General features: G+C 35.5%; 1 protein-coding gene and 2 pseudogenes across 1 annotated transcript; 2 read left to right on the forward strand and 1 right to left on the reverse strand.

Annotated features, from left to right (window-relative positions):
- Positions 1-20,813: 20,813 nt before the first annotated feature.
- Positions 20,814-20,911, forward strand: LOC145573427 (small nucleolar RNA R71; annotated as a pseudogene).
- Positions 20,912-30,245: 9,334 nt separating this feature from the next.
- On the forward strand, positions 30,246-51,082 carry LOC145570471 (mediator of RNA polymerase II transcription subunit 33A-like). The gene is made up of 12 exons (XM_081629567.1): positions 30,246-30,839; positions 32,268-32,378; positions 32,760-33,107; positions 34,927-35,246; positions 35,326-35,417; positions 36,874-37,213; positions 40,130-40,337; positions 41,382-41,496; positions 41,592-41,753; positions 44,529-45,174; positions 47,990-48,196; positions 49,634-51,082. Exons 1-12 carry the CDS (start codon positions 30,556-30,558, stop codon positions 50,746-50,748), a joined length of 3,948 nt encoding a protein of 1,315 aa, XP_081485693.1. The 5' UTR covers positions 30,246-30,555; the 3' UTR covers positions 50,749-51,082.
- Positions 51,083-51,462: 380 nt separating this feature from the next.
- On the reverse strand, positions 51,463-58,369 carry LOC145571093 (receptor-like protein kinase ANXUR1 pseudogene; annotated as a pseudogene).
- Between the last annotated feature and the right edge of the window lie 13,720 nt (positions 58,370-72,089).

Below are 72,089 nucleotides of genomic sequence, written 5' to 3' on the forward strand. Positions count from 1 at the left end.
AAATATTTATTAATTAACAAATTACGTAAAACTTAATGAGTACATTATTATTAAAATGCATAAATTTTTGAAAATAAAATTAATTAAAATATATAAGATATAAAATGTAAATAAATGAATTATATAAAATATTTATTAATCAACAAATTACTTAAAACTATATGTATATTATATTGCACATATTATATAACTAATCTATAAAGCTAAACTTTAAGTCAGACCATGAAGCAATGACAGTGGCATTTTAATTTTTCACCAAGTGTCGCGTCACATGAGCAACAATTAATTATTTGTAAGACACGTAGGATTAAATTGTTTAAATCATTTAGATTGATTTTTTAGGATAACAAAATTATTTTAGAGTTTTATTTTCATTAAAATTTGCATAGATTATTAGGATAAAATTGATGGTTTAGAGCTTTGACGGGAGGAAAACCTAGTTCGTTGCACTAATAGAAAAATAGAAATGCCCAACCCTCAATGGCCACCGGTTCAGTCTAAACCGGTGGCAAAAAACGACTTAAAAATGGGCGGGATTGTATACCATGGACAATGACACCGGTTCAGTCCAAAATGGTGGCAAAAACATTTATCCCACCAGTTTGAACCGGTGCGAAATTTAAAAAAAAAAAAAAAAAAACCCCGCCTTACCTTTTCTACTTCGTTCTTCTTTCGTTCTCACTATTCATCAGTTCAAACCCTTCACTCCAATTCGCGCTCTCTCCTCTATGAACCCCTCCACCACTGACGCCACCTGCCTCATAACCCCCTCCACCATGTTGGGGTTTGGTGAGTCCGACTCACCGCGGAAACAAACCCAAAACCAAGACCGCACTCGCAATAAATAAAACCATAAACATAATTAAATTAATCACAAGATTAAGATAAGCTAATTACCTTTGACGCGTGCTTCGCTCCAAATGAGCTCTTACTTGAAAGCTTCAAGTCCCGCTCGCACGGAGACCTCCAACGAAGTCCACCCGCACCAACAAAACCGACTTGGTCCAATGTCTTGGGGTTAGCAAGACCCGACCAACAAAACCCGAGTAATTATATTGAGTTCAAAGGTTTTCACTAATTGTGATGCCTTTTCCAACTCTTACTCAAGCATCTTTCCCAATGCCCATACTTGGGTATTTATAGGAAATGATGGGAGTATCATTTACTCTCCCATCAATGTGGGATAGTATGATTTTTCCATTTTATTTTAAAGCTAAAATAAAATCAATAATCAAGCTAGTAATAAATCAACAAGTGGCAAGCTCATGTGAGTGGTTAGGTGAGGACCACTTGGAGTAGGGGGGGACCAAACTTGCTCCCCACTCCCTCTCCCACAACCGGCCACCTCACTCCCCACACACTCAAGGACCACAAGCCACATGGCACCCACCCTTGGGCACCAAGGCAGCCAAGGTGGGCTGCCATGTGCTGCTGTCCGTGGCAGCCACGCCCAGCAAGCCCAGCACTCGCATGCGGGCTGCTGCTGCTGCTGGCCTTGTGCCTTGGCCAGCGCTGCTAGGCAGCAAGCAATGGCCTAGCCATGCTGCTGCTAGCTGTGGCGAGCTGGCGCGCCTAGCGTGCTAGCTCCAGCAGCTTGTTGCGGCATGGCTTGCTAGCCATTGCGCGCACAAGGCTGCGCCTAGCATGCTAGCACGCACTAGGCAGCGCCTAGCCTTGCGATGCTAGCATGAGTGCGCTAGCACGCACCAGCCAGCCTAGGCTCGGCTTGGTGCGCATGCTAGCCACCATGCTAGGCTATACGCCCTTAGCACTCGGTTTGCTTGGGCATTCCGATGCTAGGGGTATTTTGGTCTTTTGTTGATTTATTACTATTTCTCGTCTCGTCTTTCACTATTTTTCGACTCGACTTCCAACGCTCGGTTTCGACGCCCTAAGCTCGAATTTCCGACGTCTAAATAAATATTACTCGGCCGACTCATTAATTCCTTCCGAATTAATTCGTCGTTTCGGTTTGTTGAATGCTTGGGTGTGACCCGAAGGGTTCAGTCAAGATTAAGCTGTAACATTAATTATCCATTAATATTACTGATCGGAAGCGGCCTCCACCCAGGCATTCCGATCACTTGACCTTACTGAATATATTAACTTTCTAATAATTCTGAACCCGCTAACGGAATAGTACACTTGTTCGAAGGACACCATTCCTTTCACACCACTGCGCGACGTTCCTCAGAACCCCCTCCACCCCTCTTCCTTTCCCTCTTCATTCGAGGTTCTCCACCATAGCAAGTTGAGGTTCTACCTCCACCATAGCTTTGCCGCCGCACCACAACCGTCGAGGTTCTCCACAGCCACCGCCCTATGGTTCGTCGCGCCACAACCATCTAGGTTCCTCCAAGCCCTGAGGTTCTCAAAACCTTCAATCCGTGCCCTGAGGTTCTCCACAGCTTCAAGCCGCCGCGCCACCGCCCCTGGTTCCTCCACCACCAAGGGCCGTCCTCTACCCTTCATCTCTCCTCCCTTCCAGCTCTTCAACCTAGGGTTTGTAATAATTTTTTTGGCATTTTTCACAATTATTTTCCAATTATCTACTTATATTATTTTATTTTGCATTTTGAACAATTGTTAGGCAAATTAAAGTTTAGGTTTGAATATAATTTTACTCTAATTTTTCTGAATTTTAGGTTGTTTTATTGGGAAATTGTGAATGTATTAGAGATTAGTAACCTTGTTACTTAATTAGTTGGATTTTGGTATGTTTTAATGGTTAATTTTAAGTTTTTTTGATGGGTAATTTTGAATAAATTAGAGATTAGTAACCTTGTTACTAAATTATTTGAATTTTGGAATGTTTTAATGGTTAATTTTAAGTTGTTTTGATGGATAATTTTGAATAAATTAGAGATTAGTAACCTTGTTAGTTTAGCAATTTTGAATAAATTAGATTAATTTTGAACAAATTAGTGAATAAATAGTTTAGCCATTGTTAGTTTGATGAATGATGTGTTTTAGCTTAGAAATAAATCATTTGATAACAAATGTAGGAAATTGGCAAAGTAAGTCATATTGGGCATATTTGGGTCATTTTGGATAAAATGCGTCTTAAAACTTAGTAAAATGCTCTTTTGATGTGATTTCAAGACTTAGACACCTAAGACTAGTTAATATTGACATGTTATGGGAAAAAATAGTTCATTTGATAAGAAATGTAGGAAATGGGAAAACTAGATGTCATATAGGCCATATTTGGGTCATTTTGGATGAAATATACTCCGAACTTAATAAAATGCTCTTTTGATGTGATTTCAAGCCTTATACACCGAACACTAGGTAATATTGACATGTTATGAGAAAGAAATAGGTCATTTGATAAAAAAAATGTATGAAATGGGCAAAGTAGAAGTCATATTTTGGTCATTTTGAGTAAAATGCGTCTTAAAACTTAATAAAATGTTCTTTTGATGTGATTTCAAGCCTTAGACATCTAAAATTAGGTAACATTGACATGTTATGAGAAAGAAATAGGTCATTTGATAAGAAATGTATGAAATGGGCAAAGTAGAAGTCATATAGGCCATATTTGGGCCATTTTGAGTAAAATGCGTCTTAAAACTTAATAAAATGCTCTTTTGATGTGATTTTAAGCCTTAGACATCTAAAATTAGGTAACATTGACATGTTATAAGAAAGAAATCTTTCATTTGATAAGAAATGTAGGAAATGGGCTAAATAGAAGTCATATAGGCCATATTTGGGCCATTTTAGATAAAGTGCATCCTAAAACTTAGTAAAATGCTCTTTTGATGTGATTTCAAGCCTTAGACACCTAAGAATAGGTAATATTGACATGTTATGAGCAAAAAAATAGTTCATACATAATGTTTAACCTAATTTTGTTTTTTTTATAGATTCATATGTGAAGCACGAGTTTAGCTTGAAGACTACACATTTAGCTCAAGTGGGAAGTCTAAAAGTGTACATCCAATGTACTTGCTATATTGGTATGAACTATAAACTTTACCAAGTTATATTTCTTTCTATTTATCCATTTAATAAAAGTTTTTTTCATGATATTACAACTTGTGTATTATTGGTTAATTACAAATAAATACAACAATATATAGAATGTTTGCATCATCATATGCCTAGATACCCGTTCAAGGCTTTCTCATTAGGAGAAAGTCTTAAATAGTCCCCGATTGGGACTGTTCTTGAATATTTTCTCTCACTTAGGTGGTGAATGTATGTCTTCTTTTTTATTTTAAGGAACATCTTGGCTTACCATTTCCTCACCATGTTCTCTGGGTACATATGTGGGTAAGTAATTATCTACATCGTGTACTTGGAGAACTAGGGGGAAATGCTGCCGGATTTTCCTTAAAATTAGAAAGTTGACATACATTCACTAGTGAGAGTAGACATTCAAGGATGGGTTAGGTTGGAGTGATAAGGACACTTTGGAAACATGCATTTTTTCACTATATGAATGGTAAATTCACGGTGTGTACTTGAAATTGATTTACATAAAATATGTAGCAATTACACATTATTCATAATATGTTGCTATATATGTTTAGAAACAATTTACTAAATGGAGAAGGATCGTGGTTGGATTTTTGGTAGACGTGATACATTGGAATTTTGGAATGGGGTTCAAGAGTTTTGCGAGAGGGCTTTATCTTATCAGCACAAAATGGGTGACGAAGGCCTTTATTGTCCTTGTGTTGATTGTAATAATGTGAAGGTGGTCAACAGTGTTGCAATCATTAGAGATCGTGTATTTTGTCGTGGGTTTAGGCTTAAATACCATGTATGGATTTGGCACGGTGAAGATGGAGAGTACAGTGGGGATCTTGATGGGAATGATGTGCATGATAGAAGCAACGAGATTCATGTGAACGAGGAATACAAGAATGATGAATATATTATTGATAATGGTGAGGATGGAGCTGAGGATGATCAGGTGGATGAGGTCGAGGATGAAGACGTGGATGAGATGTTGCATAGTGTTGTAGGTGGCGTGTTTGAGTTATTATCGGAGGCTTCCAAAAAGCATTTGTATCCTGGGTGCAAGAAATACTCCAAACTATCAGCCTTGCTAACACTATTTAACATTAAGTTGAAGCATGGGTGGACAAACATTAGTTTTACTTCTTTGTTGACCGCATTAAGTGAGATCTTGCCTGATGGGAATGAAATTCCTAAGTCTTACTATTATGCTAAGAAGCTCATGTGTCCATTTGGTTTGGAGTATAAGAAGATACATGCATGTCCTAATGATTGTATTCTTTACCGAAATGAGTATGAAGAATTAAAGGAGTGTCCACGATGCAAGTGGTCGCGCTATAAGCGCATGAGTTGCAATTCTGGTACGGAGGGACCTCCTGCTAAGGTGTTGTGGTATCTTCCTATTATTCAGAGGTTTAAACGTCTATTCTCAACACCAAAAGACGCTAAATACTTGAGGTGGCATGCAGAGAGAAGAAAGAAAAACATAATACTGAAGCATCCAGCTGACTCCCTGCAGTGGAAGAACATTGATTTGAAGTTTGGGAAATTTGGTGACGAAGTCAAAAATTTAAGGCTTGGGTTGTGCACAGAAGGGATGAATCCATTTGGCACTCTTAGTACCCAACACAGCACATGGCCGGTACTTTTAGTGATCTACAATTTGCCTCCTTGGCTGTGCATGAAACGTAAGTATGTAATGCTTTCACTGCTAATAACGGGACCTAGGCAACCTGGAAACAACATATATGTTTACCTTGCGCCACTTATTGACGATTTGAGAAACGTGTGAGACGAAGGGGTTTCCGTTTTTTATGCTCATAAAAACGAGATGTTCACATTGCGTGCAGCCCTTATGTGGACCATGAATGACTTCCCTACATATGACAACTTATGTGGGTACAAGGTCAAAGGGAAAAAAGCATGCCCCATATGTATTGATGACACATCAAACATATATCTTAAGAATTCTCGCAAAGATGTCTACGTGCGGACTCGAAGGTTCCTTAAGCGTGATCGCTCGTACTGTAGGCAGAAAAAGGCTTTCGATGGGATAGTGAAAGAGGAGGTATAAGCAAAGGGAATGAGGTATAAGCAAAGGTCTCTAGTTAAGATATTCCGAAATCTTAAGAAATTGGTTGGGTGTAAACAATCAAATCAACACAATCAAAGCTAACAATAGAAATCAATATCAAAGTACTAGGGATTTAGGATCCACATGCATTCGCGATAAACTTGCTAATTTGTCGGGAAGTTGATCAATCAAACAATGCGAGGGAAAATGGTATTTGCAATCAAAATCACTTGAAGAACTATTTCCTAGGGTCAAGCTAGTGGTCTCTACGAATGACATTCAAAGGATAATCGCAAAACAAGATCAAACGACGATAATAGCTTTCGAATCAATGTGTCGTGTCATTGAAATCTACTTTGCAATCTAGCTTGAGAATCAAGGTTAGCTACTCCTCACCAAATCAAACACATGCACAAATTCCATCAACCAATTTAATCACATTATCCAATCAATCAAAACCCCCAAATTAGTAATAGCTTATCATTCATACATACTTCACCACATCTCTAGCAAAGGAACTACTCACTACACATTGTAAAATTGAAAAGCATAACTAAACTAATCATCAATTTCATCATCAACATTGCAATCCAAATATCAACAATAAATCAAACAATCTATAGAAATTCAACAATATATCAAAGATCAAACACTAAAATTGCATTAAAGAGAAAGGAATTCTTACAAAACTTTGATTAATATCAAAAGGAATGAAGATCAAAATGTAGCAATCATTAATTACCAAGTTTCTCTCTCTAAAATCTAAGAACAAAGTTTCCAGAAATCTTGAGCTTCTTTCTCTAAAAATCCAATCTAAACAAATTCTAGTCTTATTCTCTCTCTAAAAAGGAAGAAATTCTATATATAGTAAAACTAACAAAGGAGGAGTTCGTTAAACGTCCAAAAAGAACCTCAATAGGCGCGCCCTCTCCTCATCATGCGCGGCCGGGAAGAAATAGGTACGGAACGGGGAAAGCTGAGATGCGCGGCCGCACCATTCACATGCGCGGTCGCGCCACTACTCTGCGCGCCCGGACCTGAGAGCAAGGGAGCTCCTCTCGTGCGTCCATTGATGCTTCCGTGCACTCCACTTGATGAATGTTGGGGGTGGCAGTTTCTAAAGGCCTCCACAGTGGGTTCAACACCATTTTTAATGCCCACACAGCTTGAAAGTGCAGCCTAGAAGACTTGGATTTTGCACTCCTTAACATTTGAGCTTCAAAGGGAGAATCTTGAGCCTTACAAATCCCGAGAAAAAGCCATTGAGCTCCTAAAAGAGAAAAAGGGAAAACAACTAAGGAAAACACAAACTAGTGAAATAACAAGTAAAACTAAAGAAAAAGAGATAAAAGAGATATAAAAGCGATTAATATTGATATGTCTATTTTATATAGTATTTTACCCCCGTCCCTTGGTCATAATTAGTAGTGTTTTTGGCTCTTTAGAGCCACTTTTATTACTAATATGTGTTTTCTAGTGTTTTCGTAGTTTTGGTTGAGTTTTGTAGGGAATTGCACCTTTGGAGCATTTTCCCGAGATTTTATGGAGCAACTACGAGCATTGGAGGAGCACGACCATCTTTCATAGCCCAAGATCGGTTAGAGTAATCAAGCCGGTGAATAAGGGCTCGACTTGTGTGAAGACGAGGCATTTGGACCGAATGATTTAAGCCCCAAAGAGGATATTTGGTTTGGGCCAAGTTACGAGCCCAAACGAGGAGTCCAAGCGGCCCAAAGGTGTCCGCCCGATGGTCCGCCAGATGGTCCGCCCGATGATCCGCCCGATAGCGCGCCCGATCGGGCAAAGAAGACTTATATCGCAGCAGCCCTTCGTCCGATCAAAAAGGCGCGCCCGATCGGGCGGTGCCTCGCCCGATCGGGCGCGTGTTTCTGGAGGACGTTTTAAGCGTCGTTTAATTTGTTTTAACTTAGGATTTTCTAGCTTAGTATAAATACGCTTTTGTTAAGCGAATTAAGGGGGGAATTCTTTTCTCCCTTCCCTTACTCTCTCTTTTCTCTCTCTAACTTTTCTCTTTCTCTCTTCTCTTAAACTCTTAGTATTATTTTCTCTCTCTACAACTCTTGTTCCTTTTAACTTTGGTAACGATTTCTTCTCTTTTAATCTCAGTTATTTATTTTATTTCTTTACTCTATCATGACTACTTTTATTGCTTCGTTCAGTTTAGATTTAATTATGTCTGAGTAGTTTAATTCTAGGGTTTACGGGGATCCATAATTAATATGAAGGGATAATTTGTTATTATTGATATTTGATATTGCATAATAATTTCGTGTTGAATTGTTTTAATTCTTTGCAATTAGATTATGAATCGAGCAGATGTGATTTGATTGTAAAAGTATAGCAATATTGAATTGATGAATCGAGCAGATGTTAATTTGATATTAAAGGCTATTTTCAATAGGAACTTAGATCTAGTAAATTGCGAGAGCCTGTTAGATCTATGTTGATTAATAAATTGCGAGAGCCTGTTAATCATGTTATTTGTGCAATGTTGATTATTGATTGTCATGTTTTATCCCAGAATATTAATTATTGGTGAACCTGTGACCCTAGGCCTTCTTATTATTGTTTTTCTCCTTGAACTTGATCTCCGTAGTTTAATTCCTTTTTACAATAACAATATTGGTTACCTTGATAATTTAGATTATAATAATTAGTTAGGAATAGAAAGACTTGTTTCCCTGTGGATTCGACCCTACTTCCCTATCTATATTTAGTTAGTGGTTTTAGGAATTACTTTTGATTAGGGGATACGACTTTACCCTGTCAAATATCCATCCTAAAAGAGGCTAAATGAGTGTCATAAATAACACTCATCAAATTCCCCCAAGCAAGACTTTTGCTCGTTCTCAAGCAAAACAAAAGCAAGTAGAAATAGGATGAAAAACTTATTCAAACAAGAAAATGGAAAGAAAAAGATAAGAATGTACACTAAAACTCACTTTTGTAGGGATCACGATTGTTTTTAGCTACAACAAGCCCTTTAAACCCCAAAGTCACCAATGAGGACGAGTGAGGTCTCGTAAGGGTATCCAAAGAGTTTGACCCATAACTCTTGAAGGTAAAAATGAGGCAAATCAATAAAAAGAAAGTAAAATAAAAAATTCAAACAAATAGCCTTTGAAATGGACTTTTACAAATGATCAAATGCAAGTGAATAAACAACTTTCTATACAATAAGGGTATGCACGTTCCAAGATATCCAAGGTTGATTGAAACATAAAATATGTTAAGCATAGAGAACTAATGAAAACAATTCACCTTCATCTCAAACAATCTTACCACGTTCTCCTAACTAGTTTCAAATCCACCTCTAGTGAGCATATCAATGATTCCTTGAAGGAACCGGAAAAGAAGAGATTTAAGGGCTACTCGACATCTTGACTATGTACACCGCTCCATAAGCTTGACTCACATCTCCCTCCACCGACTTGTGACTCAACCAAAAAGGTCAAATGGTCTTGAAAAGGGTTGTAATGTAAGGGCGAAAAGGGTGAAGGGAAGGTAGACTAAAATTTGAAATTTGGTGATATACCTAAATTGTGAAGCAAAGGGTGATCAATCCTCAACACCATAATCAAGCAATCACCAAACTAAAACACCAACACTCCCAAGCTTATTCAAAGCCAAAATCACAAACATATATACAAAAAGCATAAGAACGCTTCCCCCAAGCTAAAATGAAGCATTGTCCCCAATGCTTAAAATAGGGAAAAATATACTTACAACAAAATATGTTTGAACATTTTCATTTTTTGCCAAAGCATTTTGAATGTGCTTTGCTTTTTTTTTCTCATTTTTTCTAATTTTTTCACTTTATTGCAATTTCCTCACCTCTTTTAACTATGGATGGCTTTTTCAACTTGGCATTTGCCTTTATTCAAAAAATATACACAAAACAAACTTGCTTACATTATAAGAACCAATATTCAAACTAATCACCACAATCTGCAACAATAATGATCAATTGCTTCACAAAAACCAAGAATGGAAAAAAGAATGAAACAAAAGGCTCAAAATCTAAAGATATGGCTTGAAAAGAAGGTTTATGGCTCAAATGGTTAGCAAGTAGGCAAATGTAAACCCAAAATAAGGAAATAGAAACTATCTTAGAAAAGTAAGAATCACCACCCCGAAGAGATGCCTTTGTCCTTCCTAAATGGCTCGGTTGCGATCTCGAGAGACAAGAGTCGAGTTCTAGATAAAGCATACAATAGTCAAGGATCCATGTGCCGCTCATGCAAAATATGTAGAAGGCTAGAAAAGAATAAGACCTCACATGGTTGTAGCAATAACTCACTATTAGTTTTAAATTCATCAAAGGGAGCAACTCCTACTTACCACAAACAATTAGAATCCGGCTTCAAAGTCCCAAAAGTTCTAAAGACACTACCTTAGCATACTCTATCCTAGAATCAACCAAACATACTCTCAAACCGTGCACACCGATACCACGTAGGAAATTATTCATTCAAAAGCAAAAGGTTGGATAGTATTATGTCCAAATCATAGGCAAAACATGAAAATAAAACGAAAAGAAAGCCTCAAAATCATATTTTTGTATTTTTGCATTTTCGAAAAGAATGAAAAGAAAAAGGAAAATAGAGAAGAAAAGAAAAGGAAAAGATAAAGAAAGGTGCAAAGATGCATGCATGTCATATAAATCCCAATCGTCATACAAGCGGTCATTCAACAATATCGCCAATGACCCCAAACACCTATGGTATTACAAAGCAAACATCCTCGAACCATTCAACTCTTCCTAAACTAATCCTAATCTATGTAAACAATGAAAGAAAAGAAAGAAAAGAGAGAAATAAGAAAGATCTCACCGAGTTATCCAAGCTAAGCTAATAAAAGCGGGGTAAAAGAAAATACCACCTCCGCGAAGCTCCAATCAAGCATTAGCATGAATCGTTAAAACCAAGTGAGAATAAAAAAAAGAAAATGGAACTATATACAAAGAAAAAGGTTAGTAACTTCAAAAAAAAATAATAAGAAAGCAAAATCAAAATAAAAAGAAGATTGGCAAAATCAAACTAATCTACAAAATAGCAAAATCAACTATACACTAAACTACGAGCATTTGGATTCAAGGGTTTTGGATTTAGGGATTAGATTTTTTGACAATTACCACCTACTATTGTCGTCGTTTTAGTAATTACCACCTACAATTGTAGGCGTCGTTTGAAGTGCGCCTACGTTAAGCATGTGTGAATATGCTTGGCACTCATAGGAAGTGGGAATTGACGTATACGATTAGGGACAAATAAAGTAGGGAGCCGCCAACAAGTTTTTAAGGAACTTGTAAACCGTTCACGGATCAGAAAAGGCAACCACGATTAAGGGACAACGATAGGCAACAACGATTGACCCATGAAGGTTACACCCCATTCATAATCCATGAGATTACTAACTCCATATGGTTCGGAACCACGAAAGGAGGATCGAGGATTATGGTACAAAGTGAGTCATGGAGTCACATTCGCCCGTATTGGTCTATACTCGATTCTTATAGTGAAAAGTATTCCCTGCAATCTCAAAGGCATACAAACAAAGATTCAATTTGCTCCAAACTATTATTAAGCTAAATTGGTTGAATATTAATGCAACATATAATTCAAAATATCGTGATCACTTAATTAAACCACAAGAATAAAAAGGAACCTAAGCCGGTCGTCCAAATTATCTTATTAGGCGTGATTTTCAATTACATATTCCCTTTAAACATGCAATATGGTGATCAATAATAATAATAACAGAATAAACATTAATATTGGAAGCAATTTAACAATAAATTGTTAGTCAAATAAAATATAAATTAACCTAATCATGATACTAGCAATATAAAAATAAGTAATTAAAATAATTAATTACTCACATTACACTCGTTTCTTAAAATTGCTACATCAAGAATAAATTGTTAGTAACTTCAATAAAAATATAAATCAAATTGAAATTAAATTAAATTAAATTAAAAGTAGAGTTGATTTTATCCAAACCCTCAGTTAATTATACCTTTCACGCCTCGATTTAAGAACGGAACCTCGGGTTAAGTATAGACTCCTTGGAGTGCTTAAGGAAGGAATGATGTAGATAGGAATTAAGTTTAAGGCTTAGAGTATGAGAGAAAGAGAAGAGAATGATTTTTTTGGTGTAGAAGAGAGGAAGAGAGAATGATTTGGTGCCCCGAACTATAGAAAGGAGGGGGGTATTTATAGAGAAAATGAATAGAGGGAACACACGGAACCCTAAAAAGATAAAACCCTAGTTTTGGGGCGCCGTGACACGGCAGAGGTTGCCGCGACACGGCATGAATGCCGTGTCGCGGTGCAATAGCTACCCTAAAATGATAAAACGCGTGCAGGTTTTACGCAGAGAAAACACGGGAAAATTCCGTGACACGGCACATGTACCGTGACACGGTAGAAAATGTTGTGACGCGAAAGAGTCCACCGTGGCGCGGCACGTGGCGCCGTGTCACGGTGTACTTTTTTTTTCCAAATGCGTGAGGAAATGCAGAAAATACACAAAAAAGGCCCCGTGACATGGTGTAGAGTACCGTGTCACGGCAATGTGCACCATGCCACGTCAGTTCTTGCCGCGTCGCGGCATTTTACCTGCTGCGCGGTAATTCCAGTTTTTTACGCGTTTTTAAAACTACGATAACTTTTGATCCGTAACTCGGAATAATGCATATGATATATCATTGGAAAGATTATTAATTCTACTTTTCAACCCAATTAGAATCAGGTCAAAATATTTTTTATATTTTAAGATATGATCATTTTAGTGAAAGGGTGTCGGTTTTAGGCCGAGTTTAGTATTTTACTCATATCTTCTTCGTTTTAAGTCGGAATTGGGCTTATGATATATTGTTGGAAAGCTTATTGAAAGGTCTATCCAACCAAATAATAATTAGATCAAAATTATTGGGACACAAAATCAGTTTCTCTCGATTTTGTGATGTGGACACGAAAAGTGGAAAGTAAGTTATGGTTTAGAGAAATGAGCTAGGAATTGGATTGGTTTATAAAATGTAATGGGAATGAACAAGGATTTAAGCACTCCAAATATTAAATACTCAACCCGACCAATAATGGCGGTGAAAGGTTGTTCATCATCGGGTTTGGTTTTGGGGAGGCATTTTTAGGTGTCTACAACAATTCTCTTTTTTGTATTTTACCACCTACTATTTTAAAAACATGAAAATTTTCCATCTGATTGCCTACATGACGTCATTGTGGGCCCCACCGACGGATTTTTTCAATTTCATTCCTTTTTCTAACCTTATTCTTCGATTTTTTGAATTGCAAATCTAAAATATGCAAAGAAACCACTAAATTAGGTATCTAATTTACAAAATTGTAGCTAACTAAAGATGGTATTCATCATTTAGGGTTTTGAAATAAAATTAGGAGTTTGTTATTTAGTGATTAAATTATAAAACTGGGACTATTTTACATTGATTTAGCGTATTATGTCTTCAATTAGTACCGAAAGTGATATTATTGTTAAGAAATTATTACTTATTATTGATATAAAAAATTAGGGTTCATATGTATTTTAGGGATATTTTAAAATAAATTGTTTTTCTAAATTAAGATTTACAATCCTAAATTGAGCATATATATTAGTTCTATATAGAGTTAATCAGTGTAAATAGTGTTTAATTTCAAAAATTATCTCAGTTTGAAAAATTTCCCAAATTTGGGATAAACCCTAAATGAAGAACACCAAATTAAAAATGACACATATTAGTGACTTAATTATGTTTGTGTTAGCTTGAATTATGTTAAATCGACTACTAAATGCTTTCCCCTAATCTAATTTTAATTTGTATTGAAAAAAAATCATTGAACATGAGAATCGAGGAAGAAGAAGATGTAGGACTTTAGATACTCTAAGCGGAATTTCATGAATCATATTCATAAGAATCTAATAACGAAGATCATTGCATAACACATAAAGAACAAGTAATTATACCTTTGAAGCGTGATTCCACGTGCGATCGAGCAAGAACAATGGGAGATAAAGAACCTCAAGCGTGATTCCTCTACTTGGTCCACAGGCACAGATTAAACCTCCACTAATGCTAGTTAGTCGTGATTGAACCTTTCAATCAACCTTCTACGGAGAGGAGAGGAATGAACCAACCAAGAACCATCACCACGAACACCACGCGCCACCTACGGTGGCCGGCCGTACGAAGGGGTGGGAGGGGAGGGCGTGCATGAGAGTGAGAGAGAGAGCTTAGGGTTTTGGGATTGGTTGCCCTATTTCACAATTTACTGTAAGTTAATTGTAACTTAATGCAACCCTAGGCATGGATCTTATTTATAGATCATATCTCTAAATAAGAGTCCATGTCAAACCCAAATACCTAACTCTAATCTAATTACTCTAGCCCAACTCTATTCATGGTATGTCATATCCTCATGAGGCCCAATAATGGGCCCCTAACTTGTTTAACCCAATACCCTTATTGTGTGACCTCATAGGATCCATTCTAGTGGGCTTTGGACTATTTGACTAGCCTAAAGATCATTTATCATAATCTAGCAATAGACAATGACGACCCAAAAGAACGAACTTATTATCTCCATAATAGTGATCCTTGATATATCTAGTAATTGCACTTATCGAAGACATAATTCCTTCAGAAGGCATGATGACGTCATGTATGAGGGCTTGGGAAATCTGGTGGGAAATTTTCATGTTTTTAAAAATTGTAGGTGGTAAAATACAGAAAAAAAAAAAAAGAATTGTAGGTGGTAATTACTAAAACGACAACAATAGTAGGTGGTTATTTCCAAAAAATCCTTAGGGATTTGGAATAAAGAAGAAAAATCATCATCAACTCATCATCATAGAGCAATCAACTCAACATCATCATCAAAAGATACTCAACAAGAAAACCATTAGACACTCATGGAAAATAACAACACCCAACAACATCAATCATTAATCAAGACAAGCAATCACAAAGCATCAAGGCACTAAAGATCAAGGACATTCAACAACAACAAAATTGGCCACCGAGTTCCTTCCATAAGAATAATGTTCCCCCAAGCTAAACAAAATACATCTCAACATCCCATCAATACAAAACAAAAGATCACATAATAAAAGGGATGGAGGAAAAAGCACAACTAGGGGGGACTAGTTACCATTAGGCCCGACATTATCATCGTTGTTCTCAATATCATAGGAGAACCCGAATGGGGGACCATAAGGATCCCATCCCCCGGTGTAGCCGGGTGGCCAACCATAGTGGCCCCTAAAATTATCTTGTTGCCAAGGGAGTGAATTACTCTGGCAACTCTAGTGGTAAAGGATGGGTAGGATCGATATAGGGGTAGTTAGGATCACCCCTATAGTCGCTCCCACCAGGCACACGGTAATCAAAGTTACCATGTTCATCCGAGAAGGTGCGAATCTCGATGTTGGACCCTTAAGATCCTTGCCAATATGGGTAGGTAGGCCTCCCATTACCCCCTCTAGACGGCACGGGACCAAGTTGAGGAGGGAATTAAGGGTAGTTAACCGCGGGGGTAATCTCCCCACGGTTAACACTAGCATCATAAAGTTGTTGTTGAATGAACATACCTTGTTGCATTTTGGAGATGACTCTCATTTGGTTGTAGATTGCCTCGAAGTCTTGATCATACATCCCCTCCATTTGAACTTGCAAGCCTCTCATTTGGGCACTCAAAGCTTCCATGTCGGGGTTAGAGAATTGATGTTGTTGTTGATGAGGTTAAGGTTAAGGTTGTTGTTGTTGTTGTTATTGTTGTTGATGATGATGATGTTGTTGGTATTGATACTCTTCATTGAGGACATCTTCCATATCTTCATCATCACCGGGGAAGTGATTGCTTTGGGGCACAAACCATACATTTGGAACATGCCGGTAAAGGAAGGTCAAAGAGGGGTTAGGGGGGTAGCAATGATGCGCACTCCTCTTCAATCAATCAAATACCTTGTCATCATTGTTCTTTGCTAAGAATTGAACTTGCTTGAGCTGAGCGATGTCAAGGTAGAGAGATTTAGCTCCTCCACCGAAGTACAAGAAGCAAGGTACCAACCAAAACCAAGCTTCGTAGCTAATCTAGTTACCATGCTACCACATTGAATATCCCCCGACTTCTTTCCATGCTTGTCTATGCAATTCTTCAAGAAAATGTGCCCAAAGTTAACCCTTCCTCGCAACTCCTCTCTAGTAGCCACCCAAAGAACCACTAACTCGACCTTCGACATTTTACCCAAGTCTTGCTTTGGGAAGACCGAATATCCCAAGAGCCGATGAAGAACACGAAGGCACGGTTGGAATATATCACTTGCTAGAGTGTAGCGAGCGGTGAACTCATTCAATCCCGAGATATCATGCCACCATGCATTTTGGGCAAACCCATCAAAGAACTCATGCTCGGGAAAATGTGAAAAAGCAACCTCCAAGTTCAGGATTAGAAAAGAAATACGTATTTCTTCTATTTCTTTTTTTATTAATTCTTTTCTGATCGAGATGTATGGATCCATGGATCTAGGTATCTATATAGATATTGTTCTGTTCATGGATTAACAAAAATGTGCAAAAGCTCTATTTGCCTCTGCCATTCTATGAGTCTCTTCCTTTTTGCGTATGGCATCGCCACTCCCTTTGGCAGCATCCACTAATTCGGAGCTTAATTTGAAAGCCATATTTCGACCCAGACGTTTTCGGGCTGGCCCCAATAACCAACGAATGGCAAGCGCTTTTCCTTGTGTGGATCCTATTTCAATGGGAACTCCGCTCCTAGATTGAAGTCAAGAGCCACATTGAATTCGGCCAAAGAAATAGTCTTCACCACATTGAAAAGTTGAAAAGAAATTTGGAAATCCTTTTCACCAACCGGAGTGTCAGATAATGAAGCAAGAAACTCCCTCTTAGGCTCAAGGTAGGTTTGGTAACATGTGTTAACAAGCTACCTAACCGGAGGTTATCAAACAAAACCCATAAGTCCTCATCGATCCCTAATTTGATCGTTTTTTTAAGTCTGCAAAAAGTGGTTTATGGTTTGGATTAACAAATCGTGTTTTTGGTAATGGTAAAGGATCATTGTTCGTTTATGTTTGTGATGAAGGTGAATTTGTGGGTGAGGGTTCCTTAATTGTTACTTGTGTATTTACAAACTTCAACCAAAATTCAATTACAAACTCCTCTATCTACCACAATCACAAAATCAACCACAATACTACCGCACCACTTTCAAGCAAACCACCACACAATCACCAAGCTAACTACCAAAAATTTCAAATTTCAATCGTCTTCAAAGAGCCACCAAATTTAACAATCATGCTATACAATCAATAACAACACAATGTGAGGCAATTTTAATCAACAAACAACAAATATGAGCATCCAAATTATCCAAACAATCATCATATTCAACAAAATCAATACTACTACTAATCACAGTATGAATAATCAAATTCTCACTACAAATTGATGTAATAATGCAAAATAAAGGTAGAGAACATGATTATACCATATAAGAAGCAAATTTGACCAACTTTCGAGCTCCAAAATCCACCAAAATGAAAAACCCCAATTTGCTCTTCAATGGAGGAAAGAGAATGGACAAGATGAAATGGAGGAAAGTAGTATGTATTTTGGTGAAATTGATGAAATTTGAGTAGGAATTTGGTGATTTTGTGAGGAAATATGAGGATTTGAGTGAAGAATTTGAAGTAGTGAGGTTAGGGTTTCGTGGGTAGAGAGAATAGGGGTGCGAACAATGGTGAGGTTATGAGGGAAAGAAAGGAGAAATAAGAAGAAATAGCTCGGCGCTAGGCACCTACACGGCCGCCAGCAGGGGTGCGCACCCGCGCTGCTCGACTGTGCACCCGTACCCCTGCTGCTTCTCTTCTTGCCTGGCTTCTTCTCTTGGTGCGTTCGACTATGGGCTCTATGTATCTTTATCATCCCGGGATTATTGAATCCACTAAACATATCAGTTTCAAAACGCCTTGACAGTGGGTTCACCATCCCAAATTAATGAGAGCACTATAATGAACCCACCAAGCATAAATTTCCTTCTCATTCAAGCACAATTTTTCCCAATCTTACCTCCTTGATTACCTTACCCTTATAACTCGAATTTCAAGAAAATCGAGCATACTCTCATCATTAATCATGAAACTCCTTCCCATTATGCTCATGCTCGGTCGAGGGATCCGATTCCCATGAAAACAACCTATAAATCCAAACACAAAACAAGTGAAAGAAAGAAAAGCAATTAAAAGAAAAATAAGAAAGGTAAAATCAAAAGAAATGATTAGAAAACCGGGTTGCCTCCCAGAAAGCGCTTACTTAAGGTCCTAAGCTCGACCCTTCCTCCAAATCACGGAGGGTCAAATAAAACCACTTTGTCCAAAGCGGTAGAGGGATCAAACTTCATGCCATTCTTTGGCAACTCAACTTCCTTGTTGGATGCATTCTCTTGTTTTGAAAATTTTGACTCAAGCTTGCTTTGTTTCAATTTCATTTTCTTCTTCATGAAAGCTCTCTTTTTCTTCTTTGTCTTCTTAATCCTTATAGTGGACGGTTTCGCACCATCAACACATTTGGAGTCATCTTCAATCTCTCTCGGATAGAGCTCAAACCATGATGGTATATCAATCACATCCTCATCCATAAGCTTTGAGGGCTCTATGTTATCTTCACTAACCGTCTTACATTCAACACTTAAAGGAACATCATCACAAGTTTCAAGAACATCGTTAGTAGAAGACACAAACATGCATACATTATCATTGGAACGAGGTGAATTGATACGCATAATTCCTTTCACAAAAGACAAAGACTCATGCATTGAATTTAGCTCAAAACTTGTCTTATTGTTACCAACACACAATGTAATAAGGCCACCTTTCACATCAAACAAAACACCCAAAGAAGCTCAGAATGGTCTCCCTAAGATAATTGGTATATTGTCATCTTCCGCAATTTCAAGCATAATGAAGTTAACGGGAATTGTAAACTCGCCAATCTTGAGGGGGACATCCTCACCTCTTCCCTTAGGAAACTTAATAGAACGATTGGCCAATTGTAAGGTCATGTTGGTTGGGAGAAGCTTACCTAGCTTAAGCTTCTTAAAAACGGAATAAGGCATTATGCTAACACTAGCACCAAGATCACAAAGAGCATTTTGATACATTTTTCCATTAATCTTGCAAGGGATTGAAAAATTACCCAAATATTTCCTCTTTTCGGGTAAGTCATTATGAATAAAAGCACTACAACACTCCCCAACTTTTACCGAGTCAACTTCATTACACTCTCTCTTGCCTTTCAAAATTTCCTTAAGGAACTTAGAATATCTTGGCATTTGTGTCATAGCTCCGGTAAAAGGGAAAGAAAGATGAACTTCCTTAAGCATATCAAGAAATCTCCCAAATTGCTCATCAATCTTGTTTCTCAAAAACTTTTGGGGATATGAAAGTTTGGGTTTGATCAAATCCTCATGCAATTTTTCATCAATTTTCTCTTCCTCTTTGGCATCTTGACTCACCTTCCTTGACACTTCAAGCTCTTTCTTATCACATAAATCACTCACCTTCTCACACTCCTTACTCTTCCTAGAAACACTCTCTTCAAGAACTTTACCACTCCTAGTGGTGATAGAATACACCGGTTTCTTAGGATCAACTCCTTGAGAGGGTAAAGAAGTAGGGCTAGCACTCTCCTTCAAGGTGTTTGATAATTTGGTGATTTGTGTTTCAAGCCTTTTGTTGTGTGTCATCGTCTCATTAAACTTCTTGTCACTCATCGACATGTAAGTGTTCAAAATCTTGGTTTGGTTCTCAATGATTTCTTCCAAAGTAGTCCTAGAAGATAAAGGTTGAGCATAGGAATTGTCACCATTACCTTGAGTTCTTGGAGCAAATCCGAGTAGGGGACCCCTTTGATTGTTGTTTTGAAAATTACCTCGATTTTGGTTGCTCCAACTACCCTGATTTTGATTTTGGCCATTGTTTTGGTGATGATTACCATAGCCTTGGTTTTGGCTTTGATTTCCATACCCTTGACCTTGACTTTGACTATTATAGCCTTGATGTTATAATTTCCTCGGAAATTTTGATTTCCTTGGTTTCTATAACCACCATTTTGGTTATAATTATTAAAGTACCCTTGTTGGTGAGAATTTCTATTCCCAAAATTCCTTTGTCCATCAAATCTTTGCCCATTGTTATTGTTTGAAACAAAGTTCACTTGTTCACATTCATTGTTATCAACATCATCACAATTATCAAAAGCATGTGGAAAATTAGAAGCATCATGGTTATATGATCCACATACATCAAAAACAAACATCCATTTGGCATATTGTTTGAAGTAGAAGGAGGAGTTGAGTTAGAAGATGTACCTCTCCCCTTATTGTAGGAGGGAAGAACTGGTGCTTGTGATGAAGCACTCTCAAGCTTTGCTTTGATCGAGGTCATCTCCTTTCCCAAGTTTGAAATTTGTGAGGACAAATTGTTGATGACATTGAGATGATCGATTGAATACACTGTGGAACCACTCTTGCTTGTCGACTCTCTCTCACCTTCTTGCCAATCCATGTGATACCTTACCACATCTTTAATTAATTCCACCGCCTCATCCTCCGTTTTGTTCATGATAGGGCCTCTGGCACCGGCATCTAAGCAAGATTTTCCTTGAGGGCTTAAACCTCCATAGAAAATTTGGATGATTTGATAAGTGGGAATCCCATGATGTGGGCACTCTCTTTGGTATTCCTTGTACCTCTCCCATGCCTCATAAAGACTTTCATTGGGTTTTTGCTTGAAGCTTTGAATGAGAGCTCTTGCTTCGGCCGTCTTCTTTTGTGGATAGAATCGAGATAGAAACTCCTTAGTCACTTCATCCCATGTTCTCAAAGAGTTTGGCTTCACCTCTTTGTCCAACCACTCTAGAGCACGTCCAATAAGAGAAAAAGGGAAAAGTTTAAGTCGAATGAAATCTTGAGTAACCCATTCACCTTGATGGTATTGCAATACTTCTCAAACTCCTTAAGATGGTTGAGGGGACTCTCATGCTTGGCTCCACTAAATTGACGCCTCTCTTTCAAAGTAATCATCGCCGGTCTTATCTCAAAGTCATTTGTCGGTGTCGTGGGAGGAGCAATTCCGCTTTCAAACCTATAGGCTCCCGGAGTTCCCAACTCCTTCAATGCTACTCTCGAATTAGCACCCATGCTTTCTCGTTTTTCTTCTTCTTCTTGATGGTCTTCCTCTCTTAAGGGACTTGAGCTTAAAGAACAATTAGCAACCCTTATCCTTATTATGGTCCTCTCAATTTCCGGATCGAATGGCACTAAATTTCGATCTCGTGACTTAAGCATACAAATCTCAAAGGAAAATATTAATAGTACGGCTACAAATGTAGTCTAAAAGAAAGAAAATCATTTTGTATTTTTTCAAATAAAATGAAATAGACTCAATCAACAATAGCAAATAACCATGTCATTCCCCGGCAACGGCGCCATTTTGACAGGAGGAAAACCTAAGTCGTTGAGTTCTAAGAATCCCCCGATCAAACCAAATTTATAACCGAACCCAACCCTAGGTATAGGGGTAAGTCCGGGTCGAACCCAAGGGAATGAGGTATAAGCTAAGGTCTCTAGTTAAGCTATTCCGAAATCTTAAGCAATTGGTTGGGTCTAAACAATCAAATCAACACAGTCAAAGCTAACAATAGAAATCAATATCAAAGTACTAAGGATTTAGGATCCACATGTATTCACGATAAACATGCTAATTTGTCGAGAAATTGATCAATCAAGCAATGCGAGGGAAAACGGTATTTGCAATCAAAATAAATTGAAGAGCTATTTCCTAGGGTCAAGCTAGTGGTCTCTACGAATGACATTCAAAGGAAAATCGCAAAATAAGATCAAACGATAATAATAGCTTCCGAATCAATGTGTCATATCATTGAAAACTACTATGCAATCTAGCTTGATAATCAAGGTTAGCTACTCCTCATCAAATCAAACACATGCACAAATTCCATCAACCAATTTAATTACATTATCCAATCAATCAAGACCCCCAAATTAACAATAGCTTATCATTCATGCATACTTCACCACATCCCTAGCAAAGGAACTACTCACTACACATTGTAAAATTAAAAGCATAACTAAACTAATCATCAATTTCATCATCAACATTGCAATTCAAATATCAAAAATCAATCAAACAATCTATAGAAATTTAACAATAATCAAAGATCAAACACTAAAATTGCATTAAAGAGAAAGGAACTCTTACAGAACTTTGATCAATATCAAAAGGAATGAAGATTAAAATGTAGCAATCATCAATTACCAAGTTTCTCTCTCTAAAATCTAAGAACAAAGTTTCCCAAAATCTTGAGCTTCTCTCTCTAAAAATCCAATCTAAACAAATCTAGTCTTATTCTCTCTCTAAAAAGGAAAAAATTCTATACATAGTAAAACTAACAAAGGAGGAGTTAGTTGAACGTTCAAAAATAACCCCAATAGGCGCACCTTCTCCTCATCATGCGCCGTCGCGAAGAAATGGGTACGGAACGGGGAAAGCTGAGATGCGCGTCCACACCACTCACATGCGCGGCCGCACCCTACTCTACGCGCTCGCGCCGCCTTCGTGCGCACCCACACCTGGGAGCAGGGGAGCTCCTCTTGTGCGTCCATCGATGCTTCCGTGCGCTCCACTTGATGAATGTTGGGGGTGGCAGTTTCCAAAGGCCTCCATGGTGGGTTCAACACCATTTTTAATGCCCACACAGCTTGAGAGCACGGCCTAGAAAACTTGGATTTTGCATTCCTTAACATTTGAGCTTCAAAGGGAGAGACCGACTTGCATCTTGAGCCTTACAAATCCCGAGAAAAAGCCATTGAGCTCCTTGAACATCACCAATCTCCTGAAATCAAAGAAAAGCAAACAAATAAAGAAGAAAAGGCAAAATAAACTAAGAAATGCAAGAAAATGGGAAAACAACTAAGGAAAACACAAACTAGAGAAATAACAAGTAAAACTAAAAGATCTATAAAAGTGATTAATATCCATCCTAAAAGAGGTTAGATGAGTGCCATAAATGACACTCATCAAGCTTTATTATCAATTAAAATACAAATTTTCGTAAAAAATTATAACTTTCTATAATTATTATCTTAAAAAATTTACAATATTTTTTTATATCATAATATTCGTGCAACTCCAATAATTGAATTCTTCTAATTGCTCTGAACATGTTACTTGCATGACTTTTAAGAAATACTAGATAGCGCAAACTCTTTTATAAAAGCACCCATATTTCTATGAGCGGTAGTATTATATATTTTATTTTACAAGTATGATTGTCAAGTGATTATTAATCCATGAGTAGAAAATTCAAATAACATATATATTTTAGATAAAAAAAATTTTATTTTAATATTCAATATACAACCCGAACATCGCACGGGCTCAAAACTAGTTTAACTAATATAAATTACGTGTATTGATAAATATGTCCCGTCAAGTAAACAAAATGATTTAGGATACGAATTTATAATTTATAAATAAGGTTTTTCCCTAAGCAGATATACTAAATTCATCGCAGCAATATATTTATCACAATACATATAACTTTTACAATCTTTTCTCAATTCTTAGCTAAGAAAGTCAATCCTATAAGTATATAAGCCTATCTTCTCGGTTGATATCTTTGTTAAGTATTCTACTGGTGCATCGGTCGGAGAAAATATCTTTCAATTCGCAGTAAAATGTAGGTAGTTTGTAGCTTATTTTCAAAATAAAAATTAAATTTACTCATAGTATAATACTAAGTAATAATAAGATAATAGTGGGTTGGAGAAACAGGGGTATGGTTAGTAGGAATATAACGTTGAGAGAAATGAGGTTATAAGGGGATTGGGCAACAATATAATGTACACCATTCCATAGTAATCTAGTAAATATACATCTTCAATTCAATAAATGACCACTATTACCTCGAGAGTACAAAAAAGGCAAAGTTGCTTGGCTAATGGTTCTGATTTTATGTATAAAGACATATGTATATTGTGTGATCTATAATCTTCATCTATAGTACTATATAAAGAGAAAGGACCTTTTGGTTGATAAATTTTGTTTTCCTAAAATACCCTTTTACATTTTAAAAATTACATTTTTACCAAAAATAAGTGCAATGAAAAAAAAAAAAACTAAACTATCCTATAATAATTCATAACTACCACTCTTATTTTTGTCTTCTTTTTTTATAAAAAAACTACCATCCTTAAAAGAATAATTCCATAAAAAAAAAAAAAAAAAAAAAAACTCAGAAAACTGATCTTGATAGATTACTTATGTGAACAATTCGTTCGTCTCTTAACTTGTATATGTAAAGTGAAAAGAACTTTTTGGATGTTAAATTTTACTATCCCAAAAGTATCCCTCTTAAGTTGCAAAATTACATCTCTTTTTCACAATTACAAATTGAAAATGAAGAATTGTTTTTTTTTAAAAAAACTATGTCCATTTATAACTACCCTATAATTACCACTCCCACTCTTCCACATAAATTTATATCTTCAACTACTCTTGATTTTTTATTATTTTTTGGATAAAAAACTCCTCCTATATTTGCTTATTTATAATTTTTTTTAATGTAAAATTAAATAACTATTATATATAATAATTATTATTATATTTTCATTCACTTATAAATATTGTTGATCAATAACCTTCTAAATTTTAATTTTAATCAAACTTGCAAATTTATAATAATTCGGGGCATTGCTTGAGCCAATAACTAGTTTGTGACTTTAAACATAAAGCAATACTTTATACTTTATTCTTTTGGTTTTATCCATTGGATAACAATTTTACCCCTCATTTAGAATTTATATTTTACTCCATACAAATAATTACAACTCACAACAATACTTTTATGTGTAGGAATTACTTCTTACAAGTACTTGATGATTTAGTACTCCAAAGCTCAACTTTTGGCTTTAGGTTTTAAATAAGACAATGAAATTAAAGGGATAGATTAGTTATAACTTATAAGAACATATCAAGACAAGCATTTTGATTATATAAACTTTATTTGTCGGTGATCATTACAGCACTCTAGTTTTCGATTTTATTACTACGTATTAAAGATGATTTGTACTATCACTATATATGAATATTTATCTAATGTTATAATAACTATGTTTTACTAATATTTTTTTTTTATTATGCAATTGAGTCACATGTATCCCTAGAGAAAAATGCGACATGTGGCGCACTAACTTAATTAGATTCTTGCTACTAAAGTATGTGAAAGTTGTGGTTCTGCCTCATAACACGCCAACATGTGAAAGTTGTGGTTCTATCTCACAACACGCGAAATCCATGACCTAGACCTGGGTGGTGCACCAACCTAGGGCCCAAAACAGAACTTGAAAATGCCAGATTTTTTTTAAAAAAAAAAAAAAACAATACCATTAATTAATTACAGGGAAATTCTACATTATAACCCTGATTTTTGGGATTTTTATGCATTGTGTCCCTTTTTTGTTAAAAGTTACACATTGTAACTCTCATATATAATTGGTAAACCATATAGTGACTTTGTCGTTATCCCGCCGTTAACGATTTTTTTTTGTTGTTTAATCACCGTTAATGGGGCCCATTATCTACTCATTAATTTTTTTTATCCATTTGCGTGATGGAAAATATTTCGTTAAATGGGGGCCATTTTGGCCTTAAGGGTCCAAATTGAGCTCAGATTTGACAAAAAAATGTAAATACCTAGTTTTGCATATTAAGATATGCCTCGATTTGTGTGTCATTATATTTTTAGCAGTGGAAATTGTTTGAGTAAGGTATTCGGGTTTGCTTAATAGTTCCAAATTAAGATTGAAATTAGGAAAAAAAAAGTAATGTCTTATGTCTCATTTGGCGTGTTAAGAATAAAAATTCTATAATAAACGACGCGCTCCACTATGTATTACTAAAGCAACGTATCGTAATGTACCACTATTAAAGTTAATTAAATATATTATTTACAGTTTTTTCACCAAATGCCCCTGCGTAATCCGCTTATTCATAATCTACCTATGAAACTTTCCAAATACACCATACTACCCTCGAATTTAACAACAATGTTACCAAATGTCTAAATGACCAACGGAAGTCAACTACGTTAGTCATTAAGGCTAAGTGAGCCACGTGGCAACTTCTTATGGGTTTTTTTAAAAAAATTATTTTAATTAATTTTTGAAAATTAAAAAGAAACTAATTTTTTTTTTCAGAAAAAAACCACCCAGCCACCACCTTCCACAGTCCCCACCCCCTACACCGGCCAACGCCTACACACTCTACCCCCACGTCACCAACGTTGATACCCTTTGCCTCCACCGTCGCCAACGTCTCTTACCGCCTCTCCACCCTAGCCGTTACCCTACTCAGAACTAGCAACCTCCACCTAAAATCTCCCTAATTGCCGCAAAAAAACCCTAAAAATAACCCTTCACCCCGCTCCGGTGTCGACACCAAACCTAGGCCAACCCTACTATCTCCCCTGTGATAGGCCCCTTACGTCGTCGCCCCTCCACCTAAAACACAAGCCTCCACCCCAAAACCCATTTCCTCCCATGCGTAGGGGAGGTCGAGTTTCGATTTAGGGGTCGTTTTAAGGTTATAGGGTGGTGGTTTAGGGGGGAAAGTAGGTGGGGATGGCAGGGGAGGGGCGAATTGGTGTCACTGGAGTAGGGGAGGGGTTTAGGCGCTGACGGGAGGGGAAATAGGAGCTTTGTGAGGGGAGGAGGGGGTTTTAAGATTGTGGGGAAGGAGAGATGTGACAACAACGATTGGGAGATCTGGGTGGTGCCACCGGCACCGGGGTTTAGGGAGCAGAATACGGCGGCGGGGGTGACAGTGGTGGGGGCAGGATGGTGGTATGGTGGTTGGTTTATACACACACACACATATATTAATGTTTTATATTTTTGAATAATTAAGCATTTAAAAGGAAACCCAATCAGAAGACTCCACGTGGCATAATTAGACTTAATGACAACGAAGTTAATCGTCATTAGTAATTAAGGGCATTTGGTGACATCGTTGTTTAACTTAGGGGTGTGTGGTGTATTTGAACAGGTTAATGGTGTAGACACCTGACTGTGTCTCCCCAAAAACCAAACCTAGTGATGAGTAACTTTCACGTCTTTGATTATTGATTTAGGTGAAATATTGAAGAGTCTCGTAAATTTCCCTTTCTAACCTTTCCTAAAATGTTTTAATTCAAAAATAATTCATTTCGTATTTCAAAAATCATTCATTTCGTGTCCTATTTATGAAAAATGTCCAAACTAGTTTATTTTGGTCCATAATCTGGGTCCAATAATTGAGTAGTTGGATGGGTCTTGAAAATAGCTTTACAACAATATATTATAAGCCCAAATTCGAGTTATAATAAGGAAGTTATGGCCAAAGTACTAAATTGGACCCAAACCGAGCTTTACATGCAGACCCAATAACAATGTGGAGGGTCCATTAATCTTAATTATATTCCTAAACCAATTAGAATTTATTATGAGCTTCTAGAAGTCTCTAGAAGGTTCTAATCTATCCTTTTCAAAAGATAAACATCAAGAGTTTGAAATTGAATAAAACTTCTCTTTTTGAAAGTCCTAATTCTGTTCGAATTGAAAGACGTTCAAAGATATTAAGATATTATTTTTCGTGCCTCATATTTTTAATCCAAATATTATATGGTTGGATAGCCCTTGAAATTATCTTTCCAATAATTTATTATAATATTAATTCCGAGCTATAACGAAAAAGATATGAAAGAAATATCAAACTCTATCCAAAACTGACATCCTTCCACTATTTTGGCCATATCTTTTAATCTACAAAATATATATTTTAATATGATTCTAATTGGTTTGGAAAGTAGACTTCAAAATCTTTCCAACGACATATTGTTTATCTTATTCCGACTTCTGGACCAAAAGTTATGATAAAAACAAAATCCGCAAAAAAACTATTTTTATCGTGCCGCGATGAATTCATTGCGACGCGATGGATCTGACGTGACATGATAAATCTATCACCACGCGATGAAAAGGAGTTTTATTCCGATTCAAATTCTGACTCTTTTTTTTCGGTCATTTTTTCTCTATAAATAAGGTCTTTTTCCTCCGTTTTTCCTCACCAACAATTACCTATGATCATCAACAACAATCATCAATCGTCATCTCTCTCTAAGCTAAAGCTTATTCTTTCTTTCTCTATCTTGATTTTCTAAACCTTTTCCTAAACACACACCATACGTCCTTTACGAGACTCAAATACACCTAATTAAGCTCGAAATTGCCTTAGATTTCGACGTGAAAGGTTGATAGTTCTGAGAGTTTGGTCCCAAATCCATATTTCAATTAACATTATTTTGATTGATTGATTTAATATTTTTATTGAACTTACTAATGTGTGTATTGTTTTAATAGAAAGTGGTACGCGGCTTCAAAGTGAGTAATCCAATTGCGCTATTTCTTTAGGAATCATGTTTAGATTAATTTATTAATTCCTACTATCATGTTAGAATGTCTTTAATGATTTCTAGCATCATGTTTAGGAAATTAACTAATATTTCTAAAATCATGTTTGTTCCTAATATCTTGTTAGGGCTAAAGCTTTGTTTTTTTTTTATTGTTTAGTGACATGCTAGGATAAGTTATTAATTATGTTAGTATCATGCCTAGGATCTTGCTAATATTATTACGCTTTGATGAGATTATTATTATTATGATGATGATGATGATTCGTTGTGTCAATATTATTATGTTGCTTGATATATTGTTGTTATTGCTTGATCACACCATGTCTTGCAGGATTAAAAGGAATTTATACTTGAAATCAAGCCTAATAAAATAATTAAAAATTTGATTTTAGTCTAATATGATTTTAATTCAAGTGATCGCCAATAATAGATTTATTGTGCATTAATAATTAACCAACATAGATTAAAACTTGTTTAAGATTAATTTATTGATTGTATGTTGATCGAAAAGCGCACATGAATATGAGAATAATAAAGTAGAGGCCTATTTAGGGCGGGTTTAATCTCTTTTAGGTTGGATTCGTACCATCATCCCCGAATATCCAGTAATGATTCAAGACTACTATGGAGTTAGTTATCTCTGTGATCGTGAATGAGGTGTAACCTTCACCTCGTGGATGGTTTACAAGTTCCTAAAACTTGTTGGCGACTCTTTTGCTCTAGCTTCATTCCCTTTGGACGCCACCATGCTTACGTGCATGATCACAGTGGGGTTCAATGTTGATGTTTGAAATATTCCCTACAAATGGGTATATGTTGAGTAAACTAAAATACAAGGTACTAAAATTTACAATTAGTTGAAGATGAGGTACTGAAGTTTAGAGTGAAGCAAACAAGGTACTCAAACAAGTTTTGACCTTCTATAGCAGGTAATTCTTTGCAAAAATAAAGGGAAAATAAATTCGTTGACACATAAATTAGGTACTAGATTTTCCATTGAATTAAAAAAAGAAATTAAACACAAAATAAATAAATAAAATAAACCTAAGATATGGAAACTCAAATGAAAAAATCAAACCAAAAACACAACAAAAATGAAGAAAAAGAAAACACCAATTTTTGACACCCATTTTCAGCTCTATCACCCTACCCTCCACTAGCACCAATACCCACCCACAGACCAGCATACCACCCCACACTCCACCAGACGGGGCCCCGGCAAACCACCAAAAACACAACATAAAAATACACCATAGCCAAAATAATCCCCAAAAACGAAAAAAAGAAAAAAAAATCGAAACTAAAAATCAAAATAAATGCCATTCAACAACAAAAAAATCGAAATAAACTACAGATAATCAGGAAAAAAAAAGACAAATTACCAAAATTAAAAAAAGGAAAAATCATGATAAAATAAACAAAAAAAAAAACCCACAAATATCAACAAACCTATCTCAAATTTCAATTTTTATAGGTTTATATGGTCAAATTCAACAATAAAAAACACCAAATTTGGAATTTTTATAGCCAAACTTGACCACTTAAGCGACGAACAAGAAAAAAGAACCCAAAATCCAAATTGAACGAGATAATCACAAGGGTGTGACCGTGAGAAAGAAAAAGGGTGTGACCGTGAGAAAGATAAAGGGGTCTTAATTGAGAAAACCATGAGAAGAACCAAAAACAGATTAGTGAGAAGATGGAGAAAGGAAAGAGAAGAGAGAGAAAGAGGATTCTTGTATAATTTCCTTTTAATTTCCAGCCACAACTCGAGTAACGTAACATATCAATGCCTATCGCAGCCGAATCTCCCTTCGCCACCAGAACTGACTCTTCATTTCTTCCAGTCAAAACCCACACTCTAAAATAAAAAATAAAGAGCTCCTCCCCAAATTTTCTCTCGATCTTGTTCAAGAATTCAACAATGGCGGAAACCGTGCAAACAAATGGAGGAGGAATCTGGGACACTGTTCTCGAACTTACCAAATTAGCTCAAGAGAAGAACACTGATCCAATGGTTTGGGCGATTCAACTCGGTTCCATCCTCAACTCGGCTGGGTTGACTCTACCTTCCGTTGAGCTCTCTCATCTGTTGGTTTCTCATATTTGCTGGAATAACAATTTTCCAATTACATGGAAGTTTCTGGAAAAAGCGTTGGCTCTTAAGTTTGTTCCTCCTATGCTTGTTCTTGCTTTGCTTTCTACTAGGTAATTTTGATTTTTATGCATATTTTTGATCATATTAAGTTATAGTTTGATGCTTAATTTGATGCTATATTGACTAATTTTAATGTGTTTTTGTTGTATAAATGTAATCGATGGTGAAAATTTGTGTATTGATCAAGGATTAACTGTTAGGGAAAGCATAATTATGTTTAAGGGTCAATTAGACAGATTGGTATTGTATGTGGTATACGAATTAACGACGGCTATGTGTTGGCGACTTGGCGTAAAGTGTTCACAAAAGTGGGGATTGAGCTTATAGCATCAAGATGGTAGAAAGGAGAGGTATAAAATACGACAATGGCAAAATTTGGGTATAATTAATCAGACCATAACATTTAAGCCTACTTTTTGATCATGTATTGCAAAATGGGGCACATACTACGTATAAATAAGGATTGAGTTTGTGGTTTGAAGAGGGTGGGGGAAGTTGATTGGATGGGTAGGTAGGAGAGGGAGGAGGGAGAGTGGTTTGTGTGTGTGTTTGCAATGAATTTGGGCCGACTTTTGTGAGTTGCTTGCTTTTATCATGAGGGAGGAGAGAAGAGTTTTTTTTTTTTTTTTTTTCCTACTTGGGGAAACAAATTTGAATTGGTGTTGGTGAGGTGCAGTTGGAAGTTCCTAGTGAGGAAGGACGAAGGACTCATACTTTGGTTGGGAAGATTGGGAACCAATTTAATGTGGAAAAAAAAGGGGTCATAAAACTATAGAAATTATAGAAAAGTAAACCTACATTAATGTATGGAAATCTCTAACTTTCATTTGCTTGGTTTGTTATCATGGAAACCTTTGATAAATAGAGTCTGATAAAGTTTTCAATTAATTGTTATTATGTAAAACTATTGAAAAATGAGTAATTTTGTACTTTTGTAGTTGATTATTTTTTAGTTTTCTGTTGTTTTCCCTAGTTTTTTTTATCAATTTTGAAGGAAAAAGAAGAGCTATGGAAAAAAAAAGGCATAAATTAACTGAAAGACCTTTACTAAAATCCTTATAATTACCTTTCCACAATTTTCTATTATAATCATTAAACAAACTATATTTAAAGAACTCTTAAATCGAGTTGTCTACTCTACTTTCAACTCATTATCTCATTATACCTAGGATCCCATATTTTGTAAGTCTGTTGTCGCATGCCTTGTCTTTATCCAAAAGTGTGATTGGCACAGTTTTTTCGCCCTCTAGCTCTAGAAGACTCATGTCCTCTAATACTTTACATCTTTATGATGATGAAAGAATTTCTACTATTTATGGTTGTACTACTCTTGCTTTTCTCTTTCTACAGAAATTCCAAAAAATAAAAATAAAAAACCTTCTCTAGTTTAATGTTGCCTTTTGTATTCTCTGTCAGTGTATACTCCTACTAGCTGCACTTGGTGCTGTCAACTTCAATTGTATTTTGACATTTTGCAGGGTGATTTCAAGTCGACGTCTTCATCCGGCCGCCTATAGACTCTATATGGAACTACTTAAAAGATATGGCTCTTCATTTGCATCTCAACTGCATGAATCAAACCATGAGAAGTAAGCATAACTTTGAGCCGTTCTCCTTTAGAAAGGGGACTGCATGTTATGAAAATTAGGGTGCTTCTAGGTTTACTGAGTATTTATTTGAAATATGTTTGATTAATTTTTAATGAAGGCTTTGAAGGGCAAAGATTAAAACAAAGAAAAGAATAAGATAGTGTTACTAAAATGCAATAATGTGGCAGAATGCATGTGGTTTTATGAAGAAAAGTCCTATTTGGATTGCTCCAGTACAGCCTTTTCTTTTAGTTGATACGGATTAGTTAACATTCTTGGAATATGTTATTAGTGGGTTTCGTATGTATTAGTCCATCTTTATCAGATATGTGATTGATGTTATGGCTATGTTTTTAACATTTAACTTAAATTTGGTTGCAGAATCTTGAAAGCCATAGATGATGCTCTACATCTTTCAGATCTCTATGGGATTCAAGCTTCTTGTCCTGCTGTTCTTTCAGTGCTTTTTATATTTTCCAACGTGTGGCAATTGGTTGATGCATCTTTGGATGATGAAGGGTTGCTGGAATACAGTCCAGAGAAGAGTTCTAGATGGCTGACTGGGATACAGGATATGGATATTGATAATCATGGCCGCTTTTTGGAAAAGAAAATAGAATTCCAAGAGGGAGTACTGAAGAGGAATACCTTGATGGCTGTTGAGATGATAGTAGAATCTTTGCAGAGTAAAGTAACATCACAGATTCTTTTTTTGGTGCGTCAAAATATGTAAGCGCTATTTTATTATGGTGCTTGTGTATATAATTTCATCTTCTAAATTATTTCTTTGCTAATTGAAACAGGAGATTGCAAGGGTCTAAATTTTAGTTGAACATCTTTAGCATTACTTGCTTACTTATGTAAATAGTTGTTGCACTCTTGCAATGATGCTGCATTATTTTAAAATAAAACTGTTGTACTGCACTTGGACTTTAAATTAATTGCTAAAAAGGCCCATCTTATTTATGTAGTTTATACTTGAATTTAAAGAAAAAGTAGTTTTATATTTAGAATGCATAAGATTATTTTATTTTATTTTATTTTATTTTATTAAATTATTATAATGTGACTTGGGACTGCTAACTTATGACTCACTTTGATCATTTTGACTTCATCGTGGAAGAATGCATGAATCAAATATTCAGTATATAAAAAAGGTATTTTGATTGTAGAAATGTCATCACATACGACAACTGTAGTTTTATATGGGATAGGTTTATTTGATCCAATTTGATTTGTAATTAACTAATTATTGATTTTAAATTCTAATATAGATGTTGTATGGCTTTTAATAAATGTTATTAAAAACTTCCATTCAATTTTTTTTTTTTTTTTTTTTTTTTTTTTTTTTTTTTTTTTTTTTAATAATTTTTTTATATGATTATCAAGTAATGGCTAAATTATAGATCTGAGGTGGATATACAATATATAGCCGAGGTTAAAATTTACAACAAAGTTGCTAGTAATAATTGAAAGTTGTAGGATTGTAAAAAGAGGATTAGGGTTATGGGTCAACATAATTATTTAAAAAAAGTGTCAAGAATGTAATCTCACTTATGGGATTAAGGCTTTGATTGACTGATTGAATATAATCTCACCCTATTCCCCTCTTTGTAACATATAGTGTAGTTAATAGTTATTTATATTTATTTACAATAAGAGCATCACTTAATGGCTTAGGTTGATGGGGGTAATGTTTTCTAGCATGCTACTTGACTCCTTATGACAATTTCCAGATCTCTTCTGCACTACATTGAGATTTGTATTCAGAAGTCTTTTTATTCTATTGACAATTGAACTGTGGCTAGTCATTCATAAGTCTGAATAAAACAGTGATACTGATTTATATAGAAACCCAATTCCAGTGGATCATTGTTGCCTAAACTGTTGCCAATGGGAGACTGGTGCCTTCCTTTATGGCTTTGCAGGATTGCTAAATATATGTGGGTGTGTTTTGCAACTTTTTTATAGCACCCGTAGACCTTTTATGTTTGCTTGGGATGTAGAATCCTTTGGTATTGAGCTTATTGGCCATAATGTGGTAATTTGGTTATTATATCAACACCAGAATCTTCAAGATTCAGGTCCTTTGCCAAGATTTTTTTTGAGTAAGAACAGTATTTCTCTTCTCTTCGCTTATGTTTCCAAGTCTTTCTTGGATTCTTCCTATCGGATTTAAATCAAAGTTGGAGATTCTTCTGTTTAGTTTCTTTGGAGATTCTTCTTTATGGTTTCTTGGTGTTGGATTATAGTTCTCCTTACTCTGTAATTAATTTTCTTTTAGTGGAATTTTTCTTATCTAAAAGAAACAACAAGGGTTACATCATCCCCATCATCTATCCATTATTCAGTTCAAATAATGGCACTTGGGATATTTAATTATGTTAAACTCCTATTTCAGGAGAGTGAATTTCTCAACATCTCAAACTACTGTATCTGACTATTATTTCTATTGGGGAAAGTAATTAAATATTTAATAATTTATTTATGTATAATTAATTATAGGGCAACCAACATTAAGTTCTGATCCCTTTCATGCATTGCCTAGGCCCTCACATTGGAGTGTTTTCTACCAACATCTACAACTACTTGCTTCAAAATCATTGGCCTTAAGGAGTTCCAAGCTCACAACTCCAGAAATATTTGCGCAGATGGCATCTGATACAAGCAAGCATCTTCATTGGCAAAGCAAGACAAGCCTACAGCACCAGTTTCATGCAGTAATGGCCCCTGGATGCTTTTTACCATCCTCTATTCAATGCCATGGTGCTAGTAATTCTTCTCTGTGGCTCCCAATTGACCTGTTTTTAGAAGATGCTATGGAAGGAATTGTAGTTACTCCAACATGTGCCATTGATACACTTACTAGTATGTTTTTCACTTGGTGTTTCATGTTGTGATTTGTGTCATATCATATGAATTGAGAATTTACTTGCTTCACATGCAGGTATGGTCAAATCACTCCAGGCACTTTATAGCACCCCATGGCATGACACCTTCCTAGGCTTATGGATTGCAATCTTACGCCTTGTTCAAAGGGTATATTTATTCAGTCTAAGTAGCATAATACTATTTCTGTCCCATTGTGGCTGTCAAGTTTTCCTTCTTTAGATATACCAAAATAGCTGTCAAGTTTCCAATTACAATATACATGACATTTTATATGCTATTGGCCAAAAGTAATATATAAATGGTGGGAAACACTGCTTCTTTAATTATTCTCATTTACATCTGACGACTAATATGGGAGGTTATAGTAATATCTATTCATTTGGAGAAACAATATCTTCTTCTGCCTTAAAAGGGTTAAAAAATTACAAGTCAGTGTAGAAAAGCCTTATCACATTTGTTGGCTGTAAGCTAATGCTGTATTAGTCTTATTCTACATTATAAGGGTCCGTTTGGTTTGCAGGGGTAAATGGAATGGAATGAACAAAGGGAAAGAAAAAGCATGGAAGGAAGCACATCACATTTAGTATGTTATTTGTTGTAAAAAACACAAAGGGAATCACCACCACCACCACCACACAACCCCCTCTTTCTTCATTTTCCCACTTTTCCAGCCACCACCCATCCTCACTCGCCGCATCTCCCACACCCCTTGCAGCAAGGGGTGTGGGAGGTGCAGCGAGGGGCGGCAAGTGAGGCTGGGTGGTGGGGGTAGGGTAGAAAGGGTGGTGGCTGGTGTGGGTATGGTGGTGTAGTGGTGGCTAAGGAAAAAGAATGGAAAAGGCTAGGGGGGGGGGGTGGAATCAATGTAGAATAAATTTGGGTGAACTCAAAAATAAAAGTGGGTAAAGGGAATGACAAACAAACGTCAACAAAGGGAATGGGGCTTGTTCATTCCCTTTCCCTTTGATTATTAACCTCAGATTGTATTTTTAATTTTTTTTTTTTTTTTTTTTTTTTTATAACTAGCTCTTTTGTCAAGAAAGAGAGCATGCTTATACTTAGTAATCTAAAGATTGGTAACTCAATCAATGGCATCAGCCTGTCTGCTACCACTCCATAAAATAGTTGCTTCATAGGAAAGGAAGTTTTGTGTAAGGCTCTGTTTTCTTTACCTTGTTTTCACTTTGTTTTATTTATTTATTTGTTTTTATTTATTTTTTTTAATAAATTTTTTAAGGTTAAATAAGTTCAAATAAAATTAGATAAGATAAGATAAGGATTAATAAATTCAAATAAGATAATATAAGGGCTTATAAGTTCAGATTAGTTCATATTATATAAGGCCAGGACTAATAAAGTATGATAAGATTAGATAAGTGAAATTCAGGTTAAAAGTACACTACCATACTTTGTTGCTAGATAACTTCAGGCCTTTAACTTTGAGGTCCATGTATAATTGTTGATGATTAGGGAATTTTGTAGGCCTTTTTCTACATTTGAGAGATTCATGTATTCTTGGATACAAGGGATATGGAATATATGGAAGTATAATGTATGTATCTCATGTTTTTTATTGATGTTATTTCCTTCGTTACTGTTTCAGGAGAAAAATCCCTGTGATGGTCCTGTAGCTCGTCTTGACTCTTGCATGTGCATGTTATTATCCATTACACCTCTTGTGCTTCTTAACCTTATTGGCGAAGATATTAAGGGGTCTGAGTTTAATCAAAGGGAGGATAAACAGGCTTCTAGTAGTCGTCGCCATGAGTTGGTTTCCAGTTTGCAGCAGTTAGGTGAGTATGAAGGCTTGTTGACTCCTCCACCTTCTGTTGCTTCAATTGCAAATCAGGCTGCTATCAAAGCTATAATGTATCTTTCGGGACTCAATATTAGCAGTGGATACCTTGATTCTGTCAGTGTCAGTGATGTACCAATTAATTGTGGTGAGTGGTTTCTTCTCTGCTTTCACGAATATGCTTCTATGTTGTACTTTCATTGTAGCTAAGTGATTGACAGTCTGTTTGACAGGTCAAGTCATTTGTTACCCTTAGAACATGTAACTAGCAATCTTTCGCAATTTACTACTGTTTTTTTTTTTCTTTTTTTTTTTTTAAATATTTATTTATTTATTTTATTTATTTACCTCATGGCTCATAATCGATGTAAATAAAATTAATCAATCAAATCCGGCCAGAATCAAATCAACTAAGTAATGTTAACAAACTATAGAAAGATAATGTGATTTTATAAGCAATCAATCCATTCAATTAAATTCCCTTTATGCATTCATAGATGTCCATTGTCCAACCCTAGAAAATACTACTCACTCGTATTAAAATAGAGACAGCAAGTTTAACATTCAAAGACATGATAATGGGATAAGCAATAAAAAGTTAGGCGATAAGTAATATAGATAATAGGGAAAAAGACGATAATTCTAATTGAGGAGGAAACAAAGTCTTGAATTGAAATAAAACTTTGATCCAATTGCAAAAGTTGAGAGAATAATATTGAAAACCTAAAACTAGGGTCTAATGAAAGGGAGTTAAAACAATAACAGCAGAAGTCTCATATGCCTCTTTATAGATTTATATAGGCTACCTGAAAAGATAACAATAATAGAAAAAGACTAAAACAGCATCAACAGAACACCTGGTGGGCTGAACAAAATTGCCCAATTTAGCCAGTGTCAAGAGGGAGAAAATGAACTTGCTAATATGTGAGCTGCAAACCTGCAACCTCGCCCGGTGAATTGAGATATTACTGTCCGATCAGGGCTGCAAACCAAGCTGCTGAAAATTTCCTTAAAACATTTGTAGCACGCCTGGTCAGGCCACCTTCTCTGGTGGACTGGGTTGTGCATTAGGCCTGATTTTGCACTCACTTGATCCAAGCCAAACTTGCCTCTTCAAAAGGCCGATCTTGCATCTCAAAGCTCCAAAAAGCCAGGTCACAAACACTTCAATCATAAAAGCCTCCGTGTTTGTTCCAAATAGGTTGAAAAAGTGGATGAAAAGCACCAACTCCTACAAAATAAAGTGAAGCTAAAACCACAACTAGAGGGCAGATTCTAGATACAATTTCTCTGAAGAATGCAAATAAACTCATAAAATGCTTAAGAGACAGGGTAGAGACACTATGTAAAATGAGCATATCATTGTTATGCCTAAGATTTTAGCTGAGTATTTAACCGTCAATCGTATTTCTAAGAATTAAAATATCTCCACTGTGATGTTCCCAGTGGAATCTTTATGTGTTAGGGGCATTAAAAACAACCTTGGCTGTTTTGTTAGAAATGGGCATCATATAATGGGTTTTTGAGTGACCGTTCTGTGAAGCCTTGGTATATAATGCTGAGATAGAAATCACCCCGAATTCGCTGCAATGGCCGTTCTGTAATGGTAGAACCCCACTCTGCAATCGTTAGTTTAACAACCGTGAATTTTTTGAACAGTTTTTGAGGAAGAACCAATGGCCAAAAAGAACCATATTAGATTTTAATGTTTATTAATTCTTGGTGAGGTTAATGTTAACTTTGGATGGATGGACAAAGAAAGATAGATTTATGATTGTAATTTTTTGTGTAGATCATGTTGATGGATCTATTTGCCAAGGTCTTTAAATTGGAGATCTTGACTTTTGGGGTTTCTTTTTGTGCGATTTGTCTGCTGGTCTTTGATGTACCTGTATCTAAGAAATGGAGAAGGTGATGTGGAAGAGAGAAAAAAGTAGAGATAGAAGTAATGTCTCCTTTTGAAATATTTTTGTGTAGAGTAGAAGAAAATAGTACTAGAAACTGGTCATTGGCTTCCTTGGGAGGAAGAATAATACACGTGGACTTTGACCACTTTACAAAGTTTATTTTTAAAAAATTAGTTATTTATACATTTGAAAAACAGCTTGAATGAGATATGGGTTGGGCTTCATTTTTTTTTTCTCTGATGTTAAAATGTTTATTTTACTTTTCTGTTTCTTTTCTTTATGCATTCTATTTCATGTTGCCTTAATGAACTCATATAGACAATTTATAATTGTGTCACTTGATTTATGATAAAAGGTTATTGTAATAGTTAAATTTAAATAGTGTAAACAAAAAAAAGTAATGGAGTATTTATAATTACTTTGGCAATATTGCGGTATAAGTACAAAATATAACTTTAGAGGTTCAAAAAGTTTACTTTTGTTGATTTTTTAAAAAAGTAATTACAGGGTAGTCAACGATCTTCTCTATCTGACTGTTGTTGCAAGCCATATATGCGACAACACAACCGTTACTGTGACCACAATTTTTTATGGAGCGCTTTGTGGTATTCTTAATGCTCTTCTTTCCAATGTACAATGTGTTTGGCACTCTGCTTGTTACTTAACCTTTTTTAAGGACTCCCGAACACTAATTCTTGATTCTATTGCGATTCATTAGTTGTAATTCTTATAAATTCAAGTATTCTAAAGTTCTAAATAAGGGATTGACTTCGCTTGTGTGTTCTGGACTAAAAGGCTAAATGGATATGGCACTAAGTCACTAATCATGTTTATGTTGGATTTATTGTATATATATGACCACATTCTTATCTTGTTCCTATGCAAAAGGATAGACATTATTCCGTCCTTGTTATTGTGCCATTATATTCATTTATGTGCACCTGTTTGGCATTCTCAGTTCTAACAATTTAACCTGGACTTTTTCTGCATACAGGTTAGCCTTAGCTGCATTAGTTGCTACTTCTTTAGATCTTAACACCCTTTAATCTAGCTTATTAATTTTATTTATGAAGTACAAGCGTTTGTGTATATTTATTTATGAAGTACAAGCGTTTGTGTATATACATTATTTGATGACCTATCTTGTAACTTGCCAGCTGGGAATTTGCGCCATCTAATTGTCGAGGCTTGTATTGCTAGAAATTTATTGGACATATCAGCATACACATGGCCTGGCTATGTGAATGCACGGGTCAACCAAATTCCCCGTGTATCTGGACAAGTTACTGGTTGGTCATCATTAATGAAAGGTTCCCCACTTACTTCTGCATTGGTGAATGCTCTGGTTTCCTGCCCTGCTTCAAGGTACAATGCTTCACTTGATACCACATTGCTATATTTAATGTATACCTTAGTATTTCTTTGTGCTTTAAATGGAATGTGGGGCTGGACGCTGGAGTTGAAGGTGCTATTATGGTGGGGTGGTGGTTTTGTTGTTGTTGTTTATTATTCCACCCCCCCCCCCCCCCCCCCTTTTTTTTTTTTAATTTGTAAACTAATTCTATAAATTTACACTTGTTTTTTAAAATAATTTTTTTCTCTTCACTTTAAGGTTATACAAAACATGAAGTCGCTCTCTCTCTCTCTCTCTCTCATCTTATGAGGTCTATAGCTGGGAATAGGGTTTCTATACGTCAGTGATATCTTTGCTGATATTCACCCACAAATTGTAGACCAGATTCGATATCATTAGTACCACCCCCAAGAATTTAATTAATGAAGCTAGTTGCATGGCCATATTTTTGTTTCTGGTTGGGAGACTAAATTTTTTTAAAAGCAACTAAATTCCTTTGGCTTACTTCTGCCTTGAAGACTTGAAGTTCCCCATTCTTTGATTGGGTTCTGTCTATTAATTGTTTAATGATTTCATTTAGTCAATGCTGTAGCTTAATTCTTCTTGAGGATAAGTTCTGTACTCGCACACCTGCTTTTCTGTTGGGATTCTATCCTCCGTATGCGGGCGAAAGGGAATTTTGACATAAACTTACCACTAAATATAATGGAAAGGATATTTTTGTCAGATCTTTGTTTTGGAAAGAAAAGCTTTGTAATGTTTTCATACCAAAAAGGAGACCTAGGTGGTTTAACGAGCCATTTTACTTTTGTACCTCATAATTTGTAAAAAAAAGAATGTCGTTCATCCTCCCTTTACCCTTGTTTCGGAAAGTAATTCTTTATTAATCAGGTTCCTGAAAGTGCAGAAAAAGGCAGGAAAATTAAATGAAAAAGAATACTCCATAATCTTATTCTGCTTTTATGTATTATATTTCTGGTGCCTTGATACATAATAGCCCTCCCTCCCCCCCTCTCAGCGTTTTAGAACTCACTTCCCTTTTGTCTGATCGGAAGCTTAGCAGAGATAGAGAAAATATATGAGATTGCAGTTGGCGGATCAGATGATGAGAAGATATCTGCTGCCACAATTCTCTGTGGGGCATCGCTTATTCGTGGTTGGAATGTGCAGGTATAGCTGCTATTCGTTGGTGTTTTTGTGCCCTTTTCATTTTTTTCATACATCCTGATTGTTTTATGGTTGCTACATATGATCTTTTTCTCCAGGAACACACTGTCCTATTTCTTTTAAGGTTGCTGTCACCTCCCATTCCAGCAGAGTATTCTGGAAGTGAGAGTCATTTGATCAGTTATGGGCCATTCTTGAATGTTCTCCTTATTGGCATAGCAACAGTTGACATTGTGCAGATCTTTTCACTTCATGGATTGGTAGGTTGAACTGGTTGCTTCTTTATTTTGATTTCGTCGAAAATGCTTTTGTTAAATTTGATAATCTATTGGTTGATGTAGTCCATAAAATTAATCAATTCTCAGTAATTTATGTTACAAAATTTTGATGGTACTATTGTCATTCATGTTGGAGATGATATGTGTTCTACTATCCAACTCTTGCCGTTCAACTTCCCCACCCTTTGTGTTTTGTAGCTCCTTTTTAGCATTATTTTTTAGGAGTTGAGTTCTCATTGAGCTGGCAAGAATTTATATTTTCTCTTTCTCTTGTAAAGGCTTGGGACATCAAATTGTCATTTCACTTGGAGCTATAGGAATCAGAAAGATAGATTTGCTTTTAAAAAATACGAGTAAAAGATCAAATTTGTAGATTTTCATGCAGTCATTAGGAAAAAGTAAAGGTGGAAAGCAGTTGCGAAATTAAGCACAGAAAATTAATTTTTTGTCTGTGTTTTGTCTTGAATATGCTTCATGTTTCTGATGCTAGGAAGTAGGATGGCTCGACTGCAAGTTGAATTTTCAAGAGACAGTAGTAAAATTAACGAGTCATTTAGAAGTATGACATGTAACTTTTTTTCAGAAGCTAATATATGACTCCAGCTGTGCAAAATTCTCAAAAAAGGAACTTGAAACCTTGATGAGGGGAAGTTATGATCTTAAAATGCATTGGTTTGTTTTGTTTCGAAAATTCTCGTGGAACCATCCTCCACACTTCTGCATGTGTTTTCTTCTGTCTTTTTAGTGTATGCTCGTCTGATAATTAATGTGACAGACTGACGGCAAGTTAAAAATTGTGATTAACAGGGATCTGCTGATCCTTGTTGAGGTTGTTTCAAATTTGCGATCTTTGTATAGAGAGTGGACTATCTACCTATTTCCTACTTGGGCCTGCCTCTGGTTGCACAGTTTAAATACAATTTGACTAATAAACAGCTGAAAATGAGTCTTGAAGTGTAAAGGTCTTAGTGCTTGTCTAAAGAATGATGGATACATGGTTTGAGGGCATCCTATGTTACTGATTCACTTTATGTTCCTGGTTACTGTTCCACCAGCTAATATGGCTTGTAAACTGGAGGGGAAAAAAATGTAAATATTTCAATGTGGAGTTAATCAGAAGCAGGAAGATCTGTTTGTAAGTAACTAAAAAGGTAGTTCTGTAGCTTGGAATTTGGATTTGGAAAGGATGCATCATTAAAGGAACTTTTTCTCAATTGAACTGATAGGAAAGATAGATATGTGTTTTTTAAGATAAAAAACATAAATGTTGTGTAACTCACAATTTTCTTCTTTGTTACCATTCCTACATAATGAAGTTCGTTGCTTCAGGTAGGATGGTAGTTTGGTATTTGACTTCTTATTAAAAATGGATTTATCAAAGCAAAGTCTCCTGGAGTTTGCTTAGAGATAAGAGGGCCACTGCAGGAAACCAGGAATGGTCAAGAGAGCATGAAGTTAGTGGAGTGGGCATTTGAAAGTCTCTTTGGGTAAAAGCAGTTATAGGCTGCCATTTCAGCATTGTATTTTCATGTTGAATCCTACCTTAGAAAAATCATTCTAGCATCTTTTAGGTTTGCCTCTCTTAAAGAGGCCACTTATATAAAAATTTTACATTTTTGTCATGGGAAATGCTGTCATTGATATGTAAACTTATCCAGATTTCCCAATGCTTAGGAAGAGGATTTTGGTTCTTACTTAGATCAATTTTTCTGGAAGATAAAGGTATGCCTTGTTAGGTTTAGTGGTTTTTTTTTTTTTGGATAAATTATAAAGAGTATACCTCCCTATAAATAAGAATATAATAAAGGAATAAAAAGCTAACAATATAATTAGAACGAGTGATTGAGGTAAACCATAGTCCATGGAGGTGCAAGGAATCCATATTAGGGGAAGGGTATGTTAGTCATAGCCTATTAGTAGTAGCTTGGGGAATAAGTTAGAGTTTGTTATGAGAGTTTTTCTTTAAATAGGCCTCATTAGGAGGAATAATCATCATGTTGAATATTGTTGACGTTATGTTATTGGGAGAGAGTGAGCCTCTCGAAAGCTCATATTAGGAGAGAATCCACCTCTCGAAAGTGGAATTATCCTTCTATTAGTGTAATTCACATATTATCAGTATAATCATCATTGTTCTTCCCTAATTTCTGCCATAATTAAAGCTGTAATCTTGTCAGAAACCATGCTAATTCCTAGCAGGAGGGTGTTTGAAACTTGAACTGAGGCTGCCATAAAGTGCCATACGATGTAAGCTAAGTAATATCCAAAATGTATTGCCCCAGAAATAACTCCCAGAGGCACCACAATCAGCCAAACCCAATCCTGTAATATAAAACACAGAGGACATCAGGTATTCAGGTACCATACCTAATTACAGGGCAAACCTCTGTTTCGCCACCAACCTGAATCTCCACATTTTGCTTGCATGAACCCCTTCACCTATAGGATTTTCTGAATTCACCAAACAAGTTTGGATATGCTGTCAGTTGTAGCAAAACTCAACCTAAAAAGCCACCATTACTATGCATACTTTAAGACATGGAACTGTAGTCACAAAAGATCAGAGGATGCATGATTTTGATATTTTCCTAGAAAATCATCACTAACATCATAAACAGGATGCATTGCATGCACATAAGATTGCAAGTGGCAGAATGAAGGTAGAGAGGTTTAAGCATAGATTCACTGTTCAATTTCCAAAGAAGAATTGCTTTGAGTTCCAGTCTCATGTATTTGTTTTGTTGATGATTGTTTCAGGTTCCACATCTTGCTGGAGAACTGATGCCCATTTGTGAGGTTTTTGGATCTTGTTCTCCAAAAATATCATGGACTCTTTCCACAGGAGAGGAAATAAATTCTCACGCAGTGTTCTCTAATGCATTTACTCTTCTTTTGAAACTGTGGTGTTTTGATCATACGCCTATTGAGCAAGCCTTGGGTGATGTGCCATCAGTGGCATCCCAGCTAAGTCCAGAGTACCTTCTCCTGGTGAGGAACTCCCAGCTAGCATCATTTGGCAGTGCAGCCAAAGATCAGAGCAGATACCAGAGAATTTCCAAGTTGATAACTCTACCCTCCACTGAACCCATATTTATGGATTCTTTTCCTAAATTAAAATGTTGGTATAGACAGCATCAAGCTTGCATTGCCTCCCCACTTTCTGGTCTTACGCCAGGTACCCCCGTCCATCAAATCGTTGAGGCTCTTTTAACTATGCTCTTTAAGAAAATGAATAGAGGTACAGCTTCTGGAAGTAGCAGTTCGTCTGGTTCATCTATGGAAGAGGCTGTACTACGGCTGCAACTACCTGCATGGGATATTTTAGAAGCTCTTCCCTTTGTTCTAGATGCGGCTTTAACAGCATGTGCATATGATAAGTTGTCTCCACGCGACCTAGCCACAGGTTGGTATGCAATCCCTAGTAGTTTTATGTGCCTAAAATTTGTATTTTATGTAATTTGACTCTGAAGTAGAACATGCAAAATGGAAAAAAAAAAAAAAAAAAAATCACGGATGCAGCATGATTATGTTATTCAGCTGATGAAATAATACCCCGCTACCCACTAACAATAATAGAATATATATTTCTTAATCAACAATTACACAATAAAATAAGATGTCGGATAAATTTGCTTAAAACTTTGTGTTGGTCAAAGTGTGTCAACTAAATAGGGACTGAGCCACAGAGGGATTTAATTTTTGAGATTTACATGTTGAATAAAGTAGTAAAGTATTTATTTCTTGAACTCTAAGGTGTATAAAAGATTCATATTATATTCATACATTTCTATATTGTTCTAGACTTCTAGGCATACCTACAACACTACAAGTCTAAAACTCTTCTATGTAGCACTGTGGCTGTGATTTATCAACTATAGCTAGCTGTTTCTCCTCGTTAGTGCAATCAAGTTAGGAAATAAAATCAATGCCTTGTTATACACTGCTATACCAACATGAAAGCCCCTTGCCACATGTTCTTCTCTTCTTTGGTTGTGGGAATGCAGTTTATCTGCTAAGTTAATGTTTTTTCCTCCTTTTTATGACCTTTCTCTGCTCCCTTGACGCGTAGAGCCAATTTTGAATAAAGAATGGATGTAACAGCGAGTCAATGTTTCATAACAATGAGACCAAAAGGATGTGGTTTTCGCTGAGATGTGTTATAAAAAGGTTCTTGGGGAGAAAATATCAAATCCGTTTGTGATATTGAAACAAACATGTTTTAATTTCTTAAAGGAAATTGATGGAAAGGGGAATACTGTTGTGGGTGGTGGAGTGATATGAAGGATGGGGGGCAGTGGGTTAAATATAAGATAATGGTTTAAGTTTGGAAGGAGGGATGAAAAGCGTCATTTGCTTGCTGCATTTGGCTTCTCCTATTCAATTCCTTCCCTTCTTTTGGCTGAATTTAGCACTTGCCGTTGGGGTCTTGGAAAATTGTGGCTGCTAATGTGATGAACTCAAAGGGCATTGGGGAATGGTCAAGGAGATAATTTTGACCTTTTGAGGCTGATGTTCCATTACCTGCAGACATTGAAACTCTCTCTGAACACAATAGACTTACCTGATTAGCTCAAAACCTAACCCCTCCACACCTATTATTGACTGAGGTAGTTTTGTCACTTTGCTTGTGGGCTATGTTACATGGACTCGGATAGAAGGATCCAATACTAGTAAGGATCCGAGTGTCCGGTACGTCAACTCCAAAATTTCAGGATACGGGGACAACGTTCGAGTTTGGACACGGGTACGAGGACACGGAAAAAATCTTAATTTTTAGAATTATTTAAAATTTAAAATTAAATATGCAGTATTTATTTAATTTATTTCTATCAAAAATTAAAAATTCAATAAGTTCCTTCATACTATATTAGCTCTAAATTATAAATAGGATATCATTTTAAGATTATAAGTTTAAAAATCCAGTAATAATTTTAAATAGATATAAATTTAAAAGTCCAACACATAAAAGTCAAATGTAATTTCTAGTCAAAAGGTCAAGTTAAAAAAAAGGAGTGGTATTTAAATAAAAGTTCTACTGTAAAACAACATATGCCTTTTTTTATAATAAAAAAAGAAAGACAGCCCCATAATCTGTACTCCTTTTTTACTTTTACCAACCCCATTCCCTCTCCTCTACCTCTTTTCTTTTCTCTCTTTGTTTCCATGGCAGAGTATTCGAGTTTTGAAACCATGGATACCCTCTCGTTCTCTCTCCTCTTCCTCTTTTCTTCACTGCCGTGTCCGAGTGCACAGTGCCAGGTCTGACCCAGATTTCGTACCCGATTTCGGGTCGTGTCGTGTCGACACGACACGGGTATGAAGGGGTAAAGTGCTGAGTCCATGTAACACAGCATGTGGGTTAGTAAAAAGAGTAGATAAAGATTGTGGAGGCCTTGTTATAAAATAAGGAAATGGGACAATCTTGTTGGGAAGTAAATTGGGCCAATCTTTTTGGGATGGACAGATTAATGTCCCATCATAAGTTATGTCTTAAGCTAGTTATCAACATGAGTCTAAGCTAGTGCCTTGAGGTTTCTCAGCTTCTCACCCTTATTTTGAGTTGCACACTTGCACTTTACCTCAACTGTGTTATGATCAGCAGTCAGCACTCAGATGGCGAGACTCAGCTTGCGAATGCTTGTTTCTGTTTGTGTCATTCTTTTTATATAACTAGCTATTTTTAGTGCACTTCAGGTGAAATTGGTCTGATGCCAGATTTCGGGGATATATATTTTCAGATAGTAAAACCTTTTCTCATCTGAAAACTAGATAAGTGTTGGAATAGTTTACAAAGCTGTTGAAGGAAATATGCCTTCTAAAAGTTTTTGATTTAAGAAAATTGTAGAAGGTTTAGACGTTTGTAGGTGTCTGAATATTAGCAATGGATCATTACAGCTGACAGTGTACAGCAGTAAAAGGCTGCAATAGATATCTCTCAGCAGTAAAAGTTGGAAAAAACTGTGATGGCATCTTATCGCTGAAGATGAGTTTTATTGAAATAACATGGCCATTAATTAATTTCCTATATTTGGCTCTGTGGGCTGCCGATTGTTGTTATAGTTTCCTATCTTAAACATTATTGTTTTTAATTGGTGCCTATGCTGTCATTTTTGGTTTGGTATTGCATGCTTTTAAATCTGGTCTTTGAATTTTGGTATATTTGAGGATTTTAACATTTAAATGTTATGGCTACTGAAGAAGCTAACTTTGGATTATAGGGCTCAAGGATCTTGCTGACTTTCTTCCAGCGTCTTTGGCAAGCATATTGAGCTACTTCACAGCCGAAGTAACTAGGGGAGTCTGGAAGCCAGTTTCTATGAATGGAACTGATTGGCCAAGTCCTGCGGCTAATTTATCCATGGTTGAACAACAAATACATAAAGTTTTGGCTACCACCGGCATTGATGTTCCCAGTCTTGCTACAGGTACCTTTCTTGAATCTCCCATGTTGCTCTGGTGAACTTAGTTTCTGTGTCCATGATAAAGATTAAGAGTAATATATTTGCTTGCTTCTCATTCTTTGTTAGTAGTACTACCTTTCTTTCTTTGTTTTTCTTTAGCCACCCTCCAGGCATTCCACAATCCAAGGACTTGAAATTAGTAGAATTGTCTATGAAGTATGAATAATGAGTGGTGTGAATGTGTGATTATGCTGCCTGATACCTTGTTTTTCTTGTCTTTCTCCATTTAAAGACAATCTCATAGCTCATACCTTTTTGCGCTTCTTCTAGCTCCAACTTGATGACTTACTGACAATCTTGAGTGGAGTTGACACCATAAAGACTGTGAGTACTTAGACGGATTTCTTTTTAAAAATCAACACATTTTGTAAATAAGTATAGCATGAAGGTAGCTGCTTTCCTATATAGTTGACACATAATTTGATGACCTAAATGCTGCTTTTTGTGAAATGTTGGCACTTCCATAGATTTCCAAGTAGAATAGATCTTAGCCTAGGGACCTGGGTTTGAGAAAGCTTTTTAGTGTTTGGTGGCCCACCTTAATTCCTTAGCAATATTTTCTAGAAGCCAGTTCCTTACTTCTGTCTTATTTGCCAATGTGGTACAATATAGGAATTTGGATGGACTCTATGTTGTCATTTTCTTGGTGCATTGCAAAATGGCAGATTAAGTTTGAGCCTATGAGGATAATATAAAAAATTTATAAGGTTGTTTCTTGCAAAAAAGTAATATGTAGAAGGTATATTATATCAAAATTTTCTAATTATTGCGAGTAAAGGAAACTAAGGAAGTACTCCCTTATTCTTTTGCTCAACCTATTAGGAATTGGGAAAAATCATTTAAAAGCTTTAAAAGAGGACGATCTTCCCTATATCATTATAATAAACAAAACAAAATAGATTCCACTTTAAAAACCTAGATGATAAAAATTGCAGCAAAAACACTTTGGGATAGTGGAAACCTGTGCTTTTAATACGCTTTGGGATTGTGGAAAAAATAAATAATTGCATTTAATACATAAATAACTGCAATTTGAAAATAAATTAGGGTTATTTGTAAAATGTCGTCATATATATATATATATATATATATATATATATATATGTATATGAGAGAGAGAGAGAGAGAGCGCGCGTAATCTTCCCTTTCTTTCTCATCTGAAAGGCAAGCAACCTATCCCTAAATTTCCTAGTTATTACCAATGAATCTGCTCTTCTTTAACTGCTCAGATACTTTTCACTGGCAACCATTATTTGGTTGCCCCTCTAGATTCTCATTTACGCGCACTGCTTATTTTGACCATTTATTTTCAGCAAAATTAGAAATTTAAAACATGTATAGTATTGTTTAAAGAATGTGATGACTCCTTTTAATTTTCCTTGTTTTGTGTTGCTCGTGCAGTGGGTAACTCTATTCCTACGCTTCCTTTACCATTAGCTGCACTACTGAGCCTCACCATAACTTACAAAATTGATAAAGCCAATGAACGTTATTTGAACTTGGTTGGTAGGGGAGTGGTCGTACTTGCAGCTTGCTGTCCTTGGCCTTGCATGCCTATTGTAGCAGCTCTCTGGGCTCAAAAGGCCAAGCGGTGGAGTGACTTCCTTATCCATTCTGCCTCACGCGCTGTCTTCAACCTTAACAATGATGCTGTGGTGCAGCTTCTGAGAAGCTGTTTTTCTTCGGTCTTGGGGTTTAATGCATCCCCTAGATGTCGAAATGGAGGTGTGGGTGCTCTCCTTGGACATGGATTTGGTTCCGGTTATTCCAATGGGATGTCCCCTGTTGCTCCTGGTATCTTTTACCTACGTGTGTCTCCATTCATCAGGAACATCACTTTTGTGGCAGAAGAAATTGTCTCTCTTCTGATGATGTCAGTGAAAGGTATTGCGACTGGTGGTTTATCCAATGAGACAATAGGAAAATTAAAGAAATGCAAATTTGGAATGAGATACAGACAAGTTTCTCTCACTTCTGCTATGTCACGTGTCAAGCTTGCTGCTTCAGTTGGAGCTTCCTTTGTCTGGATATCTGGGGGAATAAATCTACTGCAAACTTTGCTTAAAGAAATGTTACCTTCATGGTTTATATCAACCCAGAGGACAGTTGGCATTGGAGAATCAGGGGGTGTTGTTGCAACATTAAGTGGTTATGCACTGGCTTACTTTGCAGTTCTTTGTGGGCTATTTGCCTGGGGCATTGATGCAGCATCATCAGCCTCAAAATTGAGATCCAAGGTCCTTGCTTCCCACCTTGAATTTGTGGCTACTGCTCTTGAAGGAAAGATTTCCCTTGGATGTGATTTGGCCACTTGGAGGGCTTATGTGTCAGGATTTTTGGGTTTGTTGGTGAGATGCATCCCTGCATGGTTGCAGGAAATTGACGTGCATATTTTGAAGAGCTTGAGCAAGGGTTTGAGGCTGTGGAATGAAGAAGAATTGGCTGTCGCTTTGGTGGGTGTTAGTGGTATAAATGCAATGGGTGCTGCTGCTGAGCTGATCATTGAAAGTGCCTGATAAGTTTCACATAGTTTCTATTCAAAACTAATTTCTGGTCTCAAGTAGCTGTGTACAACTTAGCTTCATCATGCAGAAGCATTATCTTTGATCTCGCTTGATGTATACATGCTAGCCATTTAACTCATTTTCCTTAAATATTTTCCCCCTAAAAAGTGTAAAGTTGTAGCCCTTGTTAGGAAGTGAAAGAGATTAAGGCAACCGAGTATATTAGCTTATTTACTGATAATGTAGGCATTTTCTGATCAGTTGAGTAAATAAATACAGGAAAAATGTGCACAAAATGAACGCTTGTAATATTAACCTCGAAGCCAAATGCAAGATTTACTAGTTATTCACAGTTCTAACTCTGTACAGTTGCTACGAGCAAACACTCTTTAAGATCCAGTCAGGCTGTCATATTAATCAGATGCTTCTTTGCCTATAAAGATTCTAACTGTTGATATCAATGTCTCACCAATTTTAAGAATACAATCGTAAGCTTGCAAACAATATAAAAATAGTTAAGTCTAATAGCCGAACTTTCATTTGATGTATTATTTCTGCATTTAGCTTAGTTTTGTGATGAAGATGGATAAAAAAAACAAGAGGACATAATGGTTATGGAGATTGAATGGTAATCCAGCGTGTGAAGCGAGGATTGAGTGGAAGATGAGAGGAAAAGGTCAGTAATCTACGGTTCTCTTGCAATATTTTTTTTTATTTATCGATAATAATCATAATGTGCTATTACAAACAAAAAGTTATAATCAATTGATGAAAATAATGTCATTCTTTTTAATGGTAATTAGATGATAAATACAAAGTCAAAAAAAAAAAAAAAAAAACCCACTAATTTGAAGACTTGAAAAACTCAAAAAATATAAACAACGTACGTGACTAATAATCACTCCCTATGAAAAAAAAAAACATATTTATCAATTGACATTATCTCAAGCATGAATAGTTCCAATGATCCTTAAGAATGTCTCTAATGTATGATATAGTAGTCGCTCATCGACCTATTTGGTGGACAATTTGTGAAAAGATTGCAGTACTCGAGTTTTGCTCGTTAGATGATGATGTTGTGGCCGAAAATTGATCATCCTCCTCTAGATTTAGAGTGTTCAAGTGCATGTTTATGTTATCATTTTGGTTGTTTCTCCCGTTATTTGAAGTAGCTTTAGAAGCATCTCCACTTTCTTGAAGCTGAAGAGAAAATTCGAGATTCCATAGTAAGTCACTCATTGAAGGGCGATCAATGCCATGATCAGATAGACACTTAAAAGCTGTGTCTACGAATTTCTTTAAGCATTCGGGTTTAATCGTTCCCTTAATGTGAGGATCAATAATTTCATCTATGTTTCCTTTTCTAACCGAGCTTCGTGCCCAATCTGCCAAACTAACTTGCTCTTTTGGAAGACTTGGGTTAAGAGCAGGGCGGGCACACAAAATCTCGAAAAGGACAACCCCAAATGAGTATACATCCGATTTTTCTGTTAGTTGTTGTCGTCTGAAGTACTCTGGGTCTAAGTATCCAAAACTACCTTTCACCACTGTACTTACATGGTTTTGGTTTGTTTCAGGGCCTGTTTTTGATAATCCAAAATCCGATATCTTGGCTACCCAGTTCTCATCCAATAGAATGTTAGTCGTCTTGACATCTCTATGAATGATGGTGTATTTTGCTCCAGTGTGAAGATAATGCAAACCTTTTGCGGCGCCTATCAACATCTCTAGTCTTTGCTTCCAAGTAAGATTGATCTTATTGCCCTTGTACAAATGCTCTCTTAAAGTACCATGTGCCATGAAGTCATACACCAAAGCCATCTCTCCATCTTCTTCACAGTAGCCGATAAGAGAGACTAGATGTTTATGCCTAAGTTTCGAAAGCATCTCAATCTCTGTGACAAACTCATGAACTCCTTGCTCCGATGATGGGTTTGACTTCTTGATGGCCACTTTAAAGCTCCCATCAATCACCCCCTTGTATACCTTGCCAAAACCTCCAACCCCAATCACATGTGATTCATCAAAGTGTTTAGTCGCTTTTCTTATCTCTGCCAATGTGAAGTGACGGCAATTGGCAGTTGCCTCAGTCGATAGTTGTGCACTTGCCGCACTACTTCCTCCAATTGTCGACTTCATGCCTGAAGTATGAGAATTACCATAAATAGGCAACCAACTAGATGTTCCTGATTTCGATCTTGGCATCTTGCTCTTCTTCTTATAAAACACAACCGCAAGAACTGTTGCCAACCCAAATGCAGCTGCGACTCCACTTGCTGCCCCAATGACATTGATGTTAGGCTTATCTTTCGTAAAATTTTCCCTTCTTTCTTTCTCAGCCTTAACTAATGCCTCAGATAGGGTTGGGTTAGGCCCGGCCAAATTCTTATTTCCATCACTTACCTTAAACATCTCTAACCCATTAAGGATGGCATCATAAAATTCCGGCTTATCTACACCGTCCCTTGGATGAAGAGCTACCAAAAGTACTTGTTGTCCTTTTCCATCTTCAACACTCACTGCATAATCCTTATAAATAGGGACATCTTTCAATCCAGCCCACGCTATCACATCAGCACCACTAGGTGTTGCTGTTTGGTTGTAAATGAATATATTGAACAACCTTTGATTCACCTTGGTATATATGTGCTCGCAAAAGTGTAATCTTATGATGTATGTGAAGGTTGGATCAACGAAAAATGACCATGTTAAATTATAATTCAGAGTAATATTTGGGTCAGGCCCCATTGATCTCCAAGTATTATAAACATCACTTGGTGCAATATATTTTGGCATGTCTTTGTAGTGCACTCCTTTCGTGTTATTGTCCGAGGATGTAACACCAGCCGCAGCCCCTAATATATAAGGCGTGTCGTCGTACCATGTCCTTAGTAAACCAGAATCGTTGGTGGGAGAAATATAGTTTCCACCTACATTTAACCTTGCTATCGTCTCGGTTGTTGCAGTCTTTCCATCTAAGGATTGGTCAGAGAAACCCAACAAATTAGCCGAATCCAACATATTTGGGGTAGGAACCAACTCTATGCCATTTATAAATGCAAATGATCCTGCGTGCTTGTTCGACGGCTTGAATACAACCTCTAAAGAATCAATCCCATCCAAAGGAGCAAGAGAATACTCCTTTATTATATAAGCTTGGGTTAAGGCCTCCGCAGTCACAACAGCGCTAAAATTGTTCAGAAGGGTAAAATCGGCCGCAATTACGGAAAAGTACGAGTTGCTAATATTGAAAGAGCTGTAAGATGTTGGGTAAAAATGAAGGCGTAAAAAATATCTCGAGGTTGAATTGATAGGAAACTTGTATGACATATCAGAGTTGCATACCCGAGCTGTCATATCTGGAATCTCAGATGGAAGAGAAGGATCTTGAAAAGATGCTTTAATAGTTTGAGAATTTCCTTGAGAAGAAAGATACTTTGTATCTACATCCCAATTCCTTCCATCCCCATCTTTCCCTTGACTAGTTGCTCCACAATCAATGGCAATCGACGCGTTCGTGTCGTCGGAAAATGATAGGTTGGTGATGCTCAAGAGGAGGAGAACATCAGTGATGATGAATAACTTTAAGTGGCAACCAAAATGCATGGTTGCACACCTTGATTGAGGAAGAAATGTTAAAAAAAATGGGGCGTACAGGAAAATTATTAGCTTAATCAACTTCTTTTTTTTTTTTATTTTTATTTTTTTTATGATTTTGATTTTTCCTGTACGCCAAAGAAGGAAATCTAAATTGTGACTTTTATTTTGCTTTATTAATGAAGGGATAATAAAATTAATGATTTTAATTTTCTTCTCATTTTCTTTCTACTATCTCTCCCTTGCTAACCTAGTATAGCAAATATCTCACTAAGAAAATTGAGAAAAAAGATTTTGAGTTGGCTCCGATGATTTTTGCTGATAAAAAGGTGATATATTATCATTTTGCCTATCTTTGGACATCCTCCCTTTTTATTGTTTGCTAATTTCTTTGTTAATTTCCTTTGTTGGTTAGAAATGAAAGGAAAAGAGAGTTTTAAGGAGGATTTTCCTTGTAAAATGTATGTTGGTAATTTCTTTTATTTAGAAATCAATATTATATGAATGAACCTTTTTTTTCTTGGAAAAATTAATGAACCTTGAGTCCTTGATTATATTATTATGGGTTGAAACCTGATTGTGATATAATTCATAATAAACTTCCTACAAAGTATTTTAATCAACATGTAATTTGTAAAGTTTGACATGTGATAAAAAATAAAAAAATGAATTTAAATTTTCAATACTGGGTTAAAAACTTTATCAAATGTGATTCATCCCAACGATTATATATTCCTTTTCTCTCTACCAAGCAAGTGTTTTTATACATGTTATTATTGATATTATGGTATAGTAAATATATGTGCTAAATTTGTGGACTAATTACATTAGATATTTGTTTATTCTTGTTTTTAGTTAAAAGATGATTTCTTACCCTTTATTTTCCTTTGACCACTACTAGACACTAATCCACTCTTTTACTTGGATATAATTTAAGTTGTTACATATAACTTTTTTTTTTTTTTGAAAGAATACATATACCTTTTTAAAAGACCGTTTATTAATATTATATTTACAACTTTTTGTTTATGATTTTTTTTAAGGAATAAAACACATTAATAATCTTCAAATAGTAGCATTTACAACAAACTATCAAATGTTTTTTCAATAATTTTTGTACATAATTTTTGTTCATTTTATTTAAAAAAAAATATTAAAAAAGAAAGTACAAGTAAATTAAATCGTATTAAAAATATGTTAGTTGAGACAAACACTACAAGAGGGGGGTTGAATTGTAGTGAGTTCCTAATACCTACTTTTTGCGGAATATAAAATAGAAATGTAAAAGGAACTTGCACAGCACACAATATTTTACGAGGAAACCTTCCAGGGCCCAACTGGAAGTAAAAAAATCCTCGACCCTTCTAAGAAATTTCAAACACCAAAACACTTCACTATAATAGGACAAACTCACTGTTACAACCTATTATAATCATACGTAAATTCACAAGTTTCAGAATGAACTTGCTACAAAGTAGAACCCTATTCTACCCAACCTAAGTCCCTGACTTAGATTCTCTCCGTACTCCCTGAGTACTTGCTCACTCAGCTTAACAATAGAAGCCTACAATACTGTATGCAATAAACAGTTCACTCACCCAAACTAAAACAATACAAACATTTGACTTCTAAAATGTGATAGGAGAGCTACTCATGGAATCCGAAACTAATATGACAAAGTTAAACTTGGCAAAATTACACAATTAATCTCTATTCAGATTCTTCACGCATAAACTCACAAGTGTATTAATTGTGAATTCTACCTTATATACAAGATAAACTCGTATAGCAAGTAGGGTTTTCAAAAGATAGAAATTATCAAAACTGCCGATTTCACAAAACACGTTTTTATGTAAATCTTTTGTAAAGAAAATCTTTTTGGAAAACTTAATTATTAAAGATAGATTAATGAAAAGAATAATATCTTTTTAAAACCGGATTTTATAAAATAAAATCTTTAGAAATCTTTTCATAAATTAAAACTTATCTTTTATAAACTTTCCTTTTATAAGCTTGCCAGTTTTGCCACGCTTCTAATAAATTCCATGCATAAACTAAATTAACATATTTACAACAATCCTTAAAAAATAAACTTAACATAACCTAGATTGTTTCGTCAAATTTTGTAGGTTAGGATACTTGGGCTTTACGCGGTCCAGGATTAAGATCTTGTTGTCTTCACTTCTCCAGTACCTTGCTGGAACTTCGCATGCCAAGTTCTTGTGGAACTTGCTGTCTTCAATGCAGGCCAAGTTAGGTTTCTCAACTTGCTGTTTTCATGACCCTGTTAGGGAACTCAGTTAGTTCTACTGAGGAACTCTTCTTCTATTTCTTTAACTTTCCTTGGAATCTCCTTGAGTCTTCATAGGCAAGCTAGTCCTCCACTTCCAAAGTCTACTTCACCTATTCTACTTACAACACTTAGAGAAATCTTATTAGTTGAAGTTTGCTCTTTGTGTTCATCATTATCAAAACTCTTATGCTTTAACAATTTCCCCCTTTTTGATGATCACAAACTTAGCAAACTTCTAAGGAAAGTTAAATTACATAGAAGGACGTATTTTTTAATTTTTAGGATTTTTTGACTTATACCACAAAAAAAAAAAAAAATCACGAAATTGCTTTTTACTACCAAAAATATTAAAAGTTTTATTTTACCACCAAAAAAATTTCTAAAAATTGTTTTATACCACCTATCATCAAGAAAATCGTTAAATTTAACGGTTTAAAAAATATTCTTCGATTTCGTGCGCAAAACATGTTATTCATAGGTTTAAGGGGGTATTTTGGCCCTATGAGTCCAATTTGATGTCAGAATTGACAAAAAATGATCAGACCGGGGTATTTTTAAACACGCAAAAAGAAGCATTTCCGATCATTATTTGTCAATTCTGACCTCAAATTGGACCCAAAGGGCCAAAATACCCTCAAAGCCCCTACATATCATGTGTTTGGCACGAAAATCGAAGAATTCTAAAAATTCCGTTAGATTTTTGACGGTTGGTGGTAAAAAACAATTTTTAATTCTTTTTTTGGTGGAAAAATAAAACTTTTAAAAATTTTGGTAGTAAAAAACAATTTTGTGATTTTTTTTATGGTAAAAGTAAAAAAAATCCTAATTTTTAACAAGAAAACAAGTTAAAAAAAAACACATAACAAAAAAAAAAAAAAAAAAAAAAAATTTAAAACAGAACAAAATAGAATTAAACTACTTTGTACACATCATCAGAGAAATTTCTGATACTTTATCAACTAGAACCCAGAACAACTTCATCCATCAAGTTTGCTTCTTCTTTTTCCCCTTTTGGCATTATCAAAAAGTCCTACACTTTAAGTCATTAAGCATCTAAACACAGCCCCACAAGCAATTCATCGAGTGTGGGAAACTGAAGGCAGCGCTGACTAGCTCCTATAAGCCTGTCCCTGAACACTTTCCTGCATGTACTTTTATAACACACAAAGCACATATGTTTAGGCAAAGTTCCAAAATATTATTAAAACCAAAAGATTATCATCCTGTTTTAAGTTATTACAAACCATGAAGATAAAGTAAATCAAAACGAAATGAAATTTTTCATGACATAGACAGAGGAAAAAAAATAGTTAAGGCTAGGCTAGGCTGGGGTAGGCTAAGGGATTTAAGCTGGATCGGTCTTGAAGAAGTTCAAGAACCTTCTTGTTATCTTCCTTCAAAGTTTCAATGCAGGTTTCCAGCTTGTCTTTTCAGGCTCTTGATAGCCTTCTGGAACTCTAATTGCAGCCCCTTCAGACTCTTCTCAAGACCCTGTATGCCCTTCTCTAGCTTCTGAATTTTCGCAGTTGCCTCTTTCAACTGCCTCTTTGTAAGTTCTGCATGTTCAGTAAGCTCAGCCACTTGCCCTTCCAGAACCTTATCATCAGCATCCAATTCAAGAGGTTTCTCCATGCTAGTTTGGGGAAAAGAGCTAGCTGAGAGCTTCCTACTCTTCCTTACAGCCTCACCAAAAACTGTCCCTTCTCTCTTCTTCCCAATGGCTGCAGATTTCTTTTCTTCCATTTTCCTAATTTTCCTACTACAACCTCTAGACTAATTCCCAGTAGATTCTCCTTATTAATAACATTTTCTTCCTTTTCCTTCAATCCACCTTAAGTACCTTTGAGTTTTACACCAAGAGACTCAAAACGGCTGACAGCACAACCCCATAGCCTACTTTGTTCTTGTTAGGAACACAGTGGGCTAGATGTTGATACATCAGTGAAGGAAATTTTATTTTTATTCTTTTTTCCAAAAAGAAAATGACACCCATATCCAGCAAACATGCTTCTCCTTTATTTTGGGTTCTAGGTAGAATTGTTTTTCTTACCTAGTTAAACAACAATTTGTTCAAGGGGCTTAAATCATTGTGACTCATGGTATTCTTCCCCCTTTTTCCTCCCAAAAACTTAACAATATCTTCACCTAGAAAATTACCCGCTTTCACCCCAGATTCACCCTTAACATACATCTCATAACCCTCATTTGGAACTTTTAGAATAGTCCCAACGTTTCAACATCAAACACAATTGCCGAAGTCTTCTCTTTAACCATTGTTCTTTTCTTGGTAGTAGATGAAGTTGGGGTATTTGGAGTGAATTTTTCTTCGGGTTTTTCTTTGTTTATTTTTGGTGGTTCCTAAACTACCATAGCAAGTGGAGAGGTTTCTTTTGGCTCAGAATGTTGTGGTGTGTCAAAATTTTCAGTGGAATGTTAGCTGGTTTCAACTGCCATGGATGAAGGTTGTTAAGGGTTTAAGGAGTTTGATGGTTTTACTGAGAGTAGTCTTTGGTGATTTGACAGTGGAGAGATAAGGTGGGAGAAAGATTCCTTTTATATTTAATGAAGCAGTGCTTTGGATATGAAAAGTTTACTGTTTAATCACTAATTGAACAATCTCAGTTTTTTTTTTTAAAATTGATCAGGTTGAGTTTTTGAACAAAAATCTTTTCTTTCCAAATTCACTTAATTTCCAAAAATAAGAATTTCCAAAAATCAGATTAAATTAGATCACGTTTTCTACACACATACATTGTACATTACTAGTTACACACGCATTCAAGTATTAGTGAACTAACCTCCAAGAATTCAGCAACAGTGACACTTTAGCTATGTTTAGCACACCAAGATTGTGCTAGATGCCCTTTTTGCTCTCTTTACATTATTTTTGATTTTTCCATATCTTGGAACTTCAAAAGCAATCAAGTTAGCTTGATCATCCCAAGTTCCAATCTCAATTTCTCTAATCTTTCTCTGTTCAAGGGCTTGGTTAAAATATCTGAAATTTGATTTTCAGTTTGAAAAAATTCTAATATTCTCTTGCTCCACATTATTTTTTAAAAAGTGATCCCTAATGTGGATTTGCTTGACCTTTGAATATTGAAAAGGATCTTTAGAAATACAAATAGCACTAGTATTGTCACAGTAGATAGGCACACATTAAAATAAAATACCAAAATCTATAACCTGTCGTTTTATCCGTAACATTTGTGAACAACATGCTGCTTCAGCTGTAGATAATACAACTGTGTTTTGCTTCCTAGAACCCCAAGATACTAAACACAGTCCTAAAAACCGTACCATACCTGAATTACTCTTTCTATTGACCAAGTCACCTGCATATTCAGCATCAGTAAAGCCATTTAAATCAAATGAATCACCTAGGATAGAAGAGACCCAAGTCATTAATTCCTTTCAAGCAACGAAGGATTCTCTTTACTGCTATCAGGTGAGACTCCTTTAGGTTTGCTTGGAACCTGAGACATAGACCTACCTCGATACATAGTTTGATCTTTGCAAGTTCCAGATGGGTCTTCATCAAGTTAGTTGCAACACCCATATGAGTTTTATTGGTTTTAGCATTATCAAGCTTGTATTTATTAATCAATTCCTTTATGAACTTTTGTTAATAATGGATCATGATCCCTTCTTCAGTTTGCTTAATTTGCAAACTAAGAAAGAAATTTAACTCTCCTATCACACTCATTTCAAATTCTCTTACAATAAGGTCCGCAAAATACTTACAAAGAGATTTGTTAGTTGCACCAATTAATATATCATTGACATAAATTTGCACAACTAAAATGTCAGTTCCTTTTGATTTTAAACACAAAGTTTTATCAATTTTGCCACGTTTAAAACCATTATCCAAAAGGAACTTAGACAACCTTTCATACCATGCTCTAGGAGCTTGCTTCAGTCCATAAAGGGCTTTATTAAGCTTATAAACATGGTTTGGGAATTCTGGATTCTCAAATCCAGGAGGTTGTTCCACATAGATGTCTTCTTCAAGAAATCCATTCAAAAACTCACACTTGATGTCCATCTGGTACAACCTAAATCCCATATAAGCAGCAAAAACAATAAGTAAACGTATAGCCTCTAACCTAGCTACTGGAACAAATGTTTCTTTATAGTCGATTCCTTCCTGTTGATTGAAACCTTATACTATAAGTCTTGCTTTATTTCTGACAATAATACCATGCTCATCTAGTTTATTCCTGAACACCCATTTCAACCCTATCGTCTTTTGATTATCAGGTCTAGGTTCTAGATGCCAAACTTCGTTTCTTTCTAACTCATTTAATTCAACCTGCATAGCATTAATCCAGTCAGCGTCAGTCAAAGCTTCAACATGGTTCTTAGGTTCCATGGAGGATAGGAATGCATAGAATGCACAAAAGTTCCTAAGTTGAGATCTGGTTTGAGTTCCTTTAGTAATATAACTCATGATTGCATCTACTGAATGTTAACTTTGATGCTTCCAAGACTTAGGCTTAAAGTCCTTGATTGGATACAATCTCTCTAGATTAGTATTGTTGACTAGTACATCCGTTGGAACTTCATCTTGAGTTTCAACTTGAACTTTGTTCTGGAACTTACACCTGTTCTTGATCTTGATTCTGGAGTGGAGTTCCTTGTGCATTCTCTGTTGTTTGCTCTTCATTTTCTTCATGATTCGCTTCACCTTCTTTTTTGGTTTGCTGCTTCAGCAATGATGTTGATTCCTCATCTGGATCATACTTTCGCATATCAATTTTCAAAATCATCATCACCATCCTGTACATCAACTAATTATTCAGTTTCATAAAAAATAACATGTACAGATTCCTCAACACACATTTTTATTTTATTATAGACTCTATAAGCTTTACTATTTGAGGCATATCCTATGAATACAGCCTCATCACTACGCTCATCAAACTTTCTCAAGTTTCTTTTACCATTATTATGAACAAAGCATCTACAACCAAAAGATCTAAAGTAAGAAATATTAGGCTTTCTCCCTTTGATGAGTTCATAAGGAGTCTTGTTGGTGATGGCCCTAGCAGTTACTCTGTTTAATATATAACATGCTGTATTCACTACTTCTGCCAGAAGTTCCTAGGCAGACCACTTGAAATCATCATTGTTCTGGCCATATCCTCAAGGCTTCTATTCTTACGTTCTACTACACCATTTTGTTGTGGTGTTCTTGAGGCAGAGAAGTTGTAATCCATTCCATGTTCTTTGCAGAATTCATCAAACTTATAGTTTTCAAATTCTGTTCCATGATCTGATCTTAGATGCACTAATTGGTTACCTGTTCTTTTTTTTTTTTATTTATTTTTTATTTTTTTTACAAATGCAACAAACTCATAAAACGTTTCATCTTTGCTAAAAAGAAAGAAAACCCATGTAAACCTTGAGAAACCATCAACTATAACCATCACATACTTCTAACCACATTTTCTTTGGATTCTCATTGGACCACAGAGATCCATGTGAATGAGTTCCAATGGTCTTTTGGTACTGGCCTGATAAGTGTCATTTATGGCACTCATTTAGCTTTATTTTGAATGATTTTTTGTCGTTTTTATAACCTTCTTTATATCTTTTTATTTAGTTTTAGCCTTTTCTTTAGTTAGTTCATTCTTAGTTATTTTTCCCTTTTTCTTGCATTTTCTTAGTTTTTATCGCTTTTTCTCTTTTATTTGGTTATTTTTCTTTGTTCTCAGGAGAGAGGTGGAATCCAAGGCTTTCCATGGCATTTCCTCGGGATTGAAGATGCTCAAGATGCAAGGATGATACTCCATTGTGGCTTACAAGGCAAGAGATGCTAGTTCCAAGACTTGATGCCTGCGCTCTCATGCCGTGCTCTTATGAAGACATGGTGTCAAACCCAGCGTCAGCTCGTTTTGGGACTATCATACCCAATTGCAATCAAGTGGAGCGCACAACTTGCATTGGTGAACGCTCAGAGGAAGTCCCCTGCCCTAGGGGTGCTGTAGACACCTGATTGTGTCTCCCATAAAACCAAACCCAGTGATGTGTACTTTTCATGTCATTGATTATCGAACGAGCTGAAATGTGAAAGAGTCTCGTGATTTCTCCGTTTTTAATAAAATAGTTCTTTCTGTTTTCGAAAATCTTTCTTTTCGTATCCTGTTAATGAAAAACGTCCCGTCTAGTTTGGTCCATGATACGGGTCCAATAATTGTATAGTTGGATGGGGCTTGAAAGAAGCTTTCCAACGATATATTATAAGCCTAATTCCGATGAATAATGAGGAAGTTATGGCCCAAAATGCTAAATTGGATCTTAGATGAGTTTTATGTACCACCCAATGATTAAGTGGAGGGTCCATTAATTATTTACTCCTAAAGTCATTAGGAATTACTTTAATCTTCTAGAATAATCTAGAAGGTTATTTTAAGTTCTAATGGGATTAGGATTATTAATTGTATTTATATTTGATTTTGAAAAGATAAAGGATTTTATTTGGAATAAAACAAGTGTTTTTAGAACATTAAATCTGATATTTAAAGATAAGTACAAACTCTTATTAATCCCAATTACATTGGAAAACAGACTCCATACAGAAATTTATCATGCAGCACTATCGCGTTGCGACAAGCCAGTCGCTGAACGATAGAGTTGTCGCGTCGCTACAGACCAGTTTTACTCCAAGTCGAATTCTGACTCTTTTCTATCGTTTACGGTCATTTTTCTCTATAAATAGGGTCGATATTCCCTGTTTTTAAATCACCTACAATTTACAATCATCTATTCTCTCTTCTTTCTCTAAGCTAGAAGCTTATTCTCTCTCTCTTGATTTTCTAAGCCTTTCCTTTTCAAATACAATATTCCTTCATCATGAGACTTAGACACACCTAGCTAAGCTCAAAGTTTTCTTCGCCCTAGACGTGAAAGGTTGATAGTTCTGAGGGTTTGGCCCAAATCCCTATTTCAATTATTTAAATTAATTGTTCGATTTAATATTTTCCTTGAAGTTACTAACGTGTGTTTTGTTTTGATAAAAGAGGTACGAGGCATCAAAGTAAGTAATTTAATTACTTAATTACTCTTTTGATATAGAAATCGTGTTTAGATTATTTTGATTCCTAGTATCATGTTAGGATGTTATTTATTGCTTTCTTTAATCATGATTAATTAGATTGCTTCCTATTTTTTACATCATGCTAGTATCATGTTAGGATTAAAGTTTTGATATTTAATGTTTAGTGACATGCTAGGATTTGTTATTAATCATGTTAGTATCACGCCTAGGATCTTGCTAATATTGATATTATTATGCTTTGATGAGATTGAGATTATGATGATGATGATTGTTGTGGTCAATATTATTATGTTGCTTGATATTTATTGTTGTTATTGCTTGATCATGCCCTCTCTTGCAGGTTTAAAGGGAATCTTTACTTGAAATCACGCTTAATAAGATAATTAATAATTTTATTTAGGCTAATATGATTAATTCAAGTGATCGCCAATAATAGGTTATTTGTGAATTAATAATCAACCAACATAGATTAAACATGTTTAGGATTAATATAATGATTGTATGTTGATTGGAAAGCGCACATAAATATGAGAAGAATAAAGTAGAGGCCTATTTAGGGAAGGTTCAATCTCTTTTAGGTTAGATTTGTACCTTCATCCCCAAATACACTATGGAGTTAGCGATCTCTTGGATCATGAAGGGGTTAACCTTCACCATGTGAACGGTTTACAAGTTCCTAAAACTTGTTGGCGACTCTTTTGCTCTATCTTCCTTCACTTTGGACGTCACCATGCTTAAGTGTATGATCACAGTGGGGCTCAAGTGTGGGATGCTTGAAATTATTCCCTACAGGTGCGGGCACGCATATCCTTTGCGCGGGTACGCCACCCTTGCTCCCTATTCCGTACCCTTCTCGTTGCGGCCGCGCATTCTGGAGTGAGGGCGCGCCTGTACAGATTCTCTTTGGACGACCAACTAATTTTTCCTTAGTTAGTTTTGCTATATATAGATTTTCCTTCTATTTTTAGAGATAGAAGTTTTATTTTGGGAAATTATAGTTTTAGATTTTAGAGAGAGAAACTCTTAGATTGAAGAGAGAGAAACTCTTAGATTGTAGAGATAGAAAGTTGAGAATTTGATGATTGCTATAATTGATTTCCTTTTCCTTTGAATGCAAGCACATTTCCTTTATCAAAGTTTGTAAGAATCTTCTCTTTAATTCAATATTTTAAATTTAATTTTGATAATTTGTTGCATTTTTAAGTTTATTCATTGATTTGATTGTTGATAGTTTGAGTAGATTCCTTGCTAGGGATATGGTGAAGCATGCATAAATGATAGATCATAGCTAATTGGTGGATTTTGATTGATTTGATATTGTGATTAAATTGGTTGATAGGATTGTGCATGTGTTTGATTTGTTAAGGAGTAGCTAACCTTGATTTTCAAGCTAGATTGTATTGTGACTCTCCAATGACACGACCCATTGATTTGGAGATTACATTTATAGATTGAGCTTGATTTGTGATGTTCCTAGCTAGTCATTCGTAGAGACACTAGTTTGACGCCTAGGAAATAGCCTATCGAGTCATCTTGATTGTAATTGCTATTTTCCCTTACAATGTTTGATTGATCAATCTCCTATCCAATTAACATTTCTATTGTGAATGTATGTGGATTCTAAGTCCCTAGTGTTTGTGAAATTGATTTTCCGTACTTGATTAGTAGTTGAATCTTTAGTTTACACCAAACCATTTCATTATCTTTGAAATATCTTAACGAAAGACTATAACATTTAACCCTCCATTCCTCATGAATCGACCTCGACTTACCCTATGCTATGTCTAGGTGTAGTTGAGTCTATAAATATTGTTGATGTGGTTTGAGTAATTAACGACATGCTTGGATCCCCCATCATGACCATATTTTTAGACTGAAAAGAAACATGAGTTTGTTTACCTCTAACACATGCATGACATACTTTATCATATAGGAACTTCATAAAAGGTAAACCTTCCACAAGTTCCTTGGATATAAGCTTATCAAGTAATTAAAGAAAAACTTGCATGACCAAATATTTTATGTCATAGCAAAGGATCATCCTCAATAACACTAAGACAAGTCAAACTACTATTTGGAACTCTGTTAAGATCCACAATATATGTGTTCTCTTTACGAGTTCCTTCCAAGATAATGTTCTTAGTGTAATTCTTGATGATTATATATTTATTAAAAGTAAAGCTGACAGAGTTACCTTTGTCACAAAATTGTGAAATACTCAACATGTTGTGTTTGAGACCCTTGACCAAAAATACAGTATCAATAGCATGGGAACTTGACCTTCCTACTCTTCCAATAGCTATAAATTCACCTTTCATATTATCTCCAAAGGTCACAGTCCTACCATAACAAGTGTCCGACGAGAGAAATCTTGATTTATCTCCAGTCATGTGCTTAGAACAACCGCTGTCAAGGTACCACGTATTGTTCCCCCTCATTGGAACCTGCATGAAGAATCAAACTTTAGTGTCTTGGGTTCCTATGTAATAGCTGTAGAATTAGATATTCTAACCTATATTTGTTACATGGTTTTCATTTTTCAGAGTGCACTTTTCTTTCTTAGGATGCTTAACCTGCTTATGTCTTGTCTTACCACAGAAATAGCAAACAATACTACTAGGTAGATCAACATAATTCTTTTATTTCTGGATCTTCTTCTTGTAACCTAAACCTTCTGTTCTTTTAGCTTGAGCATTAGCAATCCATTCAGGTACATTGTACTTTATGGGTTACTTACCCTTCCTAGCTCTTTCAAGTTCCCCCTTAAGTCCTGCTTTATCCGTTTTTAGTTCTTCCAAATCAGATTTTAGTTTTTTAAAATTCGGATATTAATGAAGAAGAGGAACTTTAGAGTTAGGAGTAGCTCCACTCAATTTTAACAAGGACATTTCCACATTCAAGAGTATGTTATCATGTTTTAGTCTTTCAATATTTTCTTTTAGAATAACATTATCATAAAAGAGACTAAAGAATCTATATTGAGTATCAAATTTCATATTGTCTATCCATTCAATGTGTTCCTTGTAAGTTTCAAGGTCCTTGTCACTTTGCGCTTTTGCAACAAGTAATTCCTTCAAATCATTTTGAACTTCGAAGACAACATGTATCAAGTTTTCCTTAGAGAAATGTTTTAATTCATTAATAGAATACCATACCTCAGCCTCCTATGCTTTCAATATGGTCTCTTCATCAGTTTTAGCCATAGGACATAAATGTGTTGTTTCTTCTGATGGTTGATCTTCTTCTTCTTCTGATTCTGAATCTCCCCAGGCAGCTATCATAACCTTTCTTACATTCTCCTTTGAGAAGGATGGATTTTAGGTTTTGGACTCTTTAGCTTGGTCCTTGCCTTTGAATTCGATCTATCATTTTCCTTTAGAGGACAGTCTCTAATAAAGTGATCTTTAGAACCATACTTGAAACACGTAGTATCTTTGGAACTTGAAAGTTTCTTGTTCCTATTAAAATTCCTATTGTTCATCATCTTCTTGAATCTTCTCACTAGCATGGACATATCTTCCTCATCAACTTCAAACTCATCTAAGTCTTGGGATTTCAAAGCAAGGCTCGTGTTCTTGAAACTTTCAACATTGGAACCTAAGTGAAGTTCATAAGTCATCAACGATCCAGCCAGCTGTTCCATATTGAACTTAGTGAAGTCCTTAGTTTCCTTCAATGTAGTGACCTTAGATCTCTAGCGTTCATCTTATGGAAGACTCCTCAAGATTTTCCTATCATGTTCATCTATAGGAATGTGCCTGCCAAGGAAATCCAATTCATTAATAATATCATTGTATCTAGTAAACATTTCCTCTATGGTTTCCTTAGGTTGCATTTTGAATCTTTCATACTTAGACATCGATAAATCAATTTTAGAACGTTTTACCTCGTTTGTGCCTTCATGAGTAACTTCGAGTAGATCCAATATTTTCTTAGTAGACTTGCATCCCATGATTTTGTTGTGCTCATGGGGTCTAAGTCCACAATGCAAGAAGTTTATAGCTAAAGCATTCAATTCAAGTTTCTGAAAATCTTCTTTATCAAAATCAGACAAAGGTTTAGGAACTACCTCGTTTTTCTCATGAGTTTTAGTTACCTCAAAATCACCAAACTCAATAACACGCCAAACTTGGTAATTTTCTGCCTTCATGAATATCTCCATCCTGTTCTTCCAATAGGTGTAAAACTTACCATTGAACATAGGTGGACGTTGGGTAGAGTACTCTTCTTCAAGCTATTCTCTATAGTTCATCTATCCTCAAGAACTTACTCAGCAAAGTTATTTTCTTACACGTGAGAACCTGTGCTTTGATACCAACTGTTAGTTGAGACGAACACTACAAGAGGGGGGCTGAATTGTAGTGAGTTCTTAATTCCTACTTTTTGCGGAATATAAAATAGAAATGTAAAAGGAACTTGCACAGCACATAGTATTTTACAAGGAAACCTTCTAGGATCCAACTGGAAGTAAAACCTCGACCCTTCTAAGGGATTTCAAACACCAAAACACTTCACTATAATAGGACAAATTCTCTGTTACAACCTATTATAATCAGACCTGAATTCACAAGTTTCAGAATGAACTTGCTACAAAGTAGAACCCTATTTTACCCAACCTAAGTCCCTGAGTTATATTCTCTCCGTACTCCCTGAGTACTTTCTCACTCAGCTTCACAATAGAAGCCTACAATACTGTATGCAACAAACAGTTCACTCACCTAAACTAAAACAATACAAACACTTGAATTCTAAAATGTGATAGGAGAGCTACTCATGGAATCCGAAACTAATATGACAAAGTTAAACTTGGAAAAATTACACAATTAAGCTCTCTTCAGATTCTTCACGCATAAACTCACAAATGTGGTAATTGTGAATTCTACCTTTTTTACAAGATAAACTCGTATAGCAAGTAGGGTTTTCAAAAGATAGAAATTATCAAAACTGCCGATTTTACAAAACACGTTTTTATGTAAATCTTTTGTAAAGAAAATCTTTTTGGAAAACTTATTAAAGATAGGTTTATGAAAAGAATAATATCTTTTTAAAACCGGATTTTATAAAATAAAATCTTTAGAAAATCTTTTCATAAATTAAAACTTATCTTTTATAAATTTTCCTTTTATAAGCTTGCCAAGCTTTGCCACACTTCTAATAAATTCCATGCATAAACAAACTTAACATATTTACAACCATCCTTAAAAAATAAACTTAACATAACCTAGATTGTTTCGTCAAATATTTTAGGTTAGGATACTTGGGCTTCACTCAGTCCAGGATTAAGATCCTGCTGTCTTCACTTCCCTAGTACCTTGCTGGAACTTCGCAGGCTAAGTTCTCGTAGAACTTGTTGTCTTCAACGCAGGCTAAGTTAGGCTTCTCAACTTGTTGTTTTCATGTTCCTCTTAGGGAACTCAGTTTATTCTACTGAGGAACTCTTCTTCTATTTATTTATCTTTCATTTGAATCTCCTTGAGTCTTCATAGGCAGGCTACTCTTCCACTTCCAAAGTCTACTTCACCCGTTCTACTTACAATACTTAGAGAAATCTTATTAGTTGAAGTTTGCTCTTTGTGTTCATCATCATCAAAACTCTTATGCTTCAACAAAAGAAATGAAGACGATTAAAAATAAAGAAATTAGAAATTACATTGAGGAGTTATAATATCACAAAAATGCCTTTAATAAGAACAAGAAGTATCTTGGTCGCCTGATTTTGATAATCTAATGGCCTAGATTGGTTTTTTGTTTCATTTTAGCATTAGGTTCTCACTAAAAAGAAAAAAAAAAAGACTTTTTGTTAACATTTATTATATCTATTCTTTTAAAGAAAAATATTGAAAAATATAGTGGAATAACACCCAGCCGGCCAACTCGTGCACACCTACTTAATAAATGTGAAGTTGACGGGTTCATAATTTTTTTGAAATTTTTGAGTAAATTAAATTTAAAAAAAAACCCTTTTTATATGAGCATATGCATTGTATAGATAATAAATCCAAATGTATGATGCAAATTATTATTTCAATTCGTAGCATTCCCATAAAAAGTCAATATTTAAAGGGTATTTATGAACTAAAATAAATTAATTTGTCATACAAATTTAACATGCATGTCCTCACCACCATTGAAGAGAAGAAATCAACTATTCCTATGATAAAATGGAGTAGCAATTGAATTCATTGAGTAAAGTCGAGTAACAATGTTAGTTATCAACAACAAGAGAGAGAAAAAAGAACAAAGCCCCTAAACTATTGGATTGTTTAAGTTTACCAATAAATGTAGTTTCTAATCATCCAACCTATGATAAGTCCTCAAATGTACATCTTTTATTTACTAAGATAGTAACATTTTGTGAATGAAAACTATTATGTATGCATTAATAATATCCTAATACAATTTTTTTTTTTTTTTTTTTCTTTTTTAATAAAAAAAACCTAAAAAGTTAACATTTGTTTAGAGTAATTAATCTGTTTTAAACTAAAATATCCTAATATTAGCGTTTTTTTTCTTTTATTTGTATTTTATCTCTTTAATTTTTTTTTAAGTTATTCGTTTTAATTTGTTTAAGATAAATAATATTGTATAAATTCAAACTTTGTATATCAAATGCTAATGTAAAGGTTTTACGTTGATGGTGCATAAATATTTTTAGTATTAACATGTTTATGTTTTTACCAAGTTTTAAACCCCGAACCTCTTAATTTTACTAAGCTTAGCATGCATTTCACAGTGATATGTATATTAAATTTTAGGAATATTTTAATTTTCCTTTTTCCCATTTCTGCAATTCCCATGTAAATGGTTTGATTTACAAACATAGCCTTGAAATCCTAGACATCTCTGGTGAAAATACTTAGAGTGGTGGGTGGACGCAAAGGCCTACCTAAAGGCACAAGCCTAGAACATGCCATCATCAAAGAGGGAGACCTACTGTAGGGAATAATTTCAAGCATCCCATACTTGAACCCCACTGTGATCATACACTTAATCATGGTGGTGTCCAAAGGGAAGGAAGTTAGAGCAAAAGAGTCGCCAACAAGTTTTAAGAACTTGTAAACCGTTCACAAGGTGAAGGTTAAACCCCTTTACGATCCAGGAGATCGCTAACTCCATAGTGATCCTGAACCGTGACTGGATATTTGAGGATGAAGGTACAAATCCAACCTAAAATATGTTGAACCTGCCCTAAAAATAGGCCTCTACTTTATTCTTCTTATATTCATGTGCGCTTTTCGACTAACATACAATCAATATATTAATCATAAACCTGTTTAATCTATGTTTGTCGAATATTTATGCACAAACAAATCTATTATTGGCGATCACTAAAATTAAAATCACATTAGCCTAAATAAAATTATTAATTATCTTATTAAGCATGATTTCAAGTACAAATTCCCTTTAAACCAGTAAGAGAGGGCGTGATCAAGCAATAACAATAATATCAAGCAACATAATAATATTAACACAACAAATCATCATCATAATCTCAATCTCAAAGCATAATAATATTATTATCCAGATCCTAGGCATGATACTAACATGATTAATAACAAATCCTAGCATGTCACTAAACAATAAAAATTAAAGCTTTATTCCTAACATGATGCTAACATGATAAAAGAAAATAGGAAGCAACCTAAACATGATACTAGAAACATACATGATATTAGAAATATTAGTTAATACCCTAAACATGATACTAGGAATCATAAAGACATCCTAACATGATACTAGGAATTAAAATAATCTAAGCGTGCTTTCTAAAGATGTATAACAATGAAACTACTCACTTTGTTGCCTCGTATCTCTTTCTATCAAAACAATACACACGTTAGTAACTTCAATAAAAATATTAAACAGTAAATCTAATCAAAGAATTGAAATAAGATCTAGGACCAAACCCTAAGAAATTATCAACCTTTCACGTCTAGCGCAAAGACAACTTCGAGCTTGGCTAGGTGTGTCTCAGTCTCGTGAAGGATGTATGGTGTTTGAAAAGGGAAGGCTTAGAAAGAGAGAGAGAAAGAATAAGCTTCTAGCTTTGAGAGAGAGAGAATAGAAAGATGATTGTTGATGATTGAAAACGGGGAAATACGATCCTATTTATAGAAAAAACATCCAGAAACGATCAGATCAGATCGAATTCTAATCGAAGTAAAACTGTACCCATCGCGGCGCGACAGGCCTATCGCAACGCGATTGACCTGTCGCAGCGCGATGGTGTTGCTGGATAATTTTTATCGTACGAAATCCTTTTTCCAATATAATTCGATAATTAGAGTCTGTACCTTATCATTTAAAGTCAGATTAAATCCTTTAAAACACTTGTTTTATTCCAAATAAAATTCTTTATGTTTTCTAAAAATATAATTATTAATCCTAATCTCTTTAGAACTT

Source organism: Chenopodium album, chromosome 12, assembly GCF_948465745.1.
Source record: "Chenopodium album chromosome 12, dcCheAlbu1.1, whole genome shotgun sequence".
Lineage (NCBI taxonomy): Eukaryota > Viridiplantae > Streptophyta > Magnoliopsida > Caryophyllales > Amaranthaceae > Chenopodium > Chenopodium album.

What these genes read in the sequence shown, in the direction of transcription:
- LOC145570471 (XM_081629567.1), top strand. Translation starts at nt 30,556, where the DNA reads ATGGCGGAAACCGTGCAAACAAATGGAGGAGGAATCTGGGACACTGTT. An exon ending in GTTTCCTGCCCTGCTTCAAG is followed by an intron (nt 40,338 to 41,381) that starts GTACAATGCTTC and finishes TCTGATCGGAAG; the next exon opens with CTTAGCAGAGATAGAGAAAA. An exon ending in TCCACGCGACCTAGCCACAG is followed by an intron (nt 45,175 to 47,989) that starts GTTGGTATGCAA and finishes TTTGGATTATAG; the next exon opens with GGCTCAAGGATCTTGCTGAC.